General features: G+C 46.4%; 1 protein-coding gene across 1 annotated transcript; it reads right to left on the bottom strand.

Annotated features, from left to right (window-relative positions):
• Positions 1-13,169: 13,169 nt before the first annotated feature.
• Positions 13,170-68,546, bottom strand: LOC144097289 (beta-hexosaminidase subunit beta-like). The gene is made up of 15 exons (XM_077630035.1): positions 68,345-68,546; positions 66,072-66,273; positions 59,589-59,645; positions 57,772-58,069; positions 55,573-55,641; positions 53,818-53,867; positions 49,730-49,840; positions 48,229-48,327; positions 47,517-47,658; positions 45,888-46,080; positions 43,792-43,948; positions 36,450-36,645; positions 24,921-25,011; positions 23,403-23,507; positions 13,170-13,476 (listed from the first exon to the last, which is right to left on the bottom strand). The coding sequence occupies exons 1-15, from the start codon at positions 68,389-68,391 to the stop codon at positions 13,389-13,391; spliced, it is 1,905 nt and encodes a 634-aa protein (XP_077486161.1). The 5' UTR covers positions 68,392-68,546; the 3' UTR covers positions 13,170-13,388.
• Positions 68,547-72,089: the final 3,543 nt, after the last annotated feature.

Raw genomic sequence — 72,089 nt, 5'->3', positions numbered from 1 at the left:
ATTAGGTCCCGAGAACACTCGCCCAGGACGATGCAGCTGACGACGAACGTGGACTTGCTGATCTGAACGCGAGCAGTGCACATACCCTTGGGCGTAACCAGATGACCGCCGGCAGTTCGAAGGTGCGCGCCAGGCCAAGGGGTAATCACTTTTTTCTGAATGGTCGCCAGTTGTCCACTTAAGATCGAATAATCGGCCCAGGTATCAACTAATGCGCTTACTCTGCGACCATCGATAAGAACAGGTATTTCTAAAGAAACGCGGTTTTTTAACTCTGGTGATGGCGTCGGCGGGTTTTTGTCGGATTGTAGCGGCGACGACGGGAGGTCTTCAGCACAGCGCCCCCCAGCGACCTCGCCCCCGAAGGTCGCTGGTTTCAGTTTTCCCGACGAGGACTTGGCGATCGGCCCGGTGCCGCTCGCGAGAAGCCAGGAGGTGTTGGGGAAGAGCGCCTCGGTGAGGGTGAGCGCGACTGCTGCTGCACTCGGGATGGATTGCGCTGGTCCGCAAGGAATTCTTCAATTTCAGGGGGTCGTTCACCTTGACGGGGTCTCGGTGAGTCGGTGCGGAAGCCTTGGATGCCGATGCGTCGGTAATAACAATTTCGATAAAGATGACCTGGCTCTCCGCAGTGAAAACAGAGCGGTCGTCGGTTAGGTGTACGCCAAACGTCGGCCTTTCGGAGGGGTGCTCGACGATCCTCGAAGTAGTGCACCGGTTGCACAGAGGGCCGCGGGGCTTGAGGCGTGGCGTGAATTGGTGGCGGCGAAGCGGGAGCCGGACGCCTTGCAACTTCGGCGTACGTCGGACGGTGGTAGTCCCCAGGCAGAGGTGGTACGTCGACCGCAGGAACAGGGCCCCGGAACGCCTGTTGCACCTCCTCTCGTACAAGAGCGGAGATGGAACCGAGCACAGGCTGCGACGGGCTACAAAATTTGTGAAGCTCCTCACGCACGATTGTGCGAATAAGTTCCCGCAAATCATCAGGATGCTGTCCGATGGTGGCAAACGATGATGTGACTGCAGCAGCATGCACGGGCCGGTCGTAACTGGCGCAACGCTGTTGCAGGACCATCTCCATCGTTGTGGCTTCCGAAAGAAATGCAGCAACTGTAGATGGTGGGCTGCGCACGAGGCCTGCGAACAGCTGCTCTTTGACGCCTCTCATTAAGTGCCGAAGTTTCTTCTCTTCGGGAATGGCAGGATCAGCTCTCCTGAAGAGCCGCGTCATGTCCTCGACGTACATTTGTACGCTTTCGTTCGGTAGCTGGACGCGGGACTGGATTGCCCGCTCCGCTCTTTCGCGGCGATCCGCGCTGGTGTAGGCCTCCAGCAGGCGACGGCGAAACTCTCGCCAGGAAGTTAGAACTTCCTCACGGTTCTCAAACCACGTGCGGGCGCCATCCTCTAGGCTAAAGTAGACGTTTCTTAGTTTCGCGGCGTCGTCCCACTGGTTATAAGCAGCCACACGCTCGAAGTGAAGGAACCAGTCCTCCACGTCTTCGAAAAGGTCCCCGTGGAAGGCCTTGGGAACCCGCGGGGTCTGCAAGGTATAGTGGGCAGGTGTAGCACCGGCAGCTTGCGTGAGAATACCGGTGGCTGGTGTCATGACTGTCGCGAGCGGTCCAAGCTCCGGTGAAAGTCCCTGCAGCCTCCGGCTGAAGCGGTGTACCGGGGTGTCAATCGGCGCAGGGCTGGCGGCACGGCTCCCTGGAGGGGTTTCTTGCATGGGATACTCGTACCCAGCAGGCTCCACCAAATTGTCACGGAGTTCTCACGGAGAGACGCTTCAACAGCTGGAGTCGGCCAGAGGAGACGGTAATGGCGGCCGATCCGCGATGGCACGATCGCAACCTCATCGTCTTCGCGGACAGCTTGCGCCACCTGGCAACACTAGGTGGCAATATCATGGTTCGTGAATAAATGGCAAGTTAATGCTAAGAGGAAGATAATGAAAACTCTGAGAACGAACATTTTGTGCTCGTCCCGTAAAAATGTGCTATATCGGGAAAACATTCTCTACGACGCTTGAGTCGTTGAACTGTTAAAATGCAAGATTGCTGGGACGTGTATATAGTACTTAATTACGCCGATATTACTTTTCGCAAGTCCCGAATGAACTTACTTTCACCCTCTTATACGTCACAACTCCCTTAAACGGGAGGCCTGTATTGATATCTCAAAAGAATGCTAATTACTAATGTGCGAGCATGTGCCAAGAAGCATAGTAATGAATTGTTCTCTGCTCGGAGCCAATGCCCCGCGGCCTTTCTGCTTTTGTTGTCAAACAAGAGGCCACCAGATTTCTCTGGAATGTCTGTAGCCGCGTGCAAGTCTCTCTTCAAGTTCAAAATTGTCGTAAGCGCATTAGGCGTCTAATGTTTCAAGTTCCTGGTCAGCTTTAAATTTTGCAAGGCCCAGACTGACCATCATTCGGACCTCCGTCGACCGAGCACTTGTTTAATCGCTGCGCCGCTTAACTGCATGGTTTCTGTTTGAGGACAAGAGTTAGCCCGATAAACAAATTCTAGTTGGACGCAAGCTTCCTTGTCGTCATTCTGGCCTGACTAACATTAATAGAACATACATACCAAACCAGTACAAGCTGCGTATGCTGCCACAGATATTGACATGTACTGAGTATTGCAATTTCAGAAAGTATGTATGTCCAAAGAGTGACTTCAGCTACCATAAAGAGCGCCATTTTTTGTTCTCCACATATATTCAACCTGCGGCGTGTCCTGAAGCTTCCTAAAATATTTGGTTTAAATATCATTCTAAAAGACATCAGTTTATGGACTTGAATGCCGAATGCCCTTCATTCTCCTAAATTCAGGGGATTTTACTAAAATGTAAGCATTGCAAATGTTCATTTTCTGTTCCTTACATTGTAAGCTAAGCCAGCTGGTATAACGCGCATTGCTGTGAGGTATAGTGGAGCTCCATAAAGTTGCGGAAAACTTCTTTTTGTGGTGCTACTTTGTTTCCTGAATGACGTGAGGAAAGTTCATGCTCACGGGAGGTTTATCGAAAGCGAGGACGAGGCTACAGATAAGCAGGAGAATAATGCAAAGCTGGTAGTCATCGCCTCTCAGATAAGTTTGCTCGCTCGTAAAGGCCGATTTTATTAAGACAGAGCGCCGTTCCTAATTTTGCTTTGCTGGCAGTTAGTGCATGCTTGCAGTTACTGTAAACAAGTGACTTAGTTTTCTCATTGCCATGTGGTGGGATGGGCGGTCGTGAGACGCCGCCAATCTTCAAAATGCCTTTCCAAGAGGAAATCTTGGACGTCGCGTGCTTGCAACGTGCTCTGCTCCAGCAGTCAGGGTTGGGTTCCGTCTATAACCGTTCCTTTCGCGAATGACATGACGCGTTTTCCTGGGTAGCACCATTAATTATTGCTAATGCCGCTGTTGTGCAAACTTAAAGCAGCTGCGCTTGAAATTTCAGTAGCTATATTTGCTCTGCAGAATCCTTTACTTTTTGAAACTTGCCATCCAAGTATTACATGCCGCATATCATTGCACACACTCATAAATAACTTGCCGGAAGACGAACTATAAAAGCTGAAAGCCTTGCTTTATAGCCAAATATAAGGGTAGAACGTGTTGACGTCTGTGCTCGAAGCATACGTTTGATCATACACAGTCGGGCTCAAGGAGTGAGCGCGCAAACATTAATCCGTTGTTTCAGATTTCGCCCATGGGAAAGGGGCTGACTACGCGCTCTTTGTGTAAAGCGTAAGAGGTAAAATATAAAGGATAGACAGTTACCACTGACGCGGGCCGAACTGATAGCGAGCGCGCGTTCTCCTTCGGAGTGAACGGCGGTCGCAGGGGCGCAGCGGTGGGGCAGTGGCGACCCCACCGAGTTGCGGCGGGAGGCGGAAACAGACCCCATTGCGAAGGCCGTAAGAAGAAAAGCGCGCGCTCCCATAGAGACCGGCCGTGGCACGAGTTACCAGAAGCGAAGCAGGCAACCACGGACAGGGTGCCCAATGGTGATACATGGTGGCACGAGTTACGAGAAGCGAAGGAGACAGCCACAGACCGGGTGTCCCAAGGTGATTCATGGTGGCACGAGTTACCAGAAATGGAGCAGGCAGCCACGGACCGTATGCCCAAAGGTGATTCATGGTGGCACGAGTTACCAGAAGCGAAGCAGGCAGCCCTAGACCGGGTGCTCAAAGGTGATTCATGGTGGCACGAGTTACCAGAAGCGAAGAAGGCAGACACGGACCGTGTGCCCAAAGTTGATTCACGGTGGCACGACTTACCAGAATCGAAGCAGGCAGCCACGGACCGAGTGCCCAAAGGTTGTTCATGATGGCACGAGTTACCAGAAGTGAAGCATACAGCCACGGATCGGGTGTTCAAGGTGATTCATGGTGTCTCGAGTTACCAAAAGCGAAGCAGGCAGCCACGGATGGAGTGCCCAAAGATGATTCACGGTGGCACGAGTTACCAGAAGTGAAGGACGCACACACGGACTGGGTGTCCAAAGGTGAATCACGGCGGCACAAGTTACCAGAAGCGAAGCAGGCAGCAACGGACCGGGTGCCCAGAGGTGATTCATGGTGGCACGAGTTACCAGAAGTGAAGCAGGCAGCCACCAGCCGGGTGCCCAAAGGTTACTCACGTTGGCCTGAGATACCAGAAGTGAAGCAGGCAGCCACGGGCTGAGTGTCCTAAGGTGATTCACGGTGGCGGCGATTATGGAGCTGCTGAGGCCCCAGCTGCCAGTAAATGTGCTGCGACTGTGCACCCCACTTAGTGTTCTAATGCCTCTCAGAGCGGCTTCAACTAGGCTACCGGAACCAGGCTGTATTGGTCATCTGCGACAGAATGCAGTGCACAGCGGCTTTATCGAAGCTGCCAGAACCAGAACGGATCTCTCATCATCATCATCGACGGAATGCGGCGGCGGGTTTTCATTCTAGCTCAGTGGAACGATTTTTTCCAGAGCGGGTGTGGTATGAGGACTGCGCCTGGTGCGCCTAACAAAGGGACAGCAATTACCTTTTTTTCTATGACCTTGAAAACTACAGATTGCCAGAATTACGTGATCGTGTGGAACCGCGATCAGAGATGAACAAATAACACACATGGTAATATATATCCACGACTATTATTCAGTGACTACCGCCCTGCAAAACAGCCAGACAAAAAACATTTACGCTCTTTATATTCTGTATCTGGCTGTATTTGGTGTAGTTTATCGTTTTTGTAACAATGTGCAAAAGATTTCGACGAATACGGAAAGCGTTTATAAGACAGTAAAGTTGTATATTAGCTGCAAACAATCACTCCATGATTTTCGCCGACTACAAGATTGTTGACAGCAAGACATGCTCCTCGCGCATCAATATGCTTATTAAAATAAATCTTCAATCTGATTGCGCATTTCCATAAACATTTTTTCACCTGTGTTCTTACGTTCCGACGCCTAACAAAAAAGTGTTCTGCGTACGCCATATATGCACTTCAATTGAAAACGAACCTCTTGTCGAGACAAAAAAAATAATTAGGATGCTACGTGCCAGGATAATGGCACATGCTACAGCAATCTCCGGAAGGAGCATGGTTACACGGGGTGCGAATTAGCTCCTAGTGCAACACATGCGACAGTAGAAAAAGGCAGCCGGGACGATCGCTGTATCTTCGCTTCTTAGGACTCGTTCCCTCTACCGTTTTGTGCTCCTGCATGTGTTACGCGAAGATCAATAATCAGCCTTTAACTATGAGCCAAACAGCTCTAAAGGAAACGTTGTTTAAATCCTTTTGTATGATGTCTGAATCTATTGTCTTTGGCGGCTCCTTTTTATTTCTCCTGCGCGTCGGCATTCGTTGCGATTTTCATCGATTTATGACTATATGCTTCTCGTTTCTTTTTTTGTAGTATATTTAGCAGCTAACCTAGCACTCTGCGTTGTATCACGTGCATGCATGAATTTTTTCTCTGTTGTTTTATTTAATACAAATTTTTTTAGGGTGTCACATATAGGGAGACACGATCTTGCCAGTGCTGTTCACCGCCTGCTTACAGGAGGTGTTCCGAGGCCAGAATTAGAAACAGTTAGGGATAAGAGCTAATGAAAAATACCTAAATAATCTACAATTCGCTGATGACATTGCCTTCCTGAGTCACTCAGGATATGAACTGCAAAGCATGATCAATGAGTTAGACCAGCCGATCAGAACGGTGGGTCTAAATATTAACAAACATAAAAACAAAGTAATGTTCAATAGCCTTGCAAGGGAACAGAAGTTCAAAATTGATAGCAAGGTGCTGTAAGTGTTGAAGGAATATGTCTATACAGGACCGGTAGTGAGCGCTGATGCTGATCATGAGAGGGAAATAACTAGAAGAATAAGAATGGGGAGGAGCGCATATGGCAGGTTCTCTCAGATCATGAATGGCAGTTTACCAATATCGCTCAAGATAAAAGTATACAGCAGCTGTATCTTAACCGGGGAAGAACTTGGAAGCTAACTAAACGGGTTCAGTTGAAGTTAACGACAACACAGCGAGCTATGGAAGGAAATTTTATAGGTGTAATGTTAAGAGGCTGGAAGCGGGCAGAGTGGGTGAGGGAACGAGCGCGGATTAATGACATCCTAGTCGAAATAAACAGGAAGAAATGGGCTTGGGCAGGACATGTAAGGCGAAGGCAAGATCGCCGCTGGTCGTTAAGGGTAACGGAGTGGATTCCAACATAAGACAAGCGTAGCAGGAGACGGCAGAAGGTTAGGTGGGCGGATGAGATTAGGAAGTTTGCAGGCAAAGGGTGGGCGCAGCTGACAAAGGGTAGGGTTAATTGGAGAGACATGGGAGAGGCCTTTGCCCTGCAGGAGGCGAGTCAGGCTGATAATTATTATACGCCATTAAGCCAGAGATTGTATCCACGTTGAGAAATCTGTAAACTAAGCCACTAAAAGTTTCTGGAAAAAATATCATATGAAGTGAGACAAACTCTTTCATATTAACTGCTTTCAGAAATGCTTTGACATCAGTGCAAGCAATTTATACCGGCCACTTAAGGTCACCACAGAGGTAGCTACTTTTGTACAAGAGGTGCATTTGTAATACACATTTTTCAATTTAACCAACCTGTAGACAATGTTCTGCCAGGTACATATACGTCGCCGTCCAGCGTAATCTTACCAAATCTTTTAAAGTAACATCACTCAGAAATAGAAGATTTGCTCTCGCTCAGTCATGATCAGAGAACAATTTCCTCAGCCCTCTGTGTTTGCTAAGCTCAGTCTCTCTTTTGTCCCTGTTGATTGCACCGCTTCCGAAAATGAAAAATATGCACCAAATAGACCTATCCGCAACGCTTCTATATCCAGGTCATCGCCGCACGAATACGAAGGCATAAGACTTATCAAAATACCACTTAGCACGAAGCGGCCAACTCCTCCCAGCCTCTTAGAAACGAAACAGAGTAAACAAAATAATGATGGAGTCACGATACCCTTCGCTGGCGTATCTTTTAAATGCGAAAGCATGATATGTCCCTTTAGCATAAAAGCCGGAGTCCGCCGCCGTCCATGGTACGAAATTTTTCAGTAACGTCGCTATGCTCTCTCATGACGTCAGCAATTGGCCACAAGATAGTGACACCTACAACAAAGAAATAAAATCAAATTGCTTACGGAGGTCCATGGAATTGAACCAAAGACCATGAGATGCGAGCGAGATGACTACGGAAAACTGCGTCTTTTTAACGTAGTATTTATTCCACTGAATTATGTTATATATATGAACTATTTACAAAGCTTTCAGGAAACGCTATGAAAGACACCTAAAAAAGAGAGAGCAACAGAGCACTAGACGGGAAGGAAGGCTGAGAACATCACTAAGGAGGAGTGCCAACCCAGCTTAAAGTCGGTCTAATAATAATAATTGGTTTTTTGGGGAAAGGAAATAGCGCAGTATCTGTCTCATATATCGTTGGACACCTGAACCGCGCCGTCAGGGAAGGGATAAAGGAGGGAGTGAAAGAAGAAAGGAAGAATGAGGTCCCGTAGTGGAGGGCTCCGGAATAATTTCGACCACCTGGGGATCTTTAACGTGCACTGACATCGCACAGCACACGGGCGCCTTAGCGTTTTTCCTCCATAAAAACGCAGCCGCCGCAGTCGGGTTCGAACCCGGGAACTCCGGATCAGTAGTCGAGCGCCCTAAAGTCGGTCTGCTAATACAGTTCCTCAGATGAACAGTCATTTGGCAGAAATGAGATGTAGTCGATAGAACTTATTCAGAGTGACGGTTCATCATTCTAGATTTGGTTTGGATTATGGGGGTTTAAAGTCCAAATTAGACTCAGGCTCTGAGGGACGCCGAAGTAAAGGGCTCCGGAAATTTTTGCCACCTGGGGTTCTTTACCGGCACTGACGCCGCACTGTACACGGACCTCTAGAATTTCGCCTCCATTGAAATCCGACCTCCCCGACCGGGATCCAACGCTGGGTAGTCCAACCAGAAAATATGCGTTGCTTCCTCACGAACAAAACTGAACCTAGTGTATGCGTTTCCTTACGACTGTATGCTAATGACTAGATGTGTTATTAGAAAGGAAGGAGTCTTCAATGACACTTGCAACAGAGCTCACGGTGAGACAATGATTTCCTTTTAAACGCACGTAAACAGTCTTAAGTGCCCTTCGTAATCTGTTTCCTTGCAGTTTAAACACAGCACGCCTTTGCCCATTCCTTTTCAGGGTGCGTACTGGGCGTTCAATTAGAATTCGTGGACCAAGTGCCTCAGCAGTGCTACGACGCTTTCACGAGCGTCTGCGGAGCAGGATTTCCTATTTACAGCAAGGATCTCTGCGATTTTAACGTGCGAAGTTATTAGTGCGGAATACAGGCGCAAAGCGTTCGTGAGCAAGAATGTACTGTCGACAGAACGTTGGCATAGCACTGTACTGCATAAATTGCCCAAACGCGAAATTCTCCTTCGACTGTGTACAGGCTGTTTCACGTAATTTTGAACAATTATTTTGAAAAAAAACGGTGCACAGGAACTACGTCAAAATAACGAACATAATATTTCCCTTCATGTAGCGATCTTCAGAGCAATTTTTAAGTTCAACCTAATTAAATTTTATCTAATACTGATTATGCAGAAATTTCAATAGTCGCTTTAGGATCAGGTGTGTTTTATAAAGCAGTAGGGGGTTGAGAAAACAAATTCATTTTTTTTTGTGTGTGTTTAAGATAAAGCATCTTCTCGATCGTGAATCATTTTTCCGACGTGTAATGAAAGCCCGCGAATTATGAAATAAAAACCACCTATGTGCCAGCGTGTGCTAGTGCTCCCAACCATGTTTGCAACGAACGAAGCGTGCATGCTTGCCATACCTAAGTGAGCGGTCTCCGCTCACTTGTGTACGGTACAAATACAGATACAAATGATACAAATAAAGAAAACTAAGGCGACTTTCAAATACGTGACGTCACTGCTTTTCTTCCCTTTTTTGTTTGGTGAGTACCAAAACAGAAAGCTCCGTCTGAATTGGCTGTCGGTGGCCTGCCTATCACTTATCGCAGGTCACGGCGCGCGCTTTCAATGTTCAGAAAGAATGCACCGACGCACTTTTTTTATTCGAAAAGTGTGTCGTGAGGCATAAGTTGAAAAACGGGGAAGGAATGCGGGAGATGGAAATTTAAAAGAACTTGGGCCTTAAAAGGCGCACTTTCAAGACTATCGACAGCGGTGGCTGCTTACTTCTAGAATATAAGCGCACGCTTTAATCAGTCAGAACACGTTCGTTAGCGCTACAATAGGCTAGCGTAAGAGCACAATCTCTTGATTTTTTTCTTATTTCACGGGGTTTCTTTAAATGATGAAAAAAGACCCCTTTGGGGGTATGTTGCTAAAGAATAGTGCATGGGCTGCTTCGTAACCCCCTCTGCTACATAACTAAATGCACGTGACCCAAAATTTATATGTTCAAAATGTTACATAATTATTCTTACCTCAGTAATAATAAGCGAAATTTTCATTATACTGTGAGGGGCGCCACACGTTGGGGAAACCACATGTCCTTGCTCGTACCTAGCTTTTTATCGCCGCATTTTTTAAATCCTTGGTTCAAGTTAAGTCCTTGGTTGATGTTAGAGAAACTTGGATAATTGCACCATATCAATAATTTGCAGCAGGAGTCTGTTTTCACTATAATTGAAAATATCTGTTACCACGTTTCTTCGTCTATTTACGAATTTTTGTTTTTCTTCGTACATTCAGATTATAGACCAAAGAAAGACAGAAAAACTTGTTTGAAATCAATATTCAGTTGAGTTCTTAAAACTGATTTTAGTGTTATTGAGCACTATCATATTGAATATTGCATCCAACAGCCGATTATTAGTATTATACGAAAATGTGCTTTATTACTAGTCACATTAAAATTAAATGCTTCAACTGGATTCGATTAGGCTTGAATCTAAGCGGATTCCAACCTTTCGTGGAACATTTCCTCCAAAATAATGAAGAAATACTGGTCTTAGATTAGAATAGAAACTGGTTATGTTACGTGTAAGCTCCCTCAATTCGAAATGGCTATTAGCGATTTTCACAAAGCCTACCCTATGCTGCTGCCGAAACGCTAAATGGTCCAAGTCCAATAGAAGCGCACATAACAGCTTTTGTTTGCGGCGTCTCATAAGCGGTTTGTCGGCATATGCAGACATTATTGTCGAACCTTTGCGTAAAATACATCATAAGGGCAGTCTTACACAAATGATTGCATGCTAACGAGGCAGAAGAGCCGCTAGGCCATATCGAATATGCTTTTTGAGATGCTTCGAGATCACGCGAACAGGATATTTCCCCGCTTAGTCGAATGTCTCCTGGAACACGACAGCTCAGTTGTGATCAGGAATTGAGCCTATATATCGAAAAATGTTCGTTACCTGTACTAGAAAGGCCTAAATAAAACACTGCGCTATTATGACGCCACCGATAAAAACCGGAACATTTGAAGCGCGAAGCGTTGTGCTTGATTTTCTGTAATTGGGGGCATGCTCGCACGATGATACCGCTCAAGGGACGAATAATTTTTCCACCTGCCGTCTGTCAGATGACAAGGTGGTACAAGGGTGTCCCACCTGCCAAGGATGGTATACCGAAGAGCCAGCGGCCACCTGTAACCTGCCATGGTTGGAAAGTGGCAAAGTGGAAGCAGGGAAATTCACCTCTCCACTTCTATAGTATGTGTGGCCGTGGATGGCAGCTTACAACGAGGTTCCTACGATAACGCATTGTCATGGTTAATAGTAATTAGGTGTCCTCCAGCATTTATCGAAAGAGCGGTGAGAAGGGATGATATATAATTGTTTTTTTTTTTAATCTCCACCACATACTCTGGCCCTTGAAGCCTTTGAAAGGTGAGGTGCCAGGCACGCGCAGAGATGGAGCGTTCACAGTATTCGGACAGAGCAGACGTGTTGTAAGCTACCGGCCGTTTCGCTCATCGCTCTGCAAGCCGTCGCCAATGTGGGGATGCACCCACCCTACGTTTTAATGACCTTGGATTACCCGGACGGACGCAGCCAGCAGTCGCGCAGTCTCTGCCGTGTTGTTCTCTCCCGTATTACCGGCTATTTGCGGCCGGTGCCCACGATCAAGTGACGACGCTCCTTCCTGCACTGTAAACGCGAATTCGCCAATATGGGACTCAAAAAGGCGTAAGCTGTCTGTCCTCTAGCGCACTCTCTTTTATAAATGGCAGTGCGTTAGAGGACAGCTTACTCACCTCTTACTTCTCTCTGTACAATGTGTGCGGCCCGGCTTGTCAGCCACACCTATCTGCATCTGAACTCCACACGCCCCTTCATGAACCAACCTTCTCGGTCGTCACCTGGCTTAGGCGAGTGCATTCAAATGCGATCCACTCGGCTTGACTTACCCGAGTGCTCGGCGTAGCGCCTTTCCAAGAGCAGAATCCGCCCTTGTGGTTCGTTCCCCTGGAGGCGCACTATGTCCAGGACGTGTCCAGCAAAGTCATTGATAGTTTCTGCGCAAGACGTGCCTCCCAGACGGACTCTACAATCGACTCACCTTGCCAACTCCTGGCTCTACGCTTTAAGACTACCTGAAGGCGGCTGTCGTTGCCTTCTAAGGCATTTCCCTAAGAGGTTAATTGCCTTACAACTCTTCAAATGAGAGAGTGCGGTAATTTTTGTCTCAATTTTTTTCTTTTTGAAAAGAGACTAATCGCTTTGCGTGAGGCTGCCATCGGCGACAAACAAGGCTTAGGTTTTCGTCGACTTTGATAACAAGCGCGATGTTGCCTAGGCTGAGTGCGGGAGCAGTCCTCCGAAACGCCGCCACATCGCATCGACTGAGGCGACCCCTCTTGTTGACGCCTATCGTCTGTGCAAGCAGAACGAATCGATTCTCTAGTAAAGAAATAAATGTTTAGAGCATGGGAGTATAAATAGTATGTGCACCCTTGAAGCCGCCATTTCCGTTTCCGGTTGAGGAAAGTGAGGTTTTAGCTTTTACCACTGTTGCTTAACTCTACACAGTTTATTCGCCATTCAGGTTAGCGTAGGCAATAACACTTCAGTAACTGCTGTGCGCGAAGCAATAGACGTAGTTTCAAGAATAGCATAAACCTAAAGAAAACAGCAATATGACATATTTTCATTTCAAACTAACTCCTTAAAAGTAGAGCAACGTACTTGCAATAACGCTGCACCGAACATAGCAAGTCCTCAGCATCATGTTTAACCATGTCATCCCTTCACGCTAATCTGACGGCTGTTTCTACTTCACGTTCAGAGCCGTTGGCGCATTCACCCAAAGAGGCACCACCGACGAGACTCGTTACGAAGCGCTCCTTCACCCACGGTCAATGTACGCCCACGGCTTGTGTACAGCTTCGGACAAAATTAAAGATAGCGCGCAATTGTCTTAGAATATTTTTCACGCGTTGCCTAATTGAGATCTTAAGCAAACAGTTTGTGCATGCAGGTTGTGGACGCTGAGGCGCTTCCTAGTGGAACAGCGAGGGCGTGATTGCACTTGGAACGGAATAACGTGCTTTGTTTACTTATGAGCGCAGCTGTGCCATGTTCCGCTTCCTAACAGAGAACGCAAATGAGGAGGATCCAAAACCAGTTCAATACTTCGCAGGTCGTAACGTTTGATGCAGCTTATTTCACCCTACTTTATTAGACAAATGCGTAATTTTACAGCAAGAGCCATTAGTTTTGTATGCCGCTCCCGATGCGCTCTGTGACGAACGCACGAGTGAACAAACTATGTATCTTATAAATACGCGCGTTCTCTTTCTCCGGTTCGCAGAAGAGCAAAGCTGGTGCATCTCGTTGGAGGCAGCGCACGTTGATTTTCCTTGACCGCACAGCTCCTCGTCAGTCTGTCTCGAAGGCTTCCCGGAAGTCCAACTCTTCGTCGTTTTCGCACGACATACTGTTGAGCGGGTGCACCGGGATTCCGCGCCTGAGATGAAAGTCCAAAACGATGAGAAAGAAATGTTGATACGAGGCTATTCATTTTGAACAACAAAAGAGATTGCCAGCATTTAAGGAGCGCACGAAGTTTCCCTGCACTCTGAACAGAAAGGAGTAAGAAGGGAGTACGCTGCCCTTTATCGAACGTTTTTAAGAGGGAGTACACTACAGTACATTTTACTCTGTTTTGACCTCCGTATAGGCCTATTTGTGTTTATGTGTACTGTATCCGGTGCCAGAGCATGTGCTACAGGCTAGCAGCCGCCATTAAAAAAACGGCTGTCCAAAAACGTTGAAGATAAGTCACAGTTTGACGTCATTATGCTTACAAATTAATGTAAAAGAGTAGAGCTGTAGAAAAGAGGTAAGCATAAATGCAGAATGAAACAAAAGGGCAAGAAGTAAATCTTGTCCAAGAAGTAAAACTTGTCGGAACAAATATTTCGCTGCAATGTTTTAACTTCATATCCCTGTGGCCAGCCTCTATCGTAGTAGTACCAGGCTACTAGAAAAAAATACTTCTATCTCATTTTTTCTAAGGGCATACGATAGACGCTATATTTGCCATGTACTTCGGGCCATATTCAAGAGCGGTCATCAACCACCTGCGCGGTAGCAAAGTGGTTCTGGCATTCGGCTACTGATCCCAAATTTGAGGGATCGAATACCAACCGCAGCGGACGCATTCCGTGGCGGCCAAAAAATGCATGTGTGCTGTGGACTGCCAGCGTGGTTTAACGAACACCACGCGGTGTAAATTAACCCGCAGGCTTTCACTACAGTGTCTTCATTATCTCACGCTTTCCTTCGGGACAATCTACGATTTCTTTAATCATCTAAAACCGTTTGATTTTAATTCTAGATTCATCTTTCCAACATATTGTTACATTCGTGGAAGAGAACCTTCTCATCAACAGCTATCAGCACTGATTCCGCAAACTCCAGCAAATTACCACGCAATAACTAAGACAATTCATGACCTCCTCTACTGACATAATTGTTTACATGTTAATTTGAAGTCTTTGGCTATGTATCGCACCTTTAATTTTTGAGGGGCATCCAAAAGTAATACCAAAACTAAAAAAGAAGGATAGGTTGGTTCTCAGTAACACCGTCCACAAATGTTTTGCGTGGAAAGATGGATTTATTGCAAAGAAACTCGGAAGTGAAACTGTGAAGCACTGCTTACAATATTATCGGTCAAGTTGGCATCAGTGTAATAAATATGAAAGCAAACGTTAGAGTTTCGTTCAAATAGTATTCAGCATGACCCCAAGTAAGGTTTTAGCTCTGATTGTTTTTATTAGATTTATCGTAGGAATCTCATACAAAATATTATACGCACCGTATGGTCGCACACGACTGCATGAAATGTAAAGATATCAGAGTTCACAAAGATCAAGTAATTCTTAGCTATTACATGTAGCCCATTGGTGCCAAGCAAGGCAGATGAAAATTAACTTGGGAAAGAATTTATATATAACCATTAAAAGAAATTTTTAACCTACGCACGTGAAAAAATGTCACGTACAACACAGACTACATGAATGCAAATACCTACGAATTCTGATTTCGCCTGAACCAGAACTGAACAAACTGGTTTTCTATGCGACATCTAAACCACTTTCTGTGCTGCATTCATTAAAATCATCCCTCAAATCCGCTCCACCGGACGTTAAGTCATTCCCTCTTCTTCACTCATTAGTAGAATGCAGCAAAGTTAGTTGAGTTCCAGCATGTACCCATTACATTGTGCATCCAGAAAACTTTCAGCAAAAAATGGTCATGTTCATAGAGAACGGCATCATTTCCATTCTCAGAGCTTTTTGCACGAAGATCGTATCCCAATAAAACAAAATGATGGCAAAGTTCTACATCTTGAATTTTTTTTTATGTGGGCTAAATCTAGATAAGCACAATAAACATTTTGCAGCGATAGCTACATTACGCTAGCACTTCGAGCCTTCAGCGTCGCAACCCTTGAGCTGCCTGGCCGCAGTTGAGCTCCGAGGTGGCGCCGTGGCTGGTCATGTGGTTGGTAACGTGGTCTAGAGCAGGTGCCGGCGGCGCAGCGCGCCTAGCCGCCGATAGTGAGTCCACGTCCAGGGTGGAAGATGAAGAAGGAACGCCCAGCGAAACGGAGCGGCGAAAAACTGACTTCGCAATTCGACTGAGCGGGTTCCATTCGGCCACCTGTAGCTATCGCGTCACTCCAGGTTTAACCTCAGCTAAACCACGGCCAATTTTTAGACGGCTTAACTCGAGAACAAAAAATGCCGAACAGTCGTGCAAATTCCTATTTCACCGTGACGCAGTAGAATTTTCATTTTTTAAACATTTCTTCCTGGACGGAACCTGTAGGTCACTGATGCTGTCACCTTCACATCATTACATTGTACTCTACGCGGCTTGAGTAATAGAATGGGAATAAGTGGTGTGATCTGAAACTGCCTTTTGATGAAGGGTGTAAATTTGGGCTAGTTGGTTCATCATAGAAAACCGAAGCATCGCAAACAAAACGACACACAAGCGCAAAAACAGTCAGCGCTGGTTTTTCTCTTTGTCTGTAGTCGTATTTTCGGCGCTACTTTCGTTTTCCGTAGCATTTTGTTGCATTCATTGTTTGTATGATTGTCTCGCATTGTTTGCTTTCCTCCAACAAGACTTATTTTGCGGGCCATTTTATCTGTGTTTCCTTTTATGACGCGATGCCTTGTACGCATATTTTAACGCGTGGTCGCTGTCGTCGCTGCTGCTGATGGCGGCTTTAGCGAAAAAAACCCCAGAGAAGCAAAGTCATTAAACCAGGTAGGCCACCTGCTAACACATCACCTGACATTGTGAGGTCATCCCAACCTGGCCACTGGATTGTCAGCAAACTGCCCACCGTGGCAGTTGGCTGTTAAATGAATGATTGGTTCAAAGAAACCTGGATGGTACAAGTCCCGCCGGTGGCTGTGTTTGAAGCCACCACAGGCCGGGGTTGTAACGCATTCTTAAAGGGAAGTTAAATTGGTTTTTTGAGAATTTGAGGTGATTTAAGAATTCGGATGTATGAAGCTGCTGGGTAAAGCGTACCATGCAGTTTTGCGCGGTTCAAGTGTCCGCCGATATGCGAGACAAATACTGTGCCATTTTCTTTCCCAAACAGTCAATTAAATTCATTACAGCAATTTAAACTAGAGATATAATCACCAATTAAAAGCGCTGCAATGTTCTGGCTTCTTCTCACTACCTTAAAGAAGTGCGGGAAGACTCGTGATGACATCACTATTGCTGAAATTTCAAACCTCCGCTGCCTTCGCCTCATGCTTCCCTGCGTCCTTCGATGGCGCGAAACAATGCTTCGTGAGCTTCACCTTTGGTGCCGTAGGTTTTGTATCTCTAAGCTACCATTTCTTCACTGAAAACGTAGCGCCGCCGTACGTGACGTCATCACTGCGGCACCTGCCCATCGCTTCACACTACAGAGAAGCTTGAACGCCGGCGCAGCGTCATTCGGCGATTACGTCACCAATTCAAATTCTAGAGTAAACAGATTTCGCATACTTTACCTGAAAATTTTATCAACTGAACTATTGCGCCAGGACTAGTATCACGATTTACAGCGGTCTATGAATGTAAAGTAGAGGATAACAATACCTCATATACAGGTATTTGCTCAGAAACGCTATTTCGTCATACCCTCAAGGCGGAACTCATGTGTCCCCTCCAGTTTTTTATGGATGCGTTGTCTCCTCCCTGCAAAAGTCTCCTCCGTCCGGCAAACAATATGTTTAAATATGTTTTACAAGCAAATAATTATTCCCATTGTTTTTTAGCCTTTCCTGATAATAAAAGAACACTTAAGGGAAGCAAGACGGATACACTGCTACTCGGGAAGGCTTTCGTCGTATTTTCTGCACAGAAAGATGGCTTTGTTGCTCAGAAAATAGCAACAGGAAATCCCGAAATCCTTCCACTAAAAGCCCCCCCCCCCCCCAAAAAAAAAAAAATAGGCTAGTATGCTATTTCTATGACGCGTTCGCAACGAATATTTCCGACGAATCCCAGGGGCCAGTTAAAAAAGACCGGAAACGGGGCCGCAAACCCGAACTATAGCGCGCAGGCCGAGTCAGCCGCCACGGAGGAAAGGGGAAAGTGTACCCTCCCCGCCCCCGATGAAAAGACTCTCCGCTGCAACACATGTGTCCTCGTATCGTCGCAACGCGCAATTAAAAATAGGCTCCATGGGTGCGAAACAAACTGCGTGAAATTACCGAGGCCAGCCGCAGACTTAAGAACTAACTGCTGATTGCGCTCACGTACGCATACATCGGCGGCGACGACGCGAGAGTACGGCCTTCGGTACCCTTTGTGCTGCGCCGCTTAGTGCACACAAAAGCTTGGAGGGATCCTCAAAAGCATGCGAGCAGAAGTCGCGCTCTAACGTCTTTCATTCAAAATTACATCTGAGTGAAAAGTTGCACGTACATGGTTCGTCAAACGGTGCACTGTGCTGTCGATTTTGAAGATTCTTGACTAACTACGCTTACGTACGATCGCAGATGACCCTTGTGATTGACTCTGTTATGGTAATTGCGATTTCTGCATTAGTGAGTTCCCTCCCGGGAAGCGAAAACGAATCAGGGTACGTTCAACCCACCTGTAGTCTGCGGGCTACCGCACTCTAAACAAGAATAAGCGTATATATGAGTAAAAAGCAAGTAAGCTGCCCTACAGCGCACTCTCTACTAGGGGCTGGTTTGACTGCACAATTTCCACTGTAGATTTCGATCACTAATTATGAGGGATGCGTATTCTTGGCAGCGAAGGTATACTCTCACTACAAAGTGGAGTAACTGGATGCAGTTAGCAATGGGAAGATGCTTTTAAACGCGATACCGGAGGTCCTGAGGTTAGCGCATAAAGGCAATTGAAACCTTAGTTAAACTCTTTGTAACTGCTTGAACTTCGCAAACTTTGAAGAGGGAATTTATTCCCGTTGCCAACAGTATGCATTCCCCTTTTTTTCAGAAAGGCAAATCTACCCCAGTGTTTTGGTGTCATGCCCGGCCCCTTAATGAAAAGACAGCTTACTGCCTTTTTACTCCTTTCGTGTTTAGAGTGTTGCTACGGCTGTCTGCAGTGAATAATCTTTAAAACACAGCAGCTGGTTGAACATTTTTCTCGCCGAAGCGCGTCTGGCGTTTGTAATGTTCAGTGCTGTGCGGTCTTCGTTATTGCTCTGACCGCGGATGAGGGCGGCTTACAGAGAACTTTACAAGAAGCTTACAGTTATGCAAAATGCCCCAACGGAGCGGTTGCAGCCGCTCACGGACCGCAAGCCGTAGAAAAATACGCCCGCTGCACACGACTACCCACAAATACGGGGTACACTCGGGAGGCCGCGGGGGCTTAAAACCTGCTACCGCGCACAGTCACTGGTAAATTGGTTTTTGGGGAAAGGAAATGGCGCAGTATCTGTCTCACACATCGGCGGACACCTGAACCACGCCGTAAGGGAAGGGATAGAGGAGGGAGTGAAAGAAGAAAGGAAGAGAGAGGTGCCGTAGTGGAGGGCACCGGAATAATATCGACCACCTGGGGATCTTTAACGTGCACTGACATCGTACAGCACACGGGCGCCTTGGCGTTTTCGCCTCCATCGAAACGCAGCCGCCGCGGTCGGGTTCTAACCCGGGAACTCCGGATCAGTAGCCGAGCGCTCTAACCACTGAGCCACCGCGGTCACTGCACAACTCAAATTCAACGGCTCTCGACGCCAGATCTCGGTTTTTCAAGTGAGCGGCCCAGTCTAGCTTTCTTTATGCCATACAGCGTGTTCAGAATTATACTTTACTGACTTTTATAAAAAATGTGAAACGCCGTACGCTAATGCCACTTTTGCACGTTGGTAATGCGGCCAGGTGGACACAAATTAGGTATGAATTGTCCACATAAAATCAGTAATTAACTAAAATTTATTAATTAACTTTTGATTGCGGGCAGTTAGCGTGCATGTTTATATTGAGAACTTGGAGGCAGTTGCTTTTGAGGGCTATTCCATTTTGTAAAATTTTACTAACGCTCCTGTGTCCTGAGATAGGCACGTCTAAAATTTCGTCCCATTTCGTCTAATAATGCACGCTTGACAGCGGCTGTCGGCGTAAAGCACCCCCTCGCGTAACGCAGCTGTTGCATATGGCACGCCGCCTTGCGAGAGTATGCAGCGAGCGGCGAGGCGGATGATTTTTCGTTCTGGACCAGCGTTTTCCTTCTCGGCGATCGACACCGATGAACCGCTCTTGAGTCGGTGATAAGGGAGAGCTATTTTTTTAAGCGATTGCATCCACAGCAGGTACGTACAAAGACGCGATACCGCTCGCTGCACGCTCTTGTAAGGCGGAGTGCAATACCCAACAGCTGCGTCATAGAAGGGAGGTGCTTCACGCTGAGAGCCGCCGTCTGGCATGCGTAAATAGACGAACTGGGACGAAATTTTAGACGTGCGCCTCTCAGGACACAGGCGCGTTACTGAAATTGTACAAATTGGAATAGCCCTCAAAAGCAACTGCCTCCAAGTTCCCATTAGAAACATGCACGCTAACTTCAGGCAATTAAAAGTTAATTGACGAAGATAAGTTAATTACTGAATTTACGTGAACAATCATTACCCCAATTTGTGCCCGCCTGGCCGCATTACTAACATGCAATAGCGGCATTAGCGTACGGCGTTTCATGTTTTTTAATCAGTAAAATCTAATTTTGAACACGCTCTGCCCGCCGCGGTGCTCAGTGGTTACGGCGCTCGGCTACTGATCCGGAGTTCCCGGGTTAGAACCCGACCGCGGCGGCTGCGTTTTTGTGGAGGAAAAACGCTAAGGCGTCCGTTTTTGTGCGATGTCAGTGCACGTTAAAGATCACCTGGTGGTCGAAATTATTCCGGAGCCCTCCACTATGGCACCTCTCTTCCTTTCTTCTTTCACTCCCTCCTTTATCCCTTCCCTTACGGCGCGGTTCAGATGTCCAACGATGTATGAGACAGATACTGCGCCATTTCCTTTCACCAAAAACCAATTATTATTATTATTATGAACACGCTCTATATGCCAGCAATTGCGCGTCACTGCTTTACGCGACCGGGCTTCCCTGGCTCAAAGGGTGCGCCGCCCGCACATGAAGTATAGATCGCTGGAAGAGAAATCGCGACTCCTGTATAGTAAAGGCGTGGAAAAACCGCAGATGAGCAGGCTCCAGGACACCGCTGCAGGAACCAGACACAGGGTTTGTAAGCGCCGCCGTAGCTAAGGGACAGGCTCCGGCCAGCGAGGGAATTCTCCGGTCCTGTTGCCCAAATCGCTAGAGCGTTAATGCCAGTTTAGCTGCATTACGCAATATCTATGCTATAGCTTCTCCTTAGAAAACGAGCACTGGAATCATCATCATCATCATCAGTCTGACTACACCCATTGAAGGGCAAATGCTTCTCTCATGTCTCTCCAATTAACCCTGAATTTGCCAGCTGCATCCCCCCTTTGCCTGCAAACTTCTTAATCTCATCCGCCCACCTCACCTCTGCCGCTCCCTGCTACGCTTGCCTTCTCTTGGAAACCACTCCGTTACCCTTAAGGACCAGCGGTTACCTCGTCTTCGCATTGCATGCCCTGCCCAAGGCCATTTCTCCCTCTTGATTTTGACTTGGATGTCATTAACCCGTGTTTGTTCCCTCACCCACTCTGCCCGCTTCCGGTCTCTTAACGTTACACCCTATCAATTTTCTTTCCATAGCTCGCTGCGTTGTCCTTAACTTCAGCTGAACCCTTTTCGTTAGCCTCCACGTTTGTGCCCCGTACGTGAGTACCGGTAAGATACAGCTGTTGTATTGTTTTCTCTTGAGGGATATTGGTAAACTGCCATTCATGATCTGAGATAACCTGCACTCGCATGAAAGACATTAAAATCCGGCCTTGGGTACCGGAGCCTCCCGTACTGCAAGCATGATGACCCGCACTTTGAAACCCTATTTGATGAGACAAATGACAGGGCTTGATGCATGCGTCTAGGGCGGGTTATGGATTATAGGGGTTTAACGTCCCAAAGCAACTAAGGCTTTGAGGGACGCCGTAGCGAACGGCTGCGAAAATTTCAACCACCTTGGGTTGTTTAACTTGCACTGACTAGTACTTCTCAGATATTTTTCAGCAATATCCTGATATATGGTCAAACATTTTAGCCGAAGGACGCTGTCTGCTGAATACGTTCAGCAGCGTGGGTGGGTCCTATGCGATCAGCGCCGTATCTGTACTGCGGCCATTGTTCATAGAAATTTTGCCTAACAGTGCAAATAGGCGCTTGCGGGGAGGGGATACTATCTCTTCAGACTTATAAAGGCATTTTGTTTGAGCTGATATCTTGTATGGAGAAAAAATCTATTCCAGAGCGTGGCGTCATATATGATCCACCACTCGCGTAGTTTCCGTTTCTCGTTGTCTGCTTTGATGAGGACCACAACATGTATGTTTATATTGATTCATGCTATGTTTTATTTAATACTGGCAGTTACGGGGTGTTACTCCTGTCCTCTGTCTCTGTCTAGTTTATTTACAGGCATTATGCCTTGCCCAGCCAATCCATTATGGCGTCGCGCGCCATTTTCTCTTCTGGCAGTGACATTGACGGTGTTTACGATGCGGAGACCTTACCAAGTGTTGAGTCTGAATCAGAGGACGACAGCTAATATTCGGATGAGGAACCACACGCAACAAGTTGCGGCTTCCAAGCCTGACGCACCCGCAACATGGTGAAAGCGCACGGTGAAGCTCAATGGGACAATGTTTTCTCCTTTCACGCCTCACATGTCAAGCCGTGTCCTACCGGCAGATAAAAACGAAGTAGCCTACTTCAAAAAAATTTTAGGCGAATGATTCGTGTTGCTCGCCATGCTACATTTTTCATTTTCATAGTAAATGTATTACATTTATTCAGCCTGAAGCGTCAAAAATAAATTCACTACGGGAGCACGTTTTCTAAAAAAAAAAATCCGACCTTCAAGGTCGGATGCTATATGTTTTCTGTCATTTCCCACCACGACCACCTAGTAGAAAACGAAGGAAATCAGCTACTTACCTCAAAACTCACGGTTTTAGATACCGTTGACAGTTTTCGTTGAAGTGCCCAGCAAAAAAAATATGTTTTTATGTTTCTTTAGTATATACATCCGTGCGAATGAGTTTCGATGTAGCACTTTTTTTTAAGTGTGAAATTTTAAGTTTATTGTCATTGCAGTGAGAAATGAGGGACCCGAGACAAAAAGTGAACATTAATTCACTTGACGGCGCTCGGGCCCCACTACATGGCAAAACAGCGCGGTGTCGTTAGTAACCTTTGGTGCACCTACAATTTTTTAGGCAGTACATCCCAATACATTTACAGACATTTTAGCTCCTAGTACGCATAGTTCAGTCTTTTTGTTGTTGAAGGTAAAGGCACAACATGAATGACAAACGTGATCAGCGAATAATAGCAATTGCACATAGCAACAAACCCTCAAAAAATCCAAGACACAGGAGAATTACACCTTACGAAAAGCAGAAAAATTACATTTGCGAAAGAAAGAATGAATGTATTCTTTTCTTATTTATATTTTCAATATTACTTTAATTTGGCGAAAATAGTTTAACAGAGTGGGCAAACTATGTGCAAGCATTTGCTGGCCAAACGCCGTTCGTACGAAAAGTACCGCCAAGTTATGAGTTGAACGCGAAGGATATGTTCGTGTAAGTGTTGTTAGATTCGCGATCGAAAGCATTGTACCCTCAGAAGTACTTATGTGCTGTTTGTAGCGAACTGCTAAGTTATACGAGCAGAGATAGTATGTTGTTGAATGTCTTTTCTGAATAATATTACCACGTAAAAAATGTGCAGTAAACTGACCTGAGCATGCGACAGCGGTGCGCATTCAGCCTCCACACAGCTCGGTCGGGGCTCTGCAGGTCACGACTGCTCCACAGCCGCTCAGCCACAGCCGAAGCCCTGGGCCTGCACATGAAAACTAAAATGTGGTACGCGTGCTCTCCGTCATTCGTTACAGGAAGAGCGGATAAATAAGCCATTTTATGCTCTAATCTTGAAATCGCTTTCCCCTTGAGGGTGCCCTGCTTCATTGATCGTCGGCATCCACTCTCGTACAGCTCGGTCATCATTGTGCATTCCTTATGACTATCTTCCCTTGGAATATTTGCACTACGGTGGCTTTCCTCACCGCACCTCTACGCGTTCCATTCCAGACAGCGTCTGTTCATGGTCCCCCCTACGTTCAACTCCCGCATCATATACACAGCCCTCCCTCTTCCTTGTTAGCACTGAATTTATCGGACGAAGTACAAATGCGCATACCCTCAACACTTTTATCTATCCAGAAACATCAAGGCCCACTCGAATCTATCACTGCCTCATCGCTTGCTTCTCATCTAGCTTGAAGAAATCCTCCATTTACTGCTCTAATCTGTCAACCTCACGTTCAACTAGTTCGTTCCAGCGCCTCACGAGCACGTTTGGGATTTTCCCTTCTTTTTTGTTGAGCATTTTGGAGTGCTCTCTCTTTCGCTGCCAGAGGCAGAGAGAGCCTGCTCTCTCCATGCAAATATGAAGGCAATGCCTGCTCTTTGCTTAAGCCAAAGATCTTTATCAAGCTCAGCAACAGACCAAACCCGTTCTGTCGCTTTTATGCGCAGCCGCAGAACAAGTGAAAGGTGGGCAACGCAACGTGTATCCTAGCGGGCTCGACAAGAATTGCTTCACGTAACCAGCACTTATGTACACAGGTTAAACTTCTCTCTCCTCCAAAATAACGTACTCTTTGGGACAAAAGTAGCGTCTATGTAGCTGCACCTACATTTTCGTACAAAGCAGAAGTTCCGATGCAGGAAGGAATGATGTGGCTTAATACAGATTTGCGGTTTGTCTTCCGAACAGTTTAAAAACATTTCAGTGGCGCTTGCGCTCTAAATAAACAACGCAGTGAACTTCGCAGGAGGAGAGCTTCTCAGCCAGATAGTGCTGTTGCTATAGCTCAGGCTCACGGCTACATAAAAGCAATTTTTTAGTTAGAGCACAATGATTACGTATAAGCAAACTAGAGGAACATGGAATGTCCTCGTTACGTAGACGACTCTTTCGCCTGGTTATCGCTGCGATTATAATGATCTGGTCACTGCCCTTCTTGAGTGCCTTAGGAACAAAAACTGTGAGCAACATTGTGCCCTACCCGCTCTTCTGATAGTCAATGCATGATAACGTGCGTGTAGCATGATAGAGTAACTTTTATAAATGGGGGTTTCAGCGTTCCTTTTGGCTTCGATTTTGCACAAAATATTGCTACCATTTTAGAAGAACATTGCGAACTAAACGTATTCAGTCTTAAATACGAAGGACAAACGTAATCGCGCTTACCACAAGCTGGAAAGCAGGTTGGTCCGGTCGATGTACTCGCCCCACATGCAAGCTTCTCCACCCAACACAAGGCGCTTCTCCTTGCGGGTGCCTGGGTTACAAGACTCACACTCAGCACCGCAGCAACCTTTTCAAGGGCCAACGGATATAATTCCACATTTTATAAACTACTCCTCGTGCCGAGTTAATGCTTTATTTGCACATAGTTCGAGCTGTTCGACATCATGATGGCGATATCCTAGCAGCGCAGTATTGTGTCTGTAAGGGTCACTATTCTCTACTATTTCGATCTTAAATGAAAAGGAATAGTATGCTGTGGCATGTACAGATTAACGACCTAGAGCTGCGCATAGGCTAAGAGGGACGACGTAGTGGAGGGCTACGCATTACTTTCGACCTCCTGGGGTCCTTAACTCCAAAAGACTTGGAGATGCCAGACTCGCCATCACCATGAATACGATTTAGGGCAAGTAGGGTTCGACGAAATCAGTTTTTAAATGCGATAGCTTTAAAACCTTTACAGGAGAAAAAATTCCGGCCACCACCGCTGTCGTCTGTCATAAATTGACTGATTCTTTGACAGGGTGTGTCTCATCATGAGACCACGTGACAGGGCCGAGAGCTCATCGCTTGACGGCATGTGTGACGTCGTGACACTACGTGACATGGCCGAGTTGACAGGGGTTCCTGTCACGTGAGATGGCCGAGCGTGGTGACGTGCTCGGCGTCGGTTGGGAGGTGTGGTTCGTGATCTGCAGACGTGTCTGCACAGCTTCCTGTATAAGGTTACAATGGAGCCAGAACCAACACCACATGTGTCTAGCGCAGTGAAAATCCCCACGAGCCGTGAGGCCGTCGATTCTAATATGTGGCTGACAGTGAAGTGTGGGCGCCTGCACGGTCTCAGCGTACGCGGAGAGCAGCAAAGACGGAGGACAAGAAGCTGGCCGAACGGACTTCAGAACTAAATGCCACCACATTTTCAACGTACAATGTAATTAAGTGTTCCTTATTTTTTACCCACAGATGACTCCACAGACACTTAACAACCAACGTTAAGCAAGAGTCAGCGCAACAGAAATAAGACCGTGAAGAGCACAAGGTCAGGTGCAGACTAGCAACTGATTTTAATTTTAAAAATATTTATCTATATCTTCACGTCTGCCATTCCATTAACTAAGCGCATGTAAAAACTTCCTTTCTTTTCGATACTTTTTGATGAAGGTATGTATCACTGGTATCCTTATGAAAAAGCCTCAGCAAGCTCACATGCCAACAGGTTGTTACTTCGCCGCAGAACTGTTCACCAGAAAAGGCCGACACGAATTATAACGCGTAATCGAAGGGCATGCGCCCCAGTGCAAAAGTAAATTAGACCTTCCTCCTTTATGTACAGAAAGCTGGTGCATTCTTAGTCGCTGATTCATACATCGGCCCGTTTCGTCGATGTAAACTTTCCCGCAGATCAAGGGGAATTCAATACAAAACACCAACCGAACACCCGGCGATCTGAGCGGCGTGTCGCGACATGCAATCACGCAACGCTCCTTCCTCCGGAAATGAAGCCAACTTGCGTGCCGCACAGAAAACCACGGGCAAACCGTAGCAATCTGCTACATTCTTCCAACTGTAGGACACCCTGTGAATACAAGGTACAACCACCAGTCTGATTTTTCTAGACTGCCAACCTCCTGGGGTGTTATAGCCTTGACCGGCTAGATCGGTGGCCGTCCCCTGTATTCATAGCGCGTCCCACGATCTCAAGAACATGTCCCCAAATGGCGCTACACAAACTCAAGGTTACCCTGTCTGTATGATGAGACCTTCTTTTAGCACCAAGCTCATAAAACGGTAGAATACGGTAAGTTGGCCTAGAACGTTGCGCAGCTGCGCATGTGGTATGAGCAGAGATGGGCATCCTCACAAAGGCGAGCCCTCATGAGGGCATCCCCACCCTCACCTTATGAGGATTTCACTCGGTGCTGTGAGGATGAGGGAGGATGGGCCCAAGAAAATTCATGAGGACGAGGGTGAGGGAGGAAAGACATGCTGAGGTGAGGGCGAGGGAGATAAGACATGATGCGGTGAAGGCGAGGGAGGGAAGACATAATGAGGTGAAAGCGAGGGAGGGAAGATATGATGAGGTGAGGGTGTTGGAGTGCAAGATGCACTGTTTGAGGGCGATGGTTGTGGCCCGAACCGTACTCCGGGCTAACATTTTTGTGTGTGCAGACCGCTATGAATTCCCGTGTTAAAGTGATAGGTCTTGGGGTGAAGGTTCCCGGGGAAGGTGTAGTTTCTGCAGTCTGGAGGTACACGACGCGAAGATGAAAGGCGGGGAGCCACACGCCGTCTCTGTCGCGACAATGTACTACCCCGGTGACAATGTTATGCCGAAAAAAGTGCTCTTTTGATTCAAACACTTGTAATTCAATAACTGTGTGAAGTCATAGGTGATACACCCAGCATAGTGTGCTAACAATGGGGCACTGGCCTGGCGGTGCGGGTGGCCGCAGGTCCGATGGGGGCCGTGGTACTGCAGTCAACTATTTCGTTATCAGCCCCGAGTCTGTCAGTTTATCAGAGTGCAGAATAAAACATGTAGAAATTATGCCTCGTAGCCTTGTTGAATTCTCAAGTTCAAAGCCTTGTTTCCTAGAACGATGTCCGATTTCAGCTCAGTAAGATTTCAAAGAACTGGCTGCGGCGCAAAAAATGCTTCTACGAAATTTCACAGTCAAATTCAAGCCTGTTGGCGTGGAAGTTTTTCATTCACACTGTGAGTAGTTCGGTACAGTTGTACCTTCCTTCCATTTTCTATTTTCGCTGGAACTGCAGTATATAGAAACGGTGCCGCAATGTGCTGGGTCCACCACTGTAGTCTTATCACGGAAATAAAGCGCCCGCTTAACCACCTTGCTCTGAGCCATCGCTCGCTCTGCCTTGCATTGTACTATTGTGCTAAAAAGAAAGGTTGTACTGCTCTCCAAATAACAGGAAAATCTGTTTATTATTGTCGCTGGTGACGCCTGTGGCCACGTAATAGCGCGCCAGATTTTATGAACCAAATTTCGTGCACGAATGATAGAGAATTGACAGTGTGTTTGGATAACGTGTAAACGTGGAAGCAGAAAAAAAACAAATCACTGGCTGTTTAGCTTGGGGTTAACCACGATTCATCGTGCTCTAGCACCATTAGCCCTAGTTTTGCATGGTATGTCTTCAATTTCTATCATTTTGCTTGACCTGAACTGGCTTACTTTGGTTGATATATCGTACAACGTAAGATTGCGCGATATTGCATCATTTCAGACTTGTACTGCCGTAGAATTGGTCATTCTCTACATTCACAGATCCCTGGGAGTCCCGATTCCGCTCCTGGCGCAGAAGTGCAACGGTTAAGCTACGCTCAACTGCCCTGCGATGGCAGGTGCTTCCATCGATGGGGCTTGTGTGACCCATGTTAATCCTGAGGAATCTCTCGCGAGTAATCATTAATTGAACTGCCAAGGTGGCCAGTTTGCTTTCAATCCGGTTGGCACCTTGTGATGACGTCGCAACGTAACGGGACCACGGCGGCCTACGTGCTAGAAGCAGGCTTCGGACAGACAGACAACCGCTTTTCGACTGAGTGGAAGCGCTAGGTCACCAAAATGGCAACCACAGGAATCCTTCACTCCAGACTCGGGGAGTTAGTGATTACCATTAATCAGCCCAAATGCTGCATTTTAACAACCAGCTTGATTTTGAATTGGCCTGAATTTTAAGCGACAGCATAAGAACCCCACTGCAGTGGATAGCCGTGATCGCATTGGGGGAAGACACTAAAGTTATAAAAAACCTCATAGCTGGGGGAGCGGGATCCGAAGTACGCGGTGGCACCAAAAATTCAGTTCCGCTGGCCGCTGTTTCAGACCGCTACGCCATCGCCACAACTTGTATTTAAGCATGATATTTTTTACGTTCAAAAGATATTCTATTTTCATTAACGAACTTATTTGCAAAGAATTTAGGAAAAGCCACGAAACACACCGCAAAAAGACAGAGCAACAGAGCTCACGTTCGAAAAAAGCACGAAGAACTTACGGGGAAAACAAAGGAAGAAACGACGACACAGGCGCAGAACATAAAATATGAACTCGACTCGCCCAACTTTCGGTAAGAGCAACAGAGCACTAAACACGAGGTAAGGCTGAGCACATCACTAAGGGAGAGCGCCACTCCTGTTTAAAGCAGGTCGGATCATACACTTCCCTCAGATGAACAATCAGTTGGGAGAAATCGTAACATCCTACCTTCGCGAAGTGCCAAGCTCTGAAGATATCTTTCAATCTCGTCGTCTTCTTAACGTACTCGCGTTCACGCCTGTTAAACTGCCAGTCTCTCACGCTGTAGTTTAAAAGCGTGGTCTTCATCATCTTCCCCCCGTGTGAGTGGAAGTGTCGTCAGACGAGCAAGCAACAAACCGCATGAATTAGCGGGAGATTAGAAGCAATGAAATTCAGATGACCCATTGGTATCGCAATGTGATCTGGTAATGGTAATTAAGGGACCTACAAACCTTCCTCGTTTCGAGTCTATTCTCTGCTTGGCATTATTGTAATTGTCGTGGTAAATGCTGTTGCATTGTTTTCTAAATATTCTTGGCGTACATTGGTTTTTGTCCATAGACGCAAGAACACGCTGACTCATGTGAGCAGTACATATAGATAAAAATGAAATGTCATAAGTGCAGGGCACATGTATGCATTCAGTGCGTGCCAGAAGTAAAGGCTGAGTGATATATTAGGGCTCAGCTCGTAACTGTCTCGGTTTTCTCTCTCCTATTAGCTCAAATAACGCACGCACACGAGCTCGCGCATGGTTGTGCACCTGTCTTATATGTTTATTACTCAGTAATATCACCAGAATTTGGTGACTACAAAAATAACTGTAGTATTAAAACAACAGCTAGTGATGGTGAGGGTAAGGGAGGGCTGACGATATGAGGGCAAGGGTGAGGGGGGCCAACAAATTTTTCGAAGTGAGAGTGAGGGTGAGAGAGGGCTGGATAACTTAAAAATGAGGGCGACGGTGAGGGAAGGCAATGGATTCAAAATTGATGGTGAGGGAAGAAAAGTAAAAATGAGCGCATTTGCCCACCTCTCGGTATGAGAGACTCGACTGACGTAGTGGACCTGATTACTTTCTACCAATACCGCGCTTTAATGCGATAGCATGAGAGGTCCCGCTCTCGAGAAAAAGGCGGTTTTCTGCCAAAATTACCACTGCCGCGAGGGTTGCGACGTAGTCTTAAGGACTTTTGCCGAAAGAAACAATCTGGTCTATCTGGAATGGAATCCATTTTGGGTCGCAATCCGGAGGCGTTACACATTGTTCACTGAGGAGCGTTCTTTCAGTGAGATTATTTATCGGCCCTTGTGCGACCACCTCAGACAGCAGGTAAGGAAACAAACAATTCCATCTAGTCACAAATTAGCGTCATGAATTAGTCACGAGTATATGTTACTAGTGATGTGTGAAATGTGATGCTGTCGCATTGTGTTCTTAGGTGTAGATCAAGCGTTGTTTAAATTTCGCTACAATCGCACAGCACACGGGCGTGTTTACATGTTGCCTGCATGTCAATTCAGCCGCAGTAGGAAAGAATTATGAGGTGCGCTTAGGTCTACATACGCGCAGAAATTCGAAAACTGTGGGCAATCCGCCATCTGCTCTATCTGCTGGGCCAGTGTCATACAATGCGAAGGAGTTTTCAGTGAACGCAGCATGATGGAGCTACAAATGCAAGTCAAGCACGGGGGAAATTTCCTGGAAACAGAGGAGATTTGCTTCTCGATTGATTGCGATGACTGTAATTAACATGCTCATAATTACTCATTTATGTCCTCAGTACAGATCTCAACTATACGATTTTAGGAACTCTGCATTCACTGGGCGCGCCTTTAGTCAGCTTCTAACGTCGAAGCGTAGTGGCGGAGTGGTGGAGGAAGAGGAAGCCGTTCTGAACGGCTGTGTGTTGAAATGTTTCTAGCTGGAAACAGCGCGTCGGCCGTTGGACTAGTTCTCCCGACACATGAAGTTGCCACGGACTCGTACAAAGTGGTCCTCCCCCGACTACCTGCCGGTAACGTTGTCCTCAACACTGTCTGTCTGCATGCTGACCTTAAGTATCGCCCATACCGTGCTTCCGACTTTTGAGACGCGCTCGAGCATTTTGTTGGACCTCCGGGAGATTCTGTGTATTGGCCAGTACCAAATGAGCCACGTTTGGATGGATACCTACGAGAGCAGTTCCTCAAAACAGAGGCTTATTGACAAAGCAGAGCTCCACGTCAAAGGTCTAAAGTGTATCGTGTTTGACCCGGACACCAAAAACGTGAAGCTTAAGGTTCTTTGTCTCCCACGCTACATGGAGAACCGGAGGATTGTGTAAGCTTTGAAGCCTTTTTGAACAGTGCAAACTATCGAGCGTGACAAGTGGCGGTTCCCCGGAATGGAGCTCATGGAAACAGCGAACCGTGAAATCTCGCTCACGCTTAAGGACGTAGTGTCAGCAAGTACAATTCTTTACACGCTCAACGTCTTCAGGGTACAAGCTTTTGTTGTGATCCCAGGCAGGTCTGCGCTGTGTCTTCGTTGTAGCGGTGTGGGCCATGTACGGCATCAGTGTCGCACGCCTCGATGCACCCAGTGCCCACGCTTTGGGAACAGAGTAGACAACTGTGTTGAGTTATGCTGACAGGTTACGCCAAGGCAACTGTGCACATGAGGATGAAGTTGTGTCAGAGCACATCATGGATCTGTCGGATGTTGTGGAAGCGTCGGGTGAACTGAGTCATGAGCTCTAAACAGAAGATGGACCAAAGGCTTCTGCACCGAATAACGACAAGGGTCTACCTGCAAGTATGGATAAACAAGATTCCCCTTCTCCAGACCCAAAGCCACAGGACCCGGGTCTGCCCGGGTCTGCTATTTTGATTCCTGAGCTTGCTGATCAGGCGCCACCTGTCACCCAACGATCACGAGAGCACAACGCCCCTGCTGCAGAGTCAGTGGAGGCGTTTTAGCCAGTGAATGTGCGACGTGCCTTCTGCGCCGGCGATGCCCCTTCGTCACCGGAGTGCAGCAGTGTGTCACCTGAAGTGTCAGCTTCTAGTGTGTTCGGTGCCCCGTCGGCTGTGATTGTGGTTGCGAGCGACGTGGTCCACTCGGCTTCATGGGCCGAAGCTTTGGCTGTCTCAGAATAGGCGATGGACAACAGTGCACTTTTGAAGCGTCCTGCAGATGATGAGGTGTGTGTCGAAGGCGATGAGCAGTGGCACCTGGTGTGGTGGCATTGGGAAGGGTCACCTCCAAACGAAGGGCAATGTCCGCCCTACAGACCACCGATATTCAGGCCGGCCATCCCAGTACAGGGGATGGCATTAAATAAGACAAACACCAAAAATGGCGGGCGTCACAGCATTTCAGGTTGCTACCCTAAACATTAGTGGTTTGCGTAATCGTGGAAGGCAACATCAGTTACGGCCAAGCTGTCTTTTGAGGAAGAGTCTGAAGCTTCATTCGAGCCTTTTTTTGTCAGAATTCAATGCTATCGGTAGTCACTCGAGAGGCTTATCAGGTTGGTGCATGCTATTCCCGATCAACACACAGGGAATTACTGCCGTGTCGTATAGCACAGATCATGACGGGCGACGTATCTGCTGTGACCTCGTAATTTCGGTTGCGCAGTGGTGAATTGTTTGTGTTTATGGCCCTGTAAAGCAGCGCGATAGAAGGCTATTTTTTCAGTCACTAGTCGACCATTTGTCCTCGGATCGTAAAATCATGCTGTTGTGTGATTTCAATTGTGTTTGTATGGATGAAGGCTGAGCAGTGTTAAGTAAGCGAAATGACCCTAGTACTGCTTTACTTACTGATTTGGCATGCGAATACAACCTGGTGGATGTTCGGCAAGATAAGGGACATAACACTCATTTAACTAATTTTAAGTGCTCTTCTAGTGCTCGGCTTGACAGGATTTACGTTTCAGCCGACATGCTATCCAGCGTTTTTGGTCACGGGGTGCGGTCGATATTCTTCGGTGATCACTGCATGATGCCTCTTCAGATAAGGAGGTATAGTCGGCGCATACTCCATCCTCGATGGGAGCTGTAGAAGATGAATAGCTGCCTGCTCTCAGATGAAATATTCAAAACTGCTGTATCTGCTTGCTTGAAGGACACGTAGTCACGCGGGGATCTCTCAGTTTTGCAAAAATGGGACTTATTTAAACAAGAAACAAAACACTTTGCTATTGAAGGCTCAGAAAAAATCACGCTTTTCAAGAGACATCACCTTAGAGAGCTCGACCGTACTTTGGTTGAGCTACATGAGTTCGAGAGGATTAGCCCAGGTGTCTATGTAGGAGGTATGACTGACGTAAGAGCAGAGCTACAGCAGTTTGAAACTGAAATATACAAAGGGGTCTTGATAAGATCTAGGACCGGTCGGTTTCTGGATGAGCAACCATCTCGTCGCTACTCGGGCCTCGAGTGATGAAAAGCAGACTGCTCTACCTAAAGAAATATCGGAAATTCAGTATAGTGGTTGCTCATACAGCAATGATACTGGTATTAGCGAGGCTTTCTTTGACTATTAGAGAAAGCTGCTTGGCGGTTGTGCGGGCAAAAATGTCACATCAGATAACAGTCACTTATTCAATTGAAGCCTTGCCCCGACTTGACGATGAGCAGCGTGCTGTAGTGGAGGGGCCTATCCCTTTGGACGAAATTAAATCTGCCATTTTTGACCTGACACCTCAAAAATTTCCTGGGCTAGGTGGCATTACTAGCGAGTTCTATAAACCATTTTCCACTTGCCTAGCACCTGTCTTGATGGATTTTTTCCAGGCTTCTTACGATGTTGGTTTTTTGCCCCCAAGTTTCTATTCTAGGCACACTGTATTAATTCCAAAAAGCACAGATTCCAATCGGTTGAAAACAGTTGAGAGATATCGCCAATCGCCCTCTGTAATGTAGAATACAATCTTTTTGCAAAGGTTCTCTGCGATCGTCTGCAGCTAGTTGTCGCTCACTTAATAGGCACGCATCAGGTCTGGTGTATCAGAGGCCGCAGCACCCCAAATCTCCTGGGCTAGATGGCATTACTACCGAGTTCTATAAAACATTTTCCACTTGCCTAGAACCTGTCTTGAAGGATGTTTTCCAGGCTTCTTACGATGTTGGTTTTTGCCCACCCCCCTTCAATTCTAGGCATACTATATTAATTCCAAAAAGCACCGATTCAAATCGGTTGAAAACAATTTAGGGATATCGTCCAATTTCCCTCTGTAATGTAGATTACAAACTTTTTGTAAAGGTTCCTTGCAATCGTCTGCAGCTAGTCGTCGCTCACCTAATAGGCACGCACCAGGTCGGCGGTATCAGAGGCCGCAGCATCCAAACCCATATTAATTTTTGCACGTTCATTAGCGGAGACAGTATCAGATGTGATCGGACAAGTAGCTCTAATTCAGATTGACCTTGCCAAGGACTTTGATAGAGTTCGTCACAATCTCTTGTTTGCGGTCTTAGAGCATGCAAATGTTGGAGATTTTTTGTTCAGGAGCACAAGACTGTGCTATAGAAAGTCCTGTACAAGGCTAATTGTTAACCAAGAGCTAACCAAACATATTCCATTGAAATTATCTGTTTTCCAAGACAGTCCGTTATTGCCTTTGTTGTTTTCCCTATAACTTGAACCCCTTTGCCTCGGTATTAATAACTGCACATCTATCAGTGGTTTCTCCCTGGCGCAGTGGTTTTAGCCAATGCCGATGATGACACCCTCTTTTGTTCTGACAAAAAGAGTGTGCGTGAGGCATTGCATTTGACTCAAAAGTTTTGCAAGGCATCAGCGCCGGCTCATAATCTAGATAAATTCAAGAGGTTTTTGTTAGGGCATTGGGTACAACGCCAAGTCATTATGGTGGCATAAGCTGGGATTGTGGGACCCTTCACTATATAGGGGTTCCTCTTCACCGAACTCGCAACAGTGGCGCCCACTGGGATTCACAGATAGTCTCCATAAGGCGACAAACCCAGTCTTGGATGAGTAGGGAACTGTCAGTGTTTGCTCGGGCGCAAGTCTGCAACATTTTTTTATTTTCAAACCTTGCCTATGTGTTGCAGGTTCTCCACTGTGCGAGGAAGAAAGTGCTGGTGATGCTCAGAATATTTGCTACATTCGTATGGCGTTCCCAGTGGGAAACCATGCGTCGCGTAACCTATTTCTTTCTCTAGAGTCTGGTGGAACCGGCCTTGTTCACTTATTCGTACATCAGCTTGTTTCGCGTTTTTTTTTCTTTTTCAAATCTTGAAACTACCTTTATTTAGTAGCTGTACTTATTAGGCGTCTCAGTGCTCCTTTGCATTTCCTATTCGCACCGACGGGGCACACTCGCTCGGGGCTCTTATGGGGATTCCTTAAGGAAGTTTCTGACGCCTTCAATTTCCTCACTGTGCGCTTTTCTTAAGACTATCTGTATAGCCTCTCCAGAAGGCAGATCACTCAGGCACTTACAGAGTATTTGTTTCCTGTACCGTCGTATCGGCAACATTTTCTGGAATTCCTTGACACCAGTGCTTTAAAACGAGCTAGGAGAATCTGCATTTCTTCAGCCTCAAAAACATTCTTCTTTAAACTGCACACATCCACGCTGCCTGTGAAGGCATGACTTAAAGCTAAGGAGATGCTTGCGCCATGGACGGTGAACTGCCGCCAGTGCAATACACCAGAGACAATTGGCCATTGTTTTATTCTGTGCATTGATGCTCTATGCTTCTGGGGCATTTTACAACGAACAATTAAGAAAGACGTTGACATCACACCATACAGTATACGTTTTTCGACTGTGGAGAAAAACTGTGTTGTGCCATATGGTGTATTTATGTTGCTGGGACTATTTAGTCTCTGCAAGAGCCGCATGCTGGACCGCCACGCCCAGTCGCCACGGTCGTCGAAATATTTGTTTCGGGAAGAATGCGCTTTTGTGCGGGGAGTATATGCTGCCCTGAGAGAGCCGCCCAGCTGGCTACCCTATCTGGATGCATGTGTGTGTCTCCCAGACTTTTGATGTTTGGAAGGAGGGGTCATGCAGGGGTATGGTAGCCTGGTGTTTTGTGGCGTAAGCGTGCTTAGCCTTTTCTTTTCGGCACTATCTTCATGCAAAAAAGAAGTGTGGTGGCGGAGTGGCAGCGTCCCCGTCTCTCACGCCGGCAGCCCGCTTTCGATTCGCGCCTAGACCCGAGTTTTCTTTTTTATTATTTTAATTATCATATAAGTGCGCACACTTCAGTGGAGAGCCTCTGTCTACAACTTCCGGCCACGCCGCCCATGAGCCAAGAAAGGCGTTCGCCGTAATAAATCCCGCGTACTTGGGCTCATACGAGCGATGACCCCGCGGTTATAGGCGTACGGTCAGCATGGAAACAAAGAATAGCGCCGAATTAATTGTACATGGCATCGGAGAGCGCAGCACCTCACCGGGGAATGCCCTGGGGTCACAGTCGTAGTAGTGAGTCCAGTCCTTGAGGTGCTCGTAGTGATCGACGTACCAGCAGCTGGACACCACAATCTCGTATCCACGGCGGGCTATGGAGGCGGCATATTCGGGCCAGTCGCTCGAGTGGCCGAAGGCTCGCTGCTTCCAAATCTGCACCACTGTGGCCTTGGGAGACGCCTGCAAACGCGGTACAAATGTCAAGTACGGGGTGGCAGCAGAGTGGGGAATCATTTCAAGTATAGTGTGTTCTGGTCAGCTCTCGATCCCTAGTAACAAAGTGCATCGCACCGCCTTTGTAGCTTACCTGTGTCTTATGAATATTGTTATATTCTAATAAAGGCTCCTGTTTACTGGGTAGAGTGAACATGTAGTCTAAAGCGAGTGTCATCAATCTACAAACACGTTGTATACTTTCCTGGCATAGAGGGCTCCGTTTACTCTCGGTGGTTTTCTTACAAGACAGGTCGCCTTTGAATGCGACGGAAATAAAATGGTTTCCGTTGTATATGCTCTGCGTTCTTGTCGCCTACAGCTATCGCCGCTATCTGTGAGGTAGGGGCACTGTCGACTGCGGTTAGATAGTACCATATTAGGTTAACAGATGCGAGCAAATTTTGAGATTTTATCGCGCCAGCTACGACTGCGCTGAAGACTCAGTAGATGCAGAAGTCATGCGCAGGTTATGCAGGTGTGTTTTAGCTTTTGCATATTTTTATTTTAAAACCTAGGAGAGATACGTAGGTGCGGCTTGACCAAGTTGATTGTAGAGAAAGGCGGAAATCAGGTCTGTGATAGAGTACAATGATTAGACCAGTAACCAAAATGAACTTGTGAACTTTATTTTTTAAGGAAAATAATTTATTTAGAAATTGAAGGTCTTCAGCATCGAAGGCGATCACAGGTCTTAAACTTCCTTACTCGGCAACGTGATTCAAAATACCGAACACCAAAAATAAGCATTCGAAACATCGCTGAGAGCGCTTTCCGACATTGTATATATTTAAAACGGCGTCGCTGCAAGTGGTATCGCCGCAAAAATCTAGTTCCTTTAAACCGTTAAATACTGAAACGGCGTCTGTATTTCATGCCTAAAAAAATTCCGACGACGTTGTATTAAAAATATGCAATGCGAGGAAGCCAACTGAACAAGCTTTCAAATGCGCGTATTTTTGGCGTTCAACATTTTGAACCAAACTGAAGATAGAGAATATTTAAAAACGCCTCAACCTTGATGTTCACGGCCTTCAATTCTGCCATATGATATTTCCCCGTAAGTAAAAAATATTAAAGTATTTACACTCTCCGGTACATGAATTCCACCTTGCTGTACCTCTTACCTGCGCATACCGCGCAGACTTATCTCCCGGAAGTTTTAGTGTGTAAGCACTAATTCGATGTGTGCCAACCCCGGGCAAAGTGTACATGTCCGCCGCAGACCTAGTGCAAGGTCTCCGTCTCGCGGCACTGCCCGCTCATCGTTGTCTTCTACGTTGCAGAAATCCGTGCTTTTGCACTGATTCCAACGTAGTAAACATTGTTCGTAATTTTTAAAATAGAAATTTGTAAACAGTAAAAAATTGCCGCTTATGTGCTGAACAACTAGTCTGTTCCAATAGAATAGGAAAACCCGAAGCAATCACACCATCATATGACAGGAAAGGTAAGTATGCCGAAACGTGAGGGAAAAGACTTTTAGGAGAGGCTAGAAGGAGCATTAAAAAAGCCAGCGGTGGCAGCCATGGGTACCTACAATGCCTATGGCCGGTACGGAACACGGAGTAGGTGCAAATCTGTCGGAGAAAACAAAGTGTACCTTCAATAGCGCAGTCGATAGGAAATCCTCCAAGCGGTCCACGGCGATCAGAATGGTGCGACGAATGTTCTCTAAGACAAGGCCACAGAGAGTAGCTATGCTGGAGATGCGACTTTTGCGTTTACAGATTTTTATTTTAAAGCCTCGGGGAGATACGTCGGTGCGGTTTGACTAGGCGAATTGTACAGCTAGGCAAACATTATATCTGTGATAGAGCGCAATGATTAGACAAGTATTTAACAAAAATGAAGTTATCAACTTTAATATTTTATTGTAAGTAAAATAGAATAGAAACAGCATAGAGGTCGAAATACAAAGCCAGAAAAACAGGGAGTTGTGAAAAAAAACAAATGACTCAACGTGGCCAGATACAAAGTAAGAGAACATGAAAGGAAATCACTATATAGGAGCTATTCTTTTCCTGAGCGAACGATATATGTGGTAACCAAAACACAAGAAGGCAGGCTACGTAATCAGTGTGTTGTAAGATTGGCTCAGTGTGTGGGTCCAAAGCGAAATAGAGGTGCTGCTTGCGCCGCTCCAAAAGTGCCGATCATAATGCCTAGCACACTATGGGTTTCAGGCCAGACAGCTAGCCTAGCTAGGAAGGGTCATAGTTATCACTAAAAGAGCTGCTTGTGGACTCGGAATATTAACACACTTTGAAACGGTCGACATCACCAAAGCGGTTAGACGCAGAGATCGAAAAAAAGATGGTCCACCCAGTCGCGTGCGCGGCGGTGCAGTCTTATGGCGACAGAAAGGCCAAAGTTTAATGTTTCAGGAGGACCGTAATCACTCAGGATGTTAAACAAGATGGCCGCAGGGAGTACGTATTGGAGACTAAAAAATAAAGAGGTCATCAGCGAAGGGTAAGGGACGAAGAATGTATAACATTCTTTTTTTCATAAATATACAGCATGGACGAAACGAATCAAGCATATCGAGAACCATCATTGATTGAATAGTTCGGGAAAGTTGCAGCAAAACCACAAAGAAAAAGAAATGAATTAGGTGGGGTGTTCTTTGAAATCGGTGGACAGATCGGCAGATCTTGGTTATACTTGAGAACGTTTACCCGTTATCAGAGCGCAGCTGCAGATAAGTGCGGCTCAGTGCCCCGACTATAGCAATATAATAATGAATTCCTGTACAAAGAACACCTGATACATTTAGGTAACATGCATAAAGGACAGATCACAATAGATTACAATAAATATGGACAATAATAAAATTACATAAATACGGCGGGCAGCACAATCTGTTCTTAGTAAATAAGAAAACTGCCATGGTGAATTCTTGAGGATTCTCGTAGGCGATGAAATATTTGAATGGACATTCTTATGTCAAAGACAAAAAAGAAGCTACACAATACGCACATTAGTGGCAAAAAGGTCAAGTGATTCGGTAGTTATCGAGGTCGTAACTACTTTCTATTTGTACTTGAGGCGTCTTTATAGCAAATGCGAAAATCGACATCTTCACTCAATGAGCCGAAATGTATATAACGAAAAAAAGCAGCTATAGCAGCACGTGTCCCAGTGGCAACGTGATGGCCAAAACACTATAACTAAAAGAGGTTAACATATAATGGTGACGAAAATCGAGAAATGACAGGACTCTCTTGAAAACAAAGCAAAACAACTACGCTGGCGGAATGCCCAAATTAAGGGTGCAAGCAGGAGGCCCCGCAATGTGTCGTGAGGAGACAGGCCGGCAAAGAAAATACAACGCGAAAAGTCTGCCCGAAAGAACGTGAGATTTATAGCCAGAAAAATTTAATGCCTTGATTTTCATCCGGAAAAAAGCTTTGAATAATGGATAGATATAACAATTGCTATAGAAGAACAAGGGCTTCCTGAGAATAATCTAGAACCATGGAAGCGCTACGCCAAGAAGAGGCAAGCAGTCCAAATTACTGTTTCATGCGCAGACGTTCGCAGACGAGAACACGAAGAATTGAACTATATCAGAAACAGCCTAAGTGTCCAAAAGCACCAACGAGGCCGTACTTACCGCCTAAAGTGAGAACAAAGAAACAAGTTTAAGTTAGCTTGTGCCAAGCATTACTACAGCGCGTTCTACGGATATTCAATTATTGAATTATTGTAGGGATCTGCTGTAAACAAATGAGCATATGTTTTAACTGTTGCATGAAAAAACTTAAGAAACGTACATTTGCCCATTTTAGGCATTTTTTGCAAAACGATTTGAACGTGGTTCCTTTATTGAGGCTCAAATCGAGCTCGCGAGATTTGAAAATTGTCGCTTGTCTCTGCGCTATCGTCTACGGGTATTAGCCCGCTGAAACACACTTCACTGGAAGGACCTCAGTTACAAGAAACGGTAAAGAATAAATTGGCCACAAACCCCAATGATGGTGCAGCAACAACCGGCAGCACTTCATCTTGCTAGAATCAGCGCGCCATAAAACAGCCAAAGTTAAAAAATGCACGCATCAAAACTGTACAGAAAGTGGCTAGGTGACAGAACAGCATGGGGGCCAAAAGCACGGCGAAGAAACAGCACACAGAAAAAACAGTATGCGTCAAAATAGCACTCTGCAAAAACAGCATGCTCAGAAAATGGCAAACTAAAAAGGTTCGCGTGTTGGAAGTGCACAGCGCATAATGCTAGTGTTGCGGTACTCCGTTACGAGCCTCTAACAAGGACGGTATAGCGGAATTAACAAACACCTTTACTAAGAAAGGGCAAGAAAACGTTGCGTGCAATCGTGCAATTATAAATGTTCTCAGCAAGAAACCAGCCTATTGACGCCCTTGTTGGTCTCAATCTTAGACATTTTAGGCTGTGTATGCATGAAAACAGAGAACTAATAAGATTTTCGGCAGCTTCTTCCAGAATATGCCACCTTGTAGCGAAGGCGCCCGGTCTTCGAGTGTTAAAAATTCACAGGGACCTGAAATATCCCGTGTTACGTCACTCCCGGCATGGTGGCACCACTTCTCTCTCGCCAATGAGAATGCTGCCGCCTGGAGACGTGACTTTCCGCCAGCCAATAGAAGTACTACAGTCCCAGGACGTCACTTTCCTCCAGCCAATGGGCAAATTTTATGGCCGACGAAGCATTTCGGCCCCATGAGTCTTCTAATACTATAGGAATAATAATGTGCACAAAGCGCGGTGATCTCCCTTCAAATATTTCACAAACTTGACGATCATTGTTACGCCAGTCCACAGAGAGACCACTTTGCGCATCCATCCAATGTTGTTCGCGCTGTAATGACCTGCCAAGATATGGGCTGCATTATGTTACCGCGTGAAAACACAGCTCACTTTTGGACCCAAACTCAGCTCTTCACGTCCGCGTCGACAGGTCGTCAATCAGTAAGGTCTCTAACATTGCTAACTTAGCTGTTCTTAACAGGATACGGATCCGGGCCTGCTGCTTAACTAGTCCATTTGTAAACAGGACAGCAGAATTCGCAGAAAATAATGGACGATGTGGACGGGACGATGGTGTATGCCTAGTTTTCAGAATCGAATTCTTTCCATACCAAAACGCTGATATAGAAATGACTGAGGATAAAAAACATCACGGAGCTGAAGCAAAAGTAGAGAAAAAACGCGTATTCCTGTTGAATGCCTTAAAAGTTGTTTTTTCGCTACATTCATTAAAAAGGTAATTACGATTAGGGATACTCTAGGCAGTACTCTTCCTCGTAACCTGATGAGGTCGTACAGTGAATTACATGTACAGAACAGGACATCACTTCATGTTATAGGCTCGCAAAACCATCCAGCAACGGTCCACCGTTCTATCCTGTGCTGTTTTGAGGCATGCTGTTTTTTACGTGTTCTGTTTTTTCACTGGGCGGTGTTTTTTGGCGCGCAGTTCTATTACACGCGGGCTGTTTTGTCAGCGTGATGTTTTGTCGCTCTACCGCATTTTTTTCTGCTGTTATTATGCATACATTTTTTCCGGCTGGCCGATTTGTTCTCCCCTAGAATTATGATGCAGCAGCATAAAATGGACAAGGTTTGACAGCAAGAAATCACCAGGGTTAGGCTGTGAAACAAAGAAGGCGTCGTAGTGACCCTGTAACAATCTAAGTAAACCTGCTTGTAACAGAACCGTTGCTGTTACCGATGTCCTATTTATTCCTTATGGCTTTGGCAACCAGGCTTCTGCACTTCAAGCTTGTTTGAGAGGGTTTACTATGTGACTCCGGAGCGCGTAGCCACGTGGTTGTTTTTAATCCACTGCAATTCATTTAACTGAACAGAAGCCTTCACGCCAAATTTACTTTGATGAAAGGAACATCAATCTGCATTCCTTAACATTCTTTACATTGTTACATGGAACATTCCTTGGTTTTGTTAGCGATGAGAGGTTACTAAGTTTACGTTTCGGAATTTGCAAAGCAGGGTAATTAAAAATGCTTACATGCTCCAGAGAAGTGAGTAAACTCCTGCACCAGTGAAATCTTAGTAAATGCGTTGTCGTTCTTTAAAGCTTAGAACAATTCATCTGACATATCGCGTACATAAGGCAAGGAGAATTAGAAGAGAAAAACAAAACTCCCGATGTAGCCTGACGTTAAAAGCGGCAAAGGAGAATTCCCATTAGGACAACTAGCGTCAAAAAACAATCAAGCAGTAATAAAAGCCATTAGAAATTTTATACAACAAAGGGAATACCACGCATCTAGTGGCTGAGCAACGATTATGCGCCGGGGGTACTTACTAACTGCGTCTCAAAGCAGTACATGGCCAAATTTTATTACCATGATCTTTATAAATTTAGAGAGATTCTCAGTTCATTACTGAGACTTTCAACGAATCGCAGCAGTGACTCCTTGATTGCTAGTCACCAACTCTGAATATGTTTATTCCACCTTCATTAAACTTGACATCGCGGGTTCTATATAGTATAAAGTTCCGTATTATTCAGGGAATACAGCTGCTTACATGTTTTAGTCCCGCTCAGAAGCGAAGGAGTGCTGAGGTGTCAGGGAAGACGACTCTATAGTAACCATAATTATCTTCCTGCCTAATTTGAAGGCTGGCTTAATCGTTCCAGTCCAAAGTTCCGCATTATTCCGAAGATACGACTTGAATGCAGTAGGCCTGTTCAAAAGGAAAGTAGTGCCGTGGTGTCAAGGAAGACGACTGTATAGTAATTATAACTATCTTTCTGCCTGATTTTAAGCCTGGAATTTATTAAGAGCCTAAAGTTCCGGGTTATTCGGAGGATACAACGACTTCCATGTAGTAGACTCGTGCAAGAAGGAAGGAGGGCCTTGGTGTCAGGAAAGATGATTGTATTGTAATCATAATTATCTTTGTGTGATATTAAGGCTGCCTTTTTTTTGATAGGCTTTTGCAGTAGAGTTTTCGTAAGGAAAAAGAATATGTCTTCATTAACCTTCATCTGATGACAGATACACTAGTACTGTTTTCCTTTCACGACTAGGAATTGAGGCGCTCCTACGTAATGTGTGCTATATTAAGTTCCTTCCATCCAGCAACGATGTGCCGGTTACTACCTTTACGCCATTGTCGATGGGATCTTGCCAGATCATGACCTTCACTCCAGTCGTGGCCATGCCCTTAAGTGTGCGTCTCACGTAGTATTGCTCCACCTCGCTCGTCGACTTGAGGCGCTGCTGCGCCTGGAACTGTCGTATCTCGGGACTGGACCTCCTGCAAGAAGCAGTGCAGAGTGGATAAATAGACCCTGATCAGAAAATCGGTGGTTTGAAATTCCTCAGCGTATGCTCAGCCAACTGCCTGGAGCCACAAGAAAGCGCTGACTTTGTACCGTGTGCGCCGTATTTAAAGATGGAGCCAATAATCTCTTCATGAAAGCACTGCGAAGATTTCTGCCATCTCCCAACAAATTCATTGAGTCTGGGAAAAAAAGAATGTAGATTTTTCACTGCACCTTGGAAAGAATAGACAGCAGCAGCTGTACGAGTACTGCTTCTTTCCATTCTCTGAAGAGTTTGTTCACTCATGAGCAAAACCACACCCGCACAATGTTCACAACGCCCCGTCTCTGGCCAGGGGAGACCTTCTGAGGCTCCAGGCGAGACACACAATAGAGCGCTCACAATGTTTTCTAAATGACGCTCGTGTCACGTCCAATTTTGAATCGCTTTTTAATTGAACTGTTGTGTGTTTCCCAAAGGTGGTTTTTGCCACATAGTGGCAAGACCAATGCCGCTTCACATGAAGAAAGTCGCCTACACAGAGGTGATTGCATAAAGCTCTCAACAGTGCCAGTCAACGTTAAGGAATTGTTGTTAGGAAGTCTCAGCAATACGTTGTTGCCACTGCGTTCTCAGAGTATACTGGCGTCAGGCTATGGACCTGAGGTCTTGCGTGTCGCTACAGCCACAGAAGAAAAGACTTTTCATGGTTAGCTGTTCCCACCTTTATACTCAGAAAACGAGACGGCACCTCCGACCGCAACGATGGTCAATTGGTTTGAGCATCCGCCTCGCATGCGGGATGTGGGAGCTTCGAAACCCAGTGCTGTCAGGTACCCACCGGTGATACGATGGGTAAAAGCTCTCCTATGGCCTGGTGCTAGGCTTCTCGGTAGTGATATGCTTAGAGTAAAGAGAAACACCTTGAGTAAAGAGAAACACGTTGTACCATGGCCCTCTTTCCCAAAGATGCCCTCGCGGTATTACAAACCTATCTACAACATAAAGTACCCCCGCATCAAAACACATCTAATCTGCATAACAATACTCCCGCTGCGAAGTTGCATTCGCCTGGAAGATTTAGGCGGAAGATATTTGCAATACAACATCGCCTTCGCATGTCCCTTTCATGTTCGTGACACACTTCGCGACATATTGTCTTATATGGATCACTTGAAAGCATTTCCCGCTTGTTAGTTTACACATAGGACCCACAGCTCGCATGCCTTTTTCAGTGCTGCATAGACATCTTGTATCCATATTAAGCGAAAGCAAAAGGCATTTAACGAAAGCCAGGGAACGCCGTGCAAGAAAAAATGCTTGAATTAATGAGATACCGACCGAAAACACCGAAAGGCCGAAAGGTGAAAACGTGGGCTTCTGTCAGGACTTGCAACGTTGAGTGACGGCATTAGATGGTACGTTAGCGCCCCAAGGGAGACGCGAATGCAAATTTAGGGAGCTGCCGCGGTGGCTGACTGGTTATGGCGCTCGGCTGCTGGCCCGAATGACGCGGGTTCGATCCCGGCCGCGGCGGTCAAATTTCGATGGAGGCGAAATTCTAGAGGCACGTGTGCTGTGCGATGTCAGTGCACGTTAAAGAACACCAGGTGGTCGAAATTTCTGGAGCCCTTCACTACGGCGTCTCTCATAGCCTGAGTCGCTTTGGGACGTTAAACCCCCTTGAAACGAAACGAAAACGAAGCAAATTTAGGGGGGCCTACAGATTGCCAAGTGTGCGGATTGGAAAGCGGCAATTTGCTGGGATAGCCACCTTGATCAATACAGGGGCAACTGAACATGAATGAGAAGGGCCTTTTGGCGGGTAGCCTGCGTAATAAGCCTGATGCTCGCGGTGATGACTAAGCTATATCAATTTATCCACAGTTTCATGCCAGGGCCAAAGCACACTCCTACCTTCTGCTACGTACCAACAATCGTAGTAAACTTCGTCCATGCCGAGGTGGACGTAGGGGTCCTTGAACACTTGCCCCACATGGGCCAGGAGACTCGACACCAGGCTGTAGGTGAGGTTCTTGGAAGGGTCGAGCATTTCAAAGGCCGCGTGATCACCTAGGCTAGCGCTGCCCCGAGTTCCGTCGCCGTAGCAGGGAGTCAGCGCGTCTGCGTGAGCGGAACACAAAAGAAGTAAAGAAATGAAATCAAATAGTGGCATTACTTGATGCTAGACATCATCCCATGGTGCATTAGCCACTTGTGAACAAATCTGTTGATGCCGCCCAGTCCCTTGCTGTGTCACATCTACGTCGCTTTGTCACTTGTTTGAGTAGGGGTAGGTTCAGTTCCCGCTACGAAAATAGTGGCCAATTTAGGCTACCGGCACTTTTGATCAGTGAAAGCTTTGGCAAGATAACAAACAGAGGTTTGGAAGATTCATGACTGGAAAGCGCAAAAACAGACAGGAACTACGCTAGAAAATATCACTAGCACCTAACATACTTAAAGCAAACCTACAGCGCACACGCACGAGGGACACAGTAAAAGTAAACGCTACAAGCGCCACTACGCCCACTAACGACCTAAATATTTCTTCAGAACAGCGACGTCTAACATGTGCACAATGATCGTGTGAAAAATAGCACTTTCCTCAACCTCCGCCTTGAGGCCTACGATGAGCTGCAGATTATTTGGCCAGGTTGGAGGGAGATGGTAAAGGAAAAGAAAGGCGAAGAGGCTTTCACAAACACGGCTAACGCCTTGTTGAAAGGATTGAAAAGTGGGTAAAACAGGGGAGAAAAAAATTCACAGTAATAATCGTCTGTTTAATAAGTGTGATCCCCTGGAAGACCTTAGCGTGCACTGGTCTCCCTGCGTAAGAGGCATTTTTCGTCCACCGGAATACTGCCGACGCTTCCAGGTTCAATCTCGTCCCCCCCACCCAGCCCTTCAGAAATTGGGTGCCGATCATCGCAGAAACAGAGCCACCGCGAAAATTTTCAGATATAATAAGCGCTGTATCTCCTCTAGATGCATAGGTACTGAAGCATTAGTGACGCATGGGTGCTCATTTTTTCTCCCTATCAATATGAAAACCCATGAAACTTTCACGTGCCGGCTGAAAACGGTAGACATAGACAACACCGCTTCAGATACATAAAAGACCTCCGGAGTGAGGGCCTTTGTCACCCATTTTTCGGTTAGCAAAGTTCGATTTTGCGAAGCCCTGAAGGTCCGCTGGCTTAAATCTGCTAGCAGTCAGCAGCTGCAGATATCTGCCAACGTTCTCGCCTTTCGCCACCTGCTGACGAAAGACATGATCCTTAATATCAGCCGCTCTGTACGTTGACCAAATGTTATCTCTACCCTGACATTTGTCCCACGACGCTTAGAGCATTGTGTACCCCTCCGTACTATTAAATTATGGTCATGCCCGGAAGTGAGGTTTGTCAACACCGCAGTGCTAATTTACTGCTCCTATTATGTTTGTATAATCCAGAAACTACAACGCTCTTCATCCTCCCATTCTGCGGATTTCCCCTGAGACCGAACGCGCAGCCTATCCGCACCATAGCTGAGGGGACTAGCCATTAAACACCCACCGGGAAATGCGCGGCCCAGCGCTTGCGTGTGCCCAGGCGTGTCGATCTCCGGGATGACTCGGATGCCTCTTAGCCGGGCGTACGCTATCACACCACGAACGTCCTCGTTAGAGTACACATGGTGCTCGGAGTACGCGCCCCTCTAGGGAAAGCAAAGAAGGAGAGAGCACCATAAGTATCATCGACAAGCATGCACGCTAGCAGGGCTCAGAGCCCTTGCAAACTGAAGCAACGACAGTACACTGAATGGCGCAGAATATAAAGAATGATTTTATATTGTGAAATGGTGTTTACTACATTATGTACGGCATTACTTCAGTGTGGCCCTTGTGTTGTATTATTTTGCACACATGGTTTCAGCGGGTGTATTGCTGATAATTTTCGATCGCTCGCACAGCCTGCTTGCAATCAGCGGGGTGGAGGCGATGAAGTGCTGTAAACTCTGAAGTCTCCAGGTGCGCATGTACAAGAGCTTGAGACATATGCTTACAAAAGTTTCCTACACCACGTATTACCTAAAGTGAACTGGAAGAACGTGAACTGAAAAGTAAGTTAATGTTGTGATTTTACGTACGTGCGTAAGTATTCGTACGGAAGTGAATGTGCTTGCGTTCGTGTGTGTTTGCAAGTGGGCAGCTGACAGTTTATGAGTCAATATGCTTGTAAATAAGCAAGTGTCTACGCTAGGTGCAGGCTAGACATCTGGCTTCACCTGGGTAAGGTTTGGGAAGGCCTCCATGTCGAAAGGCCACGACTGGTCATCCACCAAATGCCAGTGCAGAACGTTTAACTTGTTGTAAGCCATGGCGTCCTGCACGGAAAAACACCAGAATGAAGTCTCTGTTACCACGGAGACGTAGTGGATACAAAGGCTTCATATTGATCCAGGATTGCTGTAGTCCTCATGAAATCTGTCTAGCGCTTATGAAGTCTAAAATAATGGAATGCAATCTCCATTCCATGGCTTTTGACGCACAGGTCGTCATTGAAATTACCTATGAATCAAGAAAAGAGATCTAAGCACGGATATGATGTTAAAACTTGGTGTAGCCAACGCAGAATTTGTGTACAACATTCTTGGAGAAAAATATTGAATATTAGAACACTTTAGGCTACTGTTATGAAAATATTCAAGGAAAGCGTATATTCTTCCTGTGCGTAGCAAAACATTTCTTTTTAAGTTTTTCCATCGGCCGCAGCGAACAGTTAAGAGAGACAAAAAAAATGGGGAGTCTCTGATGTAGCAAAAACGCTAAGAGCAAAACAACTCAAAGCTGCTGACAATAGATCTGCGAATATATTGATTGTTTTAGTGAAATCTTACAATGTATGAAAATTTGCGTTCATGAACTCTTTCCCATTGAAAAATGCATTTGGCGAGAATTGTTGGGTATGCTCTGCTTTCTCAGTCGCCAAGAAAAAACAATACCGATAAAGGTTTCATGTTTTTTCTTCCATCTATCCATCAACAGCCCAAAAAAATTGCCCGCGGCACTATGGGGATGATCACCTCTACACGACAGCCCAATCTCTATACTGACAGGCTTCGTGCCGGCCTTATGGTATCCATCCTTCACATTGCTGTCAACATGATATGCAGCAATCGTAAACTGCTACGATCTCATAGATGTCACTCTTAGCAAGAGTGACATCTATGATGGCGATAACTATTAGGGAAGAAAAATGTCCTTGGCTCTCTTCTAGACGATACAGGTAGAGCAGCCGGCATTCACAGCCCCGCTTCATTCTCTTTTTCCTCTAGCTTCCCGTGTTGGTCACCGCCATAATGTACCCCTTGACTAGTGGGAGATCGTGGCAGTTTCCGCTGTGTTTTTATGGAGGCAAAACACTAAGGCGCTCGTGTGCTGTGCCATGTCATTGCACGTTAAAGGTCCTCAGGTGGTCGAAATTATTCCGGAGCCCTCCACTACGGCACCTCTCTCTTCCTTTCTTCTTTCACTCCCTTCTTCACCCTTTCTTTACGGCACGGGTCAGGTGTCCAACGATATATGAGACAGATAATGCGCAATTCTCTTTCCCCAAAAACCAAATTAAAAAATAGATGTCACTCTAACCATGCCTCAGATACTCACGGACAACCACAGGATAACAAAGCAATGCAGATTGCAAATTGTCGCTCTCGAAGCTGTTCCTCTAAAACCACGGCAATCCGTTGAACGCTGGAGTGTGGCCACCTGCTCTCGAGAACTCACCAGGGTCTGCTTGATGATCGCCACTGGGAGGAAGTGCCGGGCCGTGTCCACCAGAATGCCACGGTACGTGAAACGAGGGAAGTCGTGCACCTCGCCGCAATTCACCACGGACTGCGCTCGCGAAACATTTAGGCGCGTGTCACTATTGGGCAGAAGCAAGTGCTCTTATGTATATTCCGGCACAATTACGCCTGCACCTGAAAGCATTGCTGGTCAAGGATGTGATAGGAAGGGTAGGGGCGACAGTAGAAGACCGGTTGAAGAAAAGCAGGCATTTTTTTAGTGATTACTAGGACCTTTTTGGTAAACTTTGTGAAGCACAACCATTCGCGTGAATGTACGCGCCCTTGAAATGAAACATCTATATATCAGAATATTAGATACAAGACTTAATTTGTCGCCATATTTGCAACAAGCCTGTAGTAGACTTGTGCCACATGCTTGTTTGTGTGAGAATATTTGAGAGCATTTTTTAATGCCAAACAATTCTACCTGAATGCGAATAACTTTATTCGTTCAATTTTTGTGCGGTTGTAGTCTTCTTGGCTGGTGGACGAGTCATATTCTTTGAGCGTTAAGGAATTCCTTCGCACAAACACACCCTTGCTAAGCTGCGGATCGAATGACCGAACATGCTTCAATGCTCCATTTCTGAGAAACAATATAGCGGAAAAAGCCGGGCAATCAATGAGTGTCAGACTTAATGGAAAGGAAGTACAAAACAGCACAGAACTGCACAGCAGAGAAGTGCAGAACGCAGTGGCGGAACATCTGAGTGCGCAAGCACTCATACGCTCGCCAACACCGACCAAGAATATTGCCACCGTACGTTACTCCAAGTTACTCCGGTAAGCTCAAGTAGTAACTCTGACAAGTGCGGGTAAGTTCGAAGAAGCGCCGCGCCAGCTACGCGAGAGGTTGCTTGGAAAAGGCAGCATAAATACTACAATCCCTAATGGTAGCTGTTTAGAAACAGCCAACTGCCAGTGCTGTGGCGCATCTCTAAACCGCGGCGCCACTACGCTAGAAGTGGTATGAGGACTCGCCGCCAGCTATGAATGATAAGAGCGACCATTTCCACATCTATGGGCATTAACACCACCAAAGGTATCGCGTCATACCCTTAAGGCGGAGCTTAAGTGCCCCACCCAATAGAGGAATGCATACCTGCTTTCACACATCTGCGTTAAACCGCCCTAAATTCTTAATCAACCTGGTTACAACATCAATACGCTTAAGCTATTCACTCTTCAATAAGGCTTCAAACCTGTAAGGGGAAAGAATAGAAAGTACAGAGAGGCATTCTTAATCCACAAATTTAATATCTCGCATCCAGTCGGGACAAATATATCCAGGGGAAATTTAGAATATCTCGGGCACAGTCATGGACCGAAGTTTGCCGGACGCAGGTTCGCAGAAAAAAATAAATCTGCGTTGCCTCGCTAGCCAATCAGATCGTATCATTCTATCAAATGCAACACGAATGTCTCCTCACGCTTAATGATTTTTGTTGAGCTATTGTGCCTAACTGCTCAGCTACAGCTTTTTTCCGAGAATCCGCATCCCGCAATATTTTGTCCATAACTGCACGTTCTGGAACTGGGGTAATTCTTTCAAAAGGTCTTTCACATGATTAGAAGAAGAAAATTCATTATACCGGTTTTTCTAGCACTTCTTATCGCCGCTTTATTGTTTCTTTCACGCTACCCTTGCACCTCGTCGTAGAACACAAACGGGAAAAAGAATAAGGGCAGTCAATTGGATTGATTCGTTCTTTCCATCGCCAGTCCATTCCAACTCTGAGTTCATTGTCTTTCACTCGTCATAGTACTCCAATTCTTATTTTATTGCAACTCGACTACGAAACTACGCGAAATATTTCACAATGATAGATTTCAGTGAGCCCTTTCGCCACTACTGGCGCAGTGGCGCAGCGGTTTAAGCAATGCGCCACTGTACTGGCAGGTGGCTGTTCAAAACAACTACCAATTGGACTTGTAAGACCCAGGTTGCTCTTACCGAGCAATGCAATAAGTAACACCTTCCTCAAGCCTAATTTTGGTTCAAATAGAACTTGGAGGTTCTCTGTATATCGCCATTAGGCCTTTTGTTCGCTCAGTCGTTTTCTGAGTTATTTTCATTTTAATGTGATAACATTTCGGTTGTCGTCTTGCTCACATCACCGTATTTCTCCCTAATAAAACTTCCTAGTTGCTTGAAAGGGTTGTAATATTATCAGCAGCGTCATATTTAACAATCAGATTATAGAGAGATGCAGCTTAAGAACGCAGCTGCTTTCGCCTTCAAAGCATTGCGTCAGCAGATTATCATTGCTATTGTGACAAAGAGGGAGTGGCAGATGAAAGAAGATAATTGGATCCCTCTTTGGGTGGGGGAGACACCCCTCTCTTCATTGAGGCTCCACTACCTGCATTGTCGTGCTAGCAGGGCCATAAGAATCGATTTATGCCAATGGCTGGAAGGGGTCCTTTGACAGTGAAAAGCCGCTGCGTTCACGAATTGTATCCAACTATAGCACGTTCGATTATCTTGAGTCGTATTATCTATCATGTGGGTTATACAAACCTGATCCACTCTCCTACCATGAATCACCCACTAAACCCCACTGATCCACCTAAATCCACCGGGTAATTTCCTCTAATTGTCACTAACACACCTCAGTGCATTTTTTGATATTGGCCTACTTCCAAATTTGATAGGTACTTTGAGGTTTCTTGGGTTGAGCCAACTTCAAAACGTTATCTCATTTATTTAGGAATGTGGTTAAGAATCCCTGAGGTTTTCGCTGACTTATTATTCGTCTGGCGTCTCCCATCTCTCCCCTGCGGTAGGAGAAGTAGCGGGCGACGTTTGGCAGGTTGCAGGTGAGGAGAGTGAAATCTGCTTAAACACTGCGTGCCACGATTCCCAGTGGAGGCTTCACTCAGACACCTAAACCACCCGACAGTGTTCGCCTTCGAGGCCCTCGTAATGCTGTAGCATAAAAAGATGCACCCGCATTGCCGGTCAGATAAGCGTCTGGTGATATTTTCATGAAATGAATCCCCGAGCTATATATCGCGACCCGCTGTGCCTCCTGCATATGGATTTGCCGATACAGCGACCGATGTGGTGCTCTATCGTGGATTCAAAGCACTCCTTCAGATCACCCTTATATTCGCTCGCGTTCCTTTCTTGTGCACTGCTGAGGTAGCCTACACGGAGACCGCATGTTCTGCTGCAATGACTACACGTTAACGCATATTGATGACGTCGAGTATTGGAGGAGGTGTAAACGAATTTTAAATCGCTTTTTGAATGCTTTGCCTTCACTGGCTCTACCCATTGCACTTCTTAGAGCGATATAGCGATATCCTTTGTCCAGAGCAGCCTGCCTATAGAGGCCACTAAACCGTTCGTGTTGTCATATAGATACTACTTATTCGCGTTGAGGCATTCTAGGCCAAGCTCATTAGCACAGAAAATACTTGTAAGGAGGGGGATCAGGTGTAAAATCTTCTCTGCTCCTTATTGCCCATCGCGCAGTACCTTTATATCAGATGGGATAGCATGGCTAAGCACGGAATATCAGGCAGTAGAACTAGTGACGGCGGGCACTTTAGGTTACGTGCTGTGAATGCACAGCATCATTTGGCCAAAATGCCTTATACAGTAAGGGCCTTACCCATAAAGCCCTTTGACTTAAGGGAATTGGACTGAAAGGCCTGTACCAGGAAGGGTGCACTTGGGTGCACCCTTCAGCCAGACCTTCAGCCAAATTAAGGCCTGTCAGGTGTACACACGCGGCAGGTTGCCAACAACCCGGTGGGCAACCTGTTTTGTAGCAGGTGGATCGTCTGCCACAAAGCCAGCTTCAGGGACGTATGCCCGAAATCCGTAAAGCACGGCTAGTATTGCTACTGCAGTAAAAGATGCAGCGGAAACCCTAAAAATCAGTTTTTATAATCCCTCAAGAGGTTAAGAAAACCAGCTAGCTTTCACTACACTGTCGCATATAACAAGTGACTTCGATGCCTGCGCAACAGCATTATAAAGAGTGCCAGCATGGATGTAGGAAAGGCACTCACGTAACGCTGGTAGAGCCGCGCCTGCACCATTTGGCTGAACGTCTCCAGGCCTACGCAAGAAAACAACAAAAATTGAACAGGTGTTAGCTACGCTTTCTTTCAGTTCCCAGTTGCCATAACACATGCGAGACACAAAATGAGGCTTTCCGGATTTTTTTTTTGGAGTGCTGAGAACTAAGTGATAATGGCAATATGTCTTTTCTTTTCCAGAAAGAGTAATTTCATGTTTTCTTCACTCTCATTCATCCTGTTCCTGAGATTCATCCCTTACTCTATTGTTGAAAAAGAATTTTAAATATGTGCATGGACAGAAATGGTATTCGCCTTGAAGAATAGAAAATAGAAAGATCAGAAGAAATAGTAGTTCACTCGCCTTTGAATGCTGGACTGTAGCAATAACCACACCTTACGAACAGATGGCGCATGCTTGCAAGCAACTGATGCCGTGCCAAGCTCCGCAGCAGCCGCGCCTTATAACGGAGTCTTCATTCCGCGAACACATCGCAGATTGGGCAGGTGTGACTAAGTTAACAGTATGCGGGGAACGCCCCCAAATGCCTACTTGTAATCCTGCTGGTGTTGGCGGGACTAAAAAAAGTACTTCCGCCCCCTGCCTGCTCGTCTTCTATTCTTTCCTCATCGTATTTCTGGCCACGGTGCCCGTCGAACAATTTTCTTCGCTGCCTCCTCGAAACCATCAGTTAATGTAGCAGCGCTCGCTTCCATGATAGTTTTGAAGAGAAATAGAAATTATCGCCCAAAACTACATTCTCAGTAAATTCCATTCAATCTGAACGTTCCTGTCGGTTTCATTACGCGAAAAGCCTACAATGTTCTAGGATATTATGTTTTAATCTCAAGTATAAAAGAAATAATTTCAAATTAGGCGCCTAAGCAGTCGAAAATGTAGCGTATAAAATCTGACTGCCACTTCATTTCCGCTCTCGAAAATCGCAGTTTTGTCTCGGCACTATCGACAGGGAACGAGCATTCATGGAGCAGATTGAAATATTTTTATTTCCGCGGTGTATTAGGGCACCACCATGTCCAACGCTATACATGCCGAGTGAAACCCAAATGCGCGATTTGCGTACCAGGCCTATTAAGGCACTGCACACATTTTTTTTATGAAAGCAGCTTGGGAAAAACTGATAACAGAACTGCAATTTATTCATCGATTTTGATTAATAAATTTTGCCGGTGAACATACTACTGCTGGGTGCTCATCACGTCATTGTCACGTGGTGTGAATTAAAATCAGCCGTCAACTTTTCCGTATCTCAAACAGGATAGCACTTTACTTGGGTTCTGGATTTAACACTTTGCAAATACTAGTTTTGCAATAGAAGCGTCACAGCTGAACTCTCAGAAAGGGCTCCCCTGGTGCTTCTGACAGGCTACTTTCGATCACCAAAGCGGTCTATAGAGATAAACGGTTAAGTTTTTTTGACCAGCATCGTGGCAAGCACTACTTTTCGTTCTTATTTTAGAGTTTCATTATAAGCCCCCGAAATACAGCAAAAAAGTCTACGAAATTTCCATCGATCCGCGACGATATACCTTTAACACTAAATACTTTCCTGTCGAGATACTTTTAGGAAAATGCAGCGTCATCAAATGCGACGGTTTTCTATAATGATGATGCCGAGTCTGGTGGCACAAGAATTTTTTTAATAACTATACGACACAGTACCAAAAGGGTTTACACTCTCACTGTGAACAAACAAGGAGATCGCTATTTCCAGGCGCGCTCACCTCGTAGTGCTCCCCAAACTGTCTCCGACGTCAAATATGCGTAGCCGCGATCTGGTATCTTCAGCACATCTGCAAGTAAAGCCGATACAGTGGAATCTATTGGAAATATTTCATGCTTTCTATATTAAATTTCAGGGGAAACACAAAGGCCTAAACTTTTGTGTCGCTGCAAGCACACCAGCATTTCTCCCCAACAAATGGAGATGGAAGAATTTCAAGTATTGCTGCTTAGTGCAATGGCAGTTTGCCTAAGGCATTTTTATTAGATTGTGTGCATCAGTAATACTGAGATACATTATTACTAAAATGGTGCAAATATAAACTTCTGCGGTGAAAAAGTGTTCGCAACAACGTCAACATGGCTGTCAAATGTTACTTATGTCCACGACGGCCACAATGCCAACGCAGCTAGCGGAGTTGCCGTATTCCAAAACAATCTTTATAGGTCTAATCTTATCTTTTATTGACCCTTCTCCCCCCCCCCCCCTTCAACGTAAGGGACGTAACAGGAAGTGTCTACCAAAATTTAGTTTCCATGATGTGCAGAAGCACCACCCAACACAGTGGTGCACTGGGACAAGTAGCGCTTCATGCGTACTTTTAAATCTACTCATCAACCTTTCTGCAAGACCGGTTGGCTGAGTACCGTCCGGCACTACATTCCAATGAGTCTCCTTAGAGGTACTTTTCAGTACATGAACGTAAAAGAAAGTATTCCACAGCGTTGGCATTTCTACAACTAAACCACTTTCTAAAGCACATATAAAAAAATACCATTAAACGCAGTAATGCTAAAAGAAGCCTAATTATTTATCACTAAGCGATAAAATCGTAACATCTGCCTGGCATGCTTTCGCTGTTTACGCCGATAACTGCGTGGAAATGCACCAAACAATCAGGATTTAAACAGTCTGCCGGGTAAGGCCGACGTCTTTTGGGGGCTCTTAGAACTTATTGAAATTGGCCTCCGTCACTATATTACCGCGTTGAAGTTGAAAGTTTATTTGTCATTCCAAAAGAAGTTACGAGACAATAGAACGAGAGGTCCAAACGTACTAGGCCGCAGGTCTGACCTCGCATGAAAAAAACCTCAACACAGATCTAATCAGAAAACAGAAGCTAAAAAGAAGATCAGTCTGCATGAGTTATATTGAGAAACAACACAGACAATGAAAAACAAAGTACCTAGTGCAAAGTGCAAAACGAAGAGAGCACATAGAGAAAACTGCGCTTTTAAGGCAGATAGTGCAAGAAAATGAGGTACATGCACCCCCGCCACTTGCTGTTCTCGCGAGCACAGACTGCAATTTAGGTCAAGACGGTTTCTAAGACTCAGATTCTTGAGGCTAGGCGAGAGCGTCATTCACTTCCGAGCGGTGATTGCGGACTACTTTTTTTTGGACTTCACATCACAAATTTCGATACAGTAGTTGATGCTGTATTAAAAATCCATTTTGTCACCAATAAATACGCCAATTACCTGCCAAATGAAGGCGAACGCAGCCAAAAAGATTCGAAGCCAATTTTCAGCAGTAGCCAAAGCTGGATAAAGTTGTAAACAATGTCTTTTTATGAGTGGACGTTCCCATCTCTCAGTGTGAAAAGGATAGCGATACCATACGGAAGTAGTGTTGGAGGCATAGTCAAGGGTCACCGCTGACCACCACATTTTTCGAGGCGTATCCATATTCCCCGGCGTTCAACATCTTTTAAGGAATGTAAAGTTTGCCACTATAGCGTATGAATGCGACTGTAGCGCGTCTCATTTCCTAGCATATCTCGCAAAGCTGTCAACCTACTGTTTTCATGTAGCGCATCAAGTCTCGCGGAGCGGTAACCGCTCGCCCACTTCAGGCGCCTGAGGAGTCCAGCTGCCCCCATCTTGAGCGCATGCAGTCTGCTTTGTTATCCGGCTGAGGGGCTATTGCATAGCCACCACACTGAGGAGAAGGGGCACCTCCTATACAGCTTCCATTCGCCGCGGAAGTCGACTTCCCTTTCTCGATCTACCTCCGTCTGGCGCATCGATGCGACGCGCTTTCCTAGCGCACTATAATCGTTTACTTAATGCGATGCGCTACTGAATGCGATGCGCTAGAAAGTTGATGCGATGAGCCAGTTGTCGCATTCATGTAAGGACGGATGACGTAGCACCAACTGCAAAGGCGCATTCTCACGCCAGAATCCTTTCCCACTCACAGCTCTCGTTGGCCTTGGGTGGCGGGTACCCGCAGTTGGCGCCACTGTGTAGCCGCACCACCACGTGCAAACGGCTCAGCATAGTGGCGGGCGCATCGCGGTCCTCGTCATCGCCGGAAGAGGCGGTCGACGATAGCAGCGTCAGCTTCCGGTAGCGGGCGATGGCACGCGTCACCACGTCGCAGTCGGTGTTTGACGTGATCCGGAAGTGGCGGGAGTCCAGTACGCGAGTCTGTGTCAGCGACACGTTGAGGCGTCTCGGCGCTGGCCACAGCGGGGGAAGCTTGTCCAAGCTCATCTGAGCAGCACCGCAGTGAGGGAAAGTGGAAGGAAAAGATATATAGCTCCATAAAGCTCGTTCTAATCAGGGCGACCACGGAATACACAGGAGTACACTATAGTGCAGCTTTAACATCGGAACTTGAACAAGCACTCATAGGTGAATAAAAAAATATGTTGCTACTCGTAAATAGTCAACAGGGCTGGCTCAGCAGCGGAGACAATAGAAACATTTTTAATTCTAAATTACTAAATACTGAATTTGTTTTGCTGTTAGATGTATGGCATACCAGTAATTCATGGTTCTACACCATACGGACGAATATAGTAGAGAGAACCTCAACACCATCGGGGATATCATCTTGCAGATGCTATATGGCCAGAAGAAAGCCAGTCATTAGCACTTCGTGAACTGCCTCGGTATGCAACGCGGACTCATGCATAAAGTAGAAAACTTCTCAGTCCTCTTAACAATTTCGTATTGACAAATGCCGAATGGTGGGGGTGAGGGGAGTAGACAGCGGCGCATAAAACTAGTTCATAAGGGCAGCCGTTTCGTTTTTCATTTCATTGTTTCCAGCTTACCAATTGTTTTGAATCTAGCTAGCTGCGGTGCGCGCAACGCTCGATGTTGGACAACCTTGCACCACTGGACCAGATCACCTATATTTTTCACTCGTAAACGCACGTTTCCTTGTATCTCATAAACGATGGCGAAGCAGCAACTAGTGCCGCAGAAAACGACGAAATGGACGGGGTGGGTAGCAAACTTAAGAGCTCGAACATTGGGCGTCTCTGATTACAAGCGAAATTAGACCGAAAGTGTTGGCTTTAAAGTTTTGTGCTCATGCTCATCTGGTTTATGAGTTAGTGTGGCTCACAAGTGAATTTGTCTAGCAAGTAAACATTTAGTTCAGAGCGCAGAACTTGCGGCCAAGCGTAGCATTTTTCACCGCGCAATACACCTCTTGACTACTCTACACAGTGCTTAGGCACGCGGCCTCGATTCATGGGAAAGGCGCCGTGGCAAGATAGGCCGTAATGAATTCTCAAGCGCAAGCCCATTGCTCAACGTCAGTGCCATGTAATTATGGCTGATATGCACTTTTTGATACAAATTTCCCTGTTGGTAACGCCAGCTTGATATGTTGGTTTTGATAAATGAAGTGCTTTTCTATTATTCTTCTTACTCTGTTCCATTCGCTACAGCCTAAACAAAAAGAATAGAAACGCGGTAAGCTGTACTTAAGCGCACTCCCTTTTATGAAGAGGAATGCGCTAAAGGACTTGACCCTTTCTACTCCCATATAGCCGTACTCCTGTTAAGAGAGTAGCCATCATGCCTGATCTGCACTGGCATTAGCAGGGAGAGAGCGCCCAGTAACTTGCGACATACCACGGCAATAAGATGAACAAGTATATTTCTCTCTTCGAAAAGCGGCGGCCTTCCCGGGCGAGTTAAGGCAGCAGTGTGCGTCGCCTACTTCTTTCTAGACCTGCGTATCCCGCCGTGATTTCTAGTTCTAGAAACATCTCACCTGGAGGTCGCCGATATTCTGCAGTCCGATCCGGTCTTCGACGTCCGTGTAGTCGCCCTGCATGCACAGTGGAAATGAGTAGGGTGCGTGCTTGGTGACGACTGCTTTTGCGAAAATATACCGCATAGCGCTTTGCGCGAAGTTTCAGTTTCAGTTTCAGTTTATTTCCCCACACATGTGCATCATATTAACAAACGACATGTGGTAACACTGACCACGCCGGCCATAATCATATAAAATTTAGAGATCACTGCGGCTGGCCGCATTGGAAAAATGCGAAAGCATTGAGGCCTTCTCGACACTGGGCGGCTTTCAAATTTGGCGCCATGGTTGTTTTCTCGTTCACTTGATTTATTGGTTATCGATTAACTCTGATTATACCCTCGTTTCATCCCGGCAACCATTTCGAGTTTCCAAATTTTCCGCCACACTTCTTTCCCGCCCACTCGCTATTATACCTTTCCAGTCTATTTTCCCGTCCATTACCTTTTGCTTCTCATTAATTTCGTAATTGCCTCTAATTTACCTTTTTTTTCTATCTCTTGGATACGTATCGATCACTTATTATGCTCACGTGGTTGCCCATTTCCATTGTTCAAACTTAGCGCCGATACGGGGTACCCGAGTTCGAACCCGACCGCGGCGACCGCGTTCCTATGGAGGCGAAGCGCTAAAGCGCCCGTGTTCTGTGCGCTCTGAGTGCACGTTAAATATCCCCAGGTGGTCTAAATTATCCTGGAGAGCTCGATCCACTACGGCACCTCTTTCTTCCTTTATTCTCTAAGTCCATCCTTTGTATCTTCCCTTGCGGCGAGGTTCAGGTGTCCGCCGATGTGCGAGACAAATACTGCGCCATTTCCTTTCCCCGAAAACCAATTTAATTAATTTGAGTACGGCACCTCTTTCTTCCTTTCTTCTCTTAGTCCATCCTTTATATCTTCCCTTGCGGCGCTTTCAGGTGTCCGCCGATGTGTGAGGCAGATACTGCGCCATGTCCTTTCCCCAAAAACCAATTTTCAATTTAACTTAGCACCACACTTTGGCTAATGAATGAATGAATGAATGAATGAATTGAACTTTATTCCCGTCATCATGGGGCCTCACGGTCGGGGCGCAGCAATTAGAAGGGGGTGCCTCCCGGCCGGCTTTCAGCACCGGAGACCGCGGAGAGAGACTTGTAGTAAGCTGTCTCCGCCTGGTGGATGAGGAGTCTTTGCCGATCCGGGTCGTGGCTCCGGATCAGCTCCTCCCAGGTGGCAAGGTCTGGGATGCTTTGTGATTTAGCCTCAGGAGAATCCTGACACTCCCAAATTAAGTGATTTTGCGAAGTCATTTCGTGGCAGCTACTCCAAAGCTCAGGCTTCCCAGTGTCTTCATCGTGTAGTATAGAGTACGGAAAGGATCTCCCAGTGTCTTCATCGTGTAGTATAGAGTACGGAAAGAATCTGTTGACCAGAAGCCTCGTCCAGGCCCTGCTGTCCTTTGGAGTAAGTTACCTATCCGGAAGTGAGTGTGTTTTCCTATCCAGTCTAGGTGTTTCGGTTATTTCTTTATACGTTATGAGAGGGTCTTTATTCCCAACCAGGGGCACTTCCAGAGCAGCTCGGATATATAATTCTAGAGCAATGCTGTGAGCAGCCTCAATCCCCGAATGCCCTCATGAGCAGGTACCCATATGAGGGAGACCCTTCTGTTTGAGGTGTATCTTCTTAGTAATTTGGCGGCTTGACTGGAGACCACTCCCTTACAAAAGTTGTGAACAGCTGCCTTATTGTCAGACAAGATGATCTTGGCTCTGGTACTCACGCACGCTAGGGCAATAGCAGCCTCCTCTGCCACTAACTCATTCCTACTGTTAATCGATGCTAGAGTCACTTTCTCCCCATTTCCATCAACGGCGGTAATGACGGAGGCGCCATCGGACCCGCAGGCTGCGTCGCATAAGGTAAGTTACCCGGCGGGTCCCGGGCAAGATTGTTCATTATTGTTCTAGCTCTATGTCTTATCCTTTCTTTATCATGCTTCGGGGGCATGTTCTTCGGCATATTGGCAATTTTGATATGCTTTCGTATGTTTAAGGGGATTAGCTGCCGGTTCTTCAAATTTGGCGCAAAGCTCTAGCTCCGCCTATTTCAGTCGTTTTCAAATTTCGTGGCACTTTTGCTCTAACCCCGCCCACTTCTTGGACCTTTTTGGCTCTAATAATTAACTGTTCATTTGATTTCGAAACTTTTTTGGGGAGCAGCATCCTCACATCATCCTCTTTTGATTACAGCCACTCGTTTGACGCTACCTCTTCTGTGTTGTTCATAACTGCTGCCGACAAAATTTGCGGACACGATCCCCGCCGACATAGGCTAGTAAAGCTTTCACATTAATAATCGGCTACTATATGCATCATTTCGACCTATGGGAGCAAGGACGACGGCAAAGTATACCCTGGCACCAATCGTCACCCCTAACCAGTATGCAAACGTGTAACGCATGGTGGGTATACGAAAATGGAACCACGGGAAGGTCGTAACCTCTAGATGAAAACTACAGAACGAATACTTCGCTAGCTTGAGCTGTCCTGACGAACGTTATCGAAACTTTTGGAAACGCTCACTCCGTGACTGGCCGGAAGTACAGGGCAATGCGATTCACCATGAAATGTTTGCCCAATTGAACGTACACCCAGCCAAATCTTTAACTCGAGTGTTTTTTGCATCCCTAATTGCACCTTGTAAAAGGCTTCTCTAGGCTTAACCTCTGGCATATTCATGCTGTAATTTGACGCGCGTGGTGGCATTTAGTGCCCGACTTTTTTTTCACATTGCTTTTGAGTGTAGTAATTGCTTGACTAAATCAGAAATAGTATCTTTACTGTCTGTGGCTATGGAGAGCCAAAACAAGGGGAATACCTAGCAATTGTTCCGGAGGTGCAATTGCGCTTACTCCGGGTAAACAACTTGTCTAGGATGGGAGTAGTAGTAGTTTACCCAGAAGAGGAATCGGGATAAACAAGAACCATTGCTGCGTGTGCTGCTTGTTATGGCCTTTCGTAGCTACAGACGATGCGTATTCCTGATAATTTTGATCCATTCACGCAAGTACTCAACTGAAGCGCCAACGGTTCAGCCGAGAGACGCCTTTTACAAGGTGTAATTAGCAGTGCAAAAATCAAGCCAGTTGAAGATTTTGCTCGGCGTTGGCCTACTATCATATATGCAGTAGTACCGCCGTTCTCGAGCGATCACATGTCGTAAAGTTTTCCACTCGAGTGTAATTTTTTTACCAGTCCTGCGCTCGTTATAATGCACGAACACCCTCAATACTCTTCGAGGTATGTACTAACACTGCTTCCTTTTCGCAACCTTTCACACTCTCCATCCCTTCTCACTCAGCACGATTTAAGAGTTTCTGAAGCGCAAGACTTTCCCAGAAAGCAACGTACATCCCCATGTGCGCCTCAAAAGGATGGAATGTCCTAGTTCCAGTACAACATTTATCAAATGTTTCTACACCGAGAGGCAGGACGTATAAACACAAGCAAAATGGCACTACTCCCACTAAGGACCTACAAATATTGTTTTGGTAGTGTTAAGCAGCAACAAAAACAAATCATAGCATTTTGGTCCAAGAAAGGTAACGGGGTATAAGGCTTTGGGCCCAATACTTTTCAACAAGAAATAAAAATATACTGCTAACTCCCTTTTCTCTCTCCCTCACACCACAAGCTGCGGGGAGAGAAGGTTTTGCTCATGCACACGTCATTTTGAAAGATCAGTAAGTGATTTCGAGTGCGGAGCAATGGGAAGGAATGCTTTCCAGTGACCGTCAGGACGTCCAACTTGGGCTAATTCCGGCGAGCACAGCTGGCAGCGGCATCCGGCAGAGCCCTGAACTTGGGGCAGACGACCATCGCTAAGAAGATGGAAGACGCCATCTGTCTCCGCCAAATTCCTCACCTACTCTCTAGAGCTCAATAAACGTTTTCCTTCCTTCCTTCCTTCCTTCCTTCCTTCCTTCCTTCCTTCCTTCCTTCCTTCCTTCCTTCCTTCCTTCCTTCCTTCCTTCCTTCCTTCCTTCCTTCCTTCCTTCCTTCCTTCCTTCCTTCCTTCCTTCCTTCCTTCCTTCCTTCCTTCCTTCCTTCGAGGAGCCGAAGGAAGCGGTTACCCCGCATCACTCTCGGCGCATGCATTTCTCGCGTGCGGGTCATCGGCTCCATGCTGTAGGCAGGCGATGGCGGTCTGCCTGTTCATCGCGCCACCGGAAGCGGCGGTCACCAACGTGCCCGTCTTCGAGCATTTTACCTGTTGCCGCCCAACTTCAACATTGTGCGACCGTCCCTGCAGGCATCTCCGACTAACGGCAGTCCACGCAGTGCCGCTGTCTTGCAGAGGTGCAGTAATGGCCTCCCGTCGTTCGCCCGGCTTCCCCGCTGGACGGTAGCCACCTTGCGCACCCTTATTCGCACGCAAGCCCCAGCACGCGGCAGCTCTTGCTCTCATCACTGGGCGGTCGTGGACGTCGTAGCTACGCATTCACGGCAGGTTTCCCGCGCACCTCGGCGTGTCTACGCCATTTCTTTTGGAACTGATGCCGCGCGGAGCATCGCAAGTCATTTGCGCAGCTACAGCCCTACTGACATAGCAGCGTGTTGTTGGTGCAGCGTGTGGTTGGCAGCAGCTTGGCCGTCCACTGCGGTCATAGGCGGGAGGAACCTTCGGAGACCCACCACCTCGTGCTGCGAGTGCCCATGGATTAGCCCGCTCAACCTTCTTCGCCATCGCTCAGCCGTCCTGTCTCAGCGGTATCGTTTGCATGTGTTGTGTTCGCGTTGCTATAGTGACCCCCCCCCCCCCCCCCCCGCCACCGAATTACGTGTGCCTTGATCTCGCCTTCCACCCCTGACTGTGCCGCACGCGAGGTCTGCTGCACCATGAGTGCGCCGCGCCACAACTCCTACCTCAAGACGTCCCTCCTTCCCGTCTGGCTCTAAGCAGTATTACCGCTACTCTTAGTCAGAAAAAAAATCAAACTCACAGCATCGTTGCGAGTGTGTAACGCCCATGTATAAGCGTTCGCTGAGCTGTGAGAAGGCGCAGGACAGAAGGCTGCGCTGAATTTATGGTTGCACCTGTTGCAGCCTTCTATATCTTCCCTGGGTTTCCGAAGGCAACGTCAAGGTATCTTGGTTTAGACATTTTTTTTATTTCCGCCGAGTAGAACTAAGATTATTTTTTTTGTTTTGATAACGTGTCGCTGAAGCTTGCTCCGAAGCTAGCTCATGCGAGTCTCTAAGAGAGAAGGGGGTTTAACTTCGTTAACATCCGCGACCTGAACCCGCGTATCTGCAGCGTACGCCCACATTGTTTTGTTTTTTTTTTTTTTTGGGGGGGGGGGGGCATCGAAGTTGCTCTTTACATGCGTTTACTTTTTCGTGTGCATATATGCCTTTGTAGCCCTTAGAATGTTTGCTTAAGGTCCATCAACTTTCAGCCTGTATTATGTTTTTCTTGCTTCATTTTTCATATTTCTCGGAGCTAAAGAAAAAAGTGGTCATCATTATATATGCTGATGCCGTAGGGCTGTGTACATTGCGTATTAAACGGTGCATACATATTCGTCTGCTGTTTGTAGTGATTTAAATGTGAAGAGCACAGCGAATATACACCTGAAGTGACTTCTGTTTGGCGCTGCTATTTGCTGTTATATGAGCACGATCAGGCGACTTTTTTAATTCATATTTCCTGTGTGTAAAGTGCTAGGACATTTCATGCAAACAGGTAAGTGCAGGACGGCCGAGTAAGCACGCATTCACGCGAGTGGAAAGGTGTATTAAACGACCTGTAACCTAAATATGCGCCTGAAATTTGGAACATACGTGCGCTTAGACGCCTGAATGCTACATGAAAAAGGAGGAATAATTTTTTTTTACCAGAGCCGAGAAATCAAACATTACCTTTTGGGGCTTTCCCTGGAATGCGCAACATTTTGGACACTGCAAGTTGTGGGGACGTTTTTTGGATGTGTTCGGAAAAAATGAGCACCTCTTTGGGAGATTCCAAATGTCCCGAACGGTTATTTTTGGGAGATTTTGAGCAGCTTTTGTGTTTGTTGGGTTCATTGCGTCTTTTCTTCACAACCTAAAGTCAGAGGCTTGGCTTCTCACCACCGTATAAAACCCCCCTCCTTAATGCACAGTAAGCCCAGGCTCCACAGGCTTTGCTTTTCCACTGCCCGGCCAACCTAGCAACGGCGTCAGCTGTTTCTAACGAGACATTTTCTAACCTTAGCCACATTCCAAGCGCCATGTGAGCTCAATACTTTCATTTCTACGGGTGCTTAATAGAATTACCTTGTCTCGCCGCAGCTCGAATTTGCTAGAACATACTTCGGTTTAGATTCGGTGTCTTTGCTTTGCATAGAGCAACACTGCAGGAACGCAGCCGTCATTTTCAAATAGGAACAAAAGAAAGAAAAAACGTGGTCACGCACCACAAACTTTCTGCGTGTGAGCAGCAACACCACGAAGAATGCGGCCAGTATCTGCAGCGCCTTCCAGACGTCCCTGGCATAGCGCCTGGGCAGCCATCGCAGGAGCAGCCGCGGGGGACGCTGGGTCAAGTTCACCGCGGCCGCCACCAGGTAGCGCAAGGGGCGGCAGCGAGGCGCTGTCCGGTGATCAGCCTTGCTCACACTGCACGCAGTTAGCAGAAGGGCATGCAGAAGAAGAGGTGTTAACTCGACAGCGTTAAAGACCATGTTCACCAGATACTCCGGTGACGCGTTGTTGGCGTAGGAGCAAATAGTGAAAAATCACGTGAATGGCTCTGGCAGCTTTTCCCCATAGAGCAAGCTAGGAGACAAATGGGCCACTTAAGTAACGTGACCTTGCGGCGTCATCACAACCTGCCTACCGGATAGTGAGCAAATTTCCAACCGTCTCAGGTGAGAGTTAAATTAATGATCAGTCGCTCGGGAAGAGCAACCTGTGTCGCACAAGATCTCCTGCTGGGAGCACCTGGCATCTCAGGGCAGAGGCGCATCGCTTAACCGCTGCATCACTGCGCCATGAGGGGCATGAGGGCTACCAGGGATCTATGAATGTAAAGTAGAGAATGAACTTCTGCATATTTGCAAAGTAACCCATTAGGCTATCGCGTCATACCCCTAAGACGGAGCTTAAGTGTCCGCTTCAATTTTTTCAATAAGTTCTAGTTCTTAACGCTTGCTGCTTGCAGCAGGGAGTTTAAGCGCAGAGAGGTGGGTGGCGCTTCCCCTACGCGGTGTCGTGGCGGTGCTGTCGGGAATGCTTGATCGAAAGGAGAAAGAATATCACTGAATCAAAGATTAAAAAGGAAAGTAAATGTGTTAAAGGAGAATATTACTGCACTTCTCATGTGAAGTACTTTACACGAATAATGCCAAGTTTCAGTCATACATCGAAGGTATGACGGATTATCTTCTGAACCAGGCACCCGTGCCAGTAGCCGAAACATCATTCTTTTTACTCAGCTGGTAGGCATACAGCTTTGTTTCTCATTTCCGTGTTATGCTATGAGCGGCTACCATGGTACTAGTTAGAACCACCCGACCTGAAAATATTCATATCGCGGCATTAGCAAGCACTGTATTTCTGCCGCAACATTAAAGCAGTAAGCTGTCAAGCATTATTACCATAATCGCTGCCCTTACGTTTATCAAAAAAGCGTAAAGCGAGGCAGATCCGCTGCTCTCACTCTTAGGTTAGAGCAATATTCCTGTTTATCATCAGCCGTTGTACGTACCGTCTTTTTTGACGTCATCCAAGTGGCAACTACCTCTATCTCCCGCTGCTCTAAGGTCAAAATTCGATGCATCAGAGTGTCACCTTGGCACATGTTTCGTAAGGACTTATCCCCATTTATACTACTGGTTCGCTTTCGATCGATGGTCGTCGCCTTCGATGCCATATCCTGCCTGCAGCGCTGATGACTAGGTATCGACGCGGACGCGGACGCACGTAGCTGTAGGCTCTAATGCACGAGAGTGGATTCAAGAAAAGTTATAATGGACAAATGTTTGCGGGATGTGGAACGGAGGAAAAAATATATACATATCTGCGTTGTCTTGCTATCCAGTAAGATGGTATTATTCTAGTGTACGGATTAAGCACGTCTCCTCGGGCTTCTATGCATTTCACTGACCTGCTGCGCCTAACGACGCCGCAATATTTTTTTTTCGTGAATACTAATTCCCCGATGTTTTGTCCGTGACTGGACGTCAGCCCGGCGCTTACGAGCGATTTGGCTTTAAGAGCCATCATGTTAACCTGCCATTTGCCGTAGCCCGCCTCTCTATGATTTCCAGACATATTTCTCGGTTTAATTTTTTTTTTTTGAAACCGCTTCTATTCTTGTAAGGAGCGATACTGAAATGCCGACTTGGTCAGCAGTAACTTGTTTTGTGTTCAGCGTATGTCAGTGCAGCCTCTAAAACGCAGGCTACGCGTTTCAGCTGCGACAGAAAACCCGTGTAACACAGCTTCTGTTATGAAAGAAGTTTTTGATAACCCACCAGGTGCATTCCGCTAAGACCAAGAACCTGCTACGAATTGTGCAGCATTTCTTACTCCTAACTTGCTAAAGTGGTTATCCAAGACTACGCCGTAAGCACGCAGCCCGTCTGAGCTGGAACAGCTGTAGTTTAAATTAAGCCCGACAGGCACTAGATGTACCTCGAAGCCGTGAGCAAATAACGCGTCCACGCCATGCAAACTCGAATCTCACCAGGAAGGACTGGCGAGCGGTAGCCACGATGACCCTCGGTCTTCCATGCCTTGGTCGAACACGCCGTTAGGTACCTGTGCGTGACTGCGACAGGCAGAGGTGGGGGGCAGGAGGCAGGTTCTTCACAGTTGAATCAGCGAACGGCGTTGCCGGATCAGGGCGGGAATTCGCTCCCCAGCAGGTGCAGCGAACGGATGCGCGAGGTTTACGCAGCAGCTGCGCTTCACTTCTTCCTCGATCAGTTCCGCCGCCTAGCGGCTAAATGCTTTACCCATTTTTTTATTTGAAGCTTACTGTTGCCGCGTCGTCCTCACCAGCAGCGTCGTCGGCAGTGTGCAGCTTTGCGTATGTGTTATAATGGAGGTGCCGACTTCCGTTGGTCGTGATCGGCGCTTTGAAAAAATTCCGCTTTAATTTACAAAGCACCAGGATTATAACACACAGGATTGCGAAAAGTACCGAAGTGTGGTGCCGTGCAAATGCACGTGGATCGGCCGAGGTTAGCATTTTTGTCGAAAAGGTTTAGTGACCACATTAATTATGAACTTCGCAGCTGCCGCGGTCTCTTAGCGGCTACGGCGCTTGGCTGCTGGCCCGAAAGACGCTGGTTCGATCCCGGCCGCGGGGGTTGAATTTCGGTGGAGGCGAAATTCTAGAGGCCCGTGTACTGTGCGATGTCAGTGCAGGTTAAAGAACCCCACGTGGTCGAAATCTCCTGAGCCCTTCACTACGGCGTCACTCATAGCCTGAGTCGCTTTGGGACGTTACACCCCGATAAACTAAACTAACTAATTATGAACTTCTTTGGTGGAATCCCTATTTTAGGACTCCACTGGTCGAACATCCTGTGAAGTTCGCGGCTTACGAACTTGTGCTGGCTTGGAAATGTGAGCGAGGTAAAGGGCAAGAGGCAGATCGGTTACAATGTTTGCCTTTATCGTTTCTTCGAAGCTCGTCCTCGCGGTAGTTTTTAAAGCAATCTTTAAACTGCAATTTGCAATTGGAAGGCTAACGCCTTCTAATTCGCCAGGGCACATGTGAAGAGCGTAATAAATTCGCAGCGTCCCCGATGTGCGGGCGCTCGCCGTCCGCCGAAGGCGACGCGTATCTTACGCCGCCGATGCAGAGCTCCTGACATATTGTCACGTGACCAACGCGTGGGCGTAGGTCCTGGACGTAAAATGGCATTTGTTTTGAGGAAAAAATTCAAGATGAGAGATAAGCTCTCCCTTCCTGCCTTAAATTTACGACGCGATAGCTTTACTGAGTTAGTATACATATAGGCTGAACTCTACTTGACATTCATAGTCCCTGGGAGCCCTGATACCATTCTTGGCGCAGTGTTGCAGCAGTTAAGCGATGGACCTCTGCACCGAGATGGCAGCGCCTGCAGCCGGTGGGGCTTGTGAGACCAGATTGTGCTTCCCGAGCAACCTCTCGTGACCAATCATTAATTTAACTGCCACCTGCCGAGGCGCGTAGTTTGCTCACAATCCGCTGGCCACGTTATGATGGCGCCGCAAGGCCACTAGACCTAGGTGGCCTACCTGCCTCCTAGGTTATTTATCGTCTGATTTTTCGTGGAATTTTCGCTCAAGGTTGATGACGCCGACGCCAGAACTTCCGCGACATGAGCTCCTTAACGCTTTCGCGTTAAAAAAAAAAAAAGAAGGCGTCGTAACTGCCTCTCTTCTCTATAGACCGACACCTCTACCGCGCCTGCTGCTGACTATTTGTCCTTTGCGACTGGCAAGTGTGAATGGACCTTTAGGGTGCATGTCTGTGGAGATGCGATCTATGCATCAACAGGTACAAGGGATGGAAATACTGTTAGAAACATGAATTTATAGACAAATAAGCGCGCACGTGTACAAGAGCAAAAGGCGGCGGTGGTGGCACAGTGGTTAGGGCTCTCGTATACTGAGCCGGACCACCAGGGTTCGATCCCGACCGCGACGGCCACGTTTCAATGGAGGCGAAACGCAAAGGCGCCTGTGTGCAGTGCGATGTCAGGGCAGGTTAAACACCCTCAGGTGGTCGAATTTATTCCGGAGCCCTCCATTACGGCACCTGTTTCGTCATTTCTTCTATCGGTCCCTTCTTTATGGCTTCCTTTAGGGACTTGTGGGATTGGTCCACTGTGATACAACGGGAGACGCTGGCGGAAAAACGAGAAGAGAAGATTGGTTCACGTTCGGAATCAAATAAGCCTTACGCAGTAGACCTCCCGGGCCTTCAGGCAGGCTTAATTGTAATAACTGGTACAAAGAATGAATATCTTTAGCATATGCAAAAAAGTATTTCTCATCCGCATGCAGATACACTTTGATGTCACTCTGAACGGTTATCTCCGGCATGAGTATGTCAAAAAGTAAAGGCAACAGGAACAATCCCTGAGGCACATCTCTAGTTCGGTAAAAGGTGTCGGAAGGAAAATATTTGTCGTAAGAGAACGAACGATTATCTTTTAAGAACTCCTGGACCCATGCAAAAATGTAAAAAGGCGCTTATATTTTGCGCTCGTCTACTGAGCCGGAGTACCCGGGTTCGATCCGGCCGCGGCGGCCACGTTTCGATGGAGGCGAAACACAAAGGCGCCCGTGTGCTGTGCGATGTCAGTGCACGCCAAAGATCCCCAGGTTGTCTAACTCACTCTGGAGCCCTCCACTAGGCACCTCTTTCTTCATTTCTTCTTTCGCTACTTCTTTTACCCCTTTCCTTACGGTGCGGTTCGCGTGTTCACCGAGATAAGTGAGACAGTTGCTGCGTCATTTCCTTCCTCAAAAAACAATTTTCATTTTTTTTCATTTCGTCAGGCTTATTCAGGAGTATTGAATGCTCTACGTCGTCACATGCACTAGCGATATCAACAGTGACTAAAGCCGGGACCTCTTTCATCTCCATTGAATCTCTAATTCTGATTTGTAAGTCTACATGAGCTTTCCAGATCTAGCACCCTCAAAGAAATACAATTTAGCAGCTCTGAAGGCTTGTGATGCCATAAAATGATTTTTAATGCCGCAGTGAACTATGCGTTCAATAAGTGTTGCGAAATTTGACAAGAAGAAAAAGGGCCGAATATTATAGATATCAAAACCCTTCTTGGGATCTCTAAGCAGTAAGATTGTTTTCGCAATTTTCCCGTCAAAAAAGTGCAAAGCTGTCTCGCACGTCTCGCCCAACAGTCGATTGTTCTGAATCGGTGGATGAGTTATCAGTACGCAAAATATCACAGGTATATTCTTGCACAAGAGTTTTCAACATACCGATAGACACTAAAGAAAATAGTTCAGAGTGTTGAACCTTTATGAAGTCTGAGCACGGAATGGGTAGGACTAACGGAATCACCTTTCGCGGTTGAATGCGCAGTGCATCGCCTTGCGCTATTTGATCTAATTTATTATTTCCTTCCTAGGACGGTAACGCCCATGGCTCTGTTATATGAGGACCCGGCGAACAATGGTGGCGTTTCGAGTAACTCTACAATGCTTTCCGATTATTTCTGGTGGATAGATAAGAGCTCAAATTCGCATTGTACTCCGCCTTAGCTCTATCAATAGTCCTTTTCGACTAAAACCGAGAAAAAATTGTAAGTATATATATATATATATATATATATATATATATATATATATATATATATATATATATATATATATATATACATATAAAGTAATATGATGATTACAGTACATATATTTTTCCAACTTATGATAAAATACTACTATATAATGCGCTGCTTGCT

This window comes from Amblyomma americanum, chromosome 7 (genome assembly GCF_052857255.1).
Source record: "Amblyomma americanum isolate KBUSLIRL-KWMA chromosome 7, ASM5285725v1, whole genome shotgun sequence".
Taxonomy (NCBI): Eukaryota; Metazoa; Arthropoda; class Arachnida; order Ixodida; family Ixodidae; genus Amblyomma; species Amblyomma americanum.
This window is presented reverse-complemented; position numbering and strand designations above follow the sequence as displayed.

Bases quoted from the DNA above. Each gene is read 5' to 3' on its own strand.
- LOC144097289 (XM_077630035.1), bottom strand. From the start codon at position 68,391: ATGGAAGACCGAGGGTCATCGTGGCTACCGCTCGCCAGTCCTTCCTG. The intron at 59,646-66,071 runs GTGCGTGACCAC...CTGTGCATGCAG, and splicing joins TCACACGCAGAAAGTTTGTG to GGCGACTACACGGACGTCGA. The intron at 43,949-45,887 runs GTACGTAGCAGA...TGCTTCTTGCAG, and splicing joins GAAGTTTACTACGATTGTTG to GAGGTCCAGTCCCGAGATAC.